Genomic DNA, 64,892 nt, shown 5'->3' with positions numbered 1-64,892 from the left:
ATTCATCGATGTTAACCGCATGGACACTCCAAATGTTTGCTTTTCTCAGCCAATCCCTGACAAAATTTTCATTTCCTTACAGCAAGTCGTTCTTTCAGTTGAGCCATAACAACTACTTAATTAGTTAAATTCGTTTGATGTTGAAATAGCCAGGATCCTTCTTCTTGAAAAAAAAGTCAGCGACCTCTGCTCCTTCTAGAGTTTAGGTTCTTAACTGTGCTCTGCAGTGCTACACAAGAACTGTCATTCTTTCACTGATTTTCACACCGAAAGTTGCTCGAGAAGGTTGACGATTGAGGACTACACAGCTAGTTGTTGCCATGGAAACGCCGTAGAAGCTTCACACCGAGCCATTAATGGGCCCTTCCTTTCGAAACAAAGAGTGCAATATAAAAGGGTTGCATATACTGACCTGCTCAAGCTTCGCCCTGTATTAAAAACCAAAAGAGGAAGCCCGTAGAGGGTGCCAGACGAAAACGTGGCCATAAATATGCTAAAGCCTGACATAGCATGAGCTGAGGGTTGTGATCAGAGGACTGAAGTCAGAAGACCTTTTAAATGGGTGTTATAAAGTGTTCCAGTTCTTTAATGAAAATCTATATCAGTAGGCGTTATGTACATAGGGAAGCTTTTAATGACAAACAGTTGCAGCAATTGTGAAATTCTTTTTGCTTTTGGTTTGCTTGTAATTTATGGAAGAGCCTCCAGTTTTCCTGCTTAGAAGCTCCTATTACAATCTCCTTTCGGATTTACAGTATATACGTATATATCAAATTTGAAATCTGAACCGTTAAGAAGCCAGCAATTATAGAATTCTCGTTAAGTTCTGATGTTCAGCAGAGGTGGTGATGGAGACAAATGCTCCGATTAGTAACGGAAGTGTCGGTAAGTTGGGGAAAGTGACGAGGCAGAGGGCCTTCCTTCGAGATGCTGACATTAAGCGACGAATGAGGAGGGAAAAGGAAGAAGACGAGGCATATGTTTGCCAAGCAACAGAACCTTTTTCACCCAGGCAGAGGAGGTACCCAGTCCCACTTGCGAAAGAACGGAAAAGGATAGCTTTGCTGTGTTGCGTTTGGTGGACGATGACCAATTTTCTAGCTATAAAGCTGCAAACAAAAGTTAATCTTTAATGGTAATTTTATATCTTCTGTGGATCAAAGATAAGAGGATGTTTTCAAAGAAAAGTTGCTTATAAGCTCCTGTATCATTTGTTTGCTGACAAGTTTAGACATGTCTGCTCACTTCTCTTTTCTACTTTCCGGGTCTGCCTTCCTCTGCTTCGTTGCCAGACCTTTCTCAATTCGCATCAACACTCCTTTTTTTTTTCCGTTTTTATCATTCTAAGACCATTTCGACAGTTCCAGCTTCGTTATAAAGACTAAGATTAATGTCAACTCAAACATGGTTCGGAGGTTATAACTGGAGGATAGAATTGATTTGAAGTACTTAAGCGAGTGAATTGAGTAGCACGACAGGGACAATTGCTGCTTAACTCCACTGTGAAGCCACTAAATGGAGCAGGATGCTTACCACCAATCAGCAAGTTGTGTGATACTTGGGTAGTGGATGTGGGAAGAGCTGAGATCGAAATCATGCACTCCCCGACAGCATTTGGCTGGCGTCCATCGTCCTGCACGTAGCTCCTCCAATGGAGGTCTATCTGTACCATTTCTGTTTCCTATACTGAATTGCGGGTCGAAACAGATAAGAATAAAAATGTGAAAAGAAGACGCCGTCTTGTATCCTATGAATGATTCGGTAGGCTTGGGGAATCTTCAAACTTGGTACTTGGAATTTGGATTTCAATGCGAGGAATTTCTTTTTAGTGGTCGAGGAGCTTCTGTCTTTTATTCTTACTCTAAGAATAACAACTCTTGGCTTGCAAGGCTTTGGACACGAAAGAGACTTCAAGCGTTCAAACCGAAATGGCCACCACGAAAGCAAGAACAACCACCCACACACGCCCCCGGCGCCGGAGAAGGACCGAAAAGCCCAACCGTGGGAAGCAACTGAACTTCCTTTCTCAAATGAACAACTCAGAAAGCGGGGGTTTGTCTCTGACCCCCTGGCTGGTAAAAAACCGCAGCCTTCTGGGGGCAAAATAATGTTTTCAGAATTTAATGGCGGGAGACGCCGGGGGAGTGGGGAGAGGAAACCGGACCATATTCCCATTCAGCTGATGAAAAAAGGAGTCGCTTTATTAAGCCAATTATGATGAAGAACCCGTGAAGTCGGAAACTCTGCTTAGCCATTGAATCAATATTTAAAGTGAAACTGCTATGGTTTTACTAAATCTTTGACTGAGGGCTCTAAACTCGTATACCGGAAGACCATCATTGCCTTGGAGAAATTTCGACTTCGGCGTGAAACATCCACGTCTTCTTCGAGCTTGATTGAGCTCCAGTGAAACGGTTTGATAGTTAAGCTGTAATCAGCCTATTACATCCAATGATTACCCACTTAATTAATTAGATATAAAGCAAGGAGGGCACTTGGAAAGTGGAATTCCATTCTGCTTCTGCTCAGCTATTCTATGCTTCAGATAAGGATCAGAAAAGAGAAGGGTGGGGTTCCATTCCCGGAAATGTAAAGAAAAAAACTTAAGTTCAGTTGGAAAAGGATGACTGTGTCTTGCTGGAGGAGGGAAAACAACTTAGGATTGGAGTATTTGGCATCTTTTACAGGAGAACAAAAAAAAAGGATGCTTTTGGTTTCGAGGGCTGTTTTTTGTGGAATAAGACAAATCATGGCTGCCTTTGCAAGTTCTAATGTGCCTTCTATCGTTCGTTTCAGTCGCTTGTGGACTGAATCTGAAGGGGGCGAATGGGGATTGTTGTGCTTGTGCGTGCTTTGACATGTACTGTTCATACATAAAATAAGAAGCTCATCACTGAATTTATTTCCTCCATTCATCCAGACATATCGGAGAACGAAGCTTCTTCTTTGCGTCTTCCCTATTTAGGACTGCAGATGAGGGGTCCCTCAATAAAGACGATGATCCTTCTTCTTTCTTTAAATCTTGTTCTCGTTTTAAAAAGAAATACAGAAACTAATTTGTCCCACTCGTGGAGAACTGGTTGTGCCGGCACAGGCACTCCTGCGAATTCCTTATCATACCTGCGTGAGATTTCATGTGGAGCAATGATGCAATAAAAGCAAAGCCTACTTTACCAAACGTAATATGCCGTTGTCCTTCATGGGATCGTACATCCGAGTTTCTCCGACGGACGCTAATCACTCGGCCACCGTAGAGTGGCTCCCCCCATGGCGCAACCACAGCGACCTAAGAGGGAAAATGTCTGCACTTGCACTGTTCCTCACAGTAATTTCATCGATAAGGTTGAGTGCGCTGAGCGTGTGATGACTTTTAGCGAGTGAGGGTTGAGGCACAAAAGGAGCAATCTACAAGACGAATACAGCCGGACAGGAATCTGGGCCATCAGTCCTGGATTTCTTCTATCGGCTTTCTCCAAGGTGGAACCTTTTCATAGAGGGAGCTGTCAATGATGGTTGGTCCAAATGCTTGGCTTCATTAGGGAAAAAGAGCAGAAAACTAGCAAACCGTGTGGGGAAGAATGAGGGAAGGTTGGAGTTGGAGCAGGCATCTGTTATTCTTGTTTTTATGTCTAAATGAGGAACGTGAGGACTTGATTCATTATTTCATTCCCAACGGGGCCGAGCAGCCCAACCAGGCTCGAGAAAACCGCCACCCACTGCGACACAGTTCATTTACTTCTTTGTCTCGCACACGGTTGAATTTGATGGCACTTGGGGCTCATACGGGAAGGGAATTGTCGAATAATCGAATCAGAGGCAGCTATGAACAGAGAGGGATAAGAAATGTATAAGTAAACCTGCAGCCAGAGAAAAATATTTCATGACACATGCTGTCCAAGTGAAATTGTGAGAATTAGCGGCCGCCACTTTTTTTGTTTGATTGATGTCCGAAGAACTCGGCGATTTTTTCGGGGTGGAGTTAAGGAAACGAATCCTTGTGTGAGACAAGAGAGGCGATTGTTGGGGTTCCCCAAGGCATTGTCCCCCGACCGCTGGGCCGCATTCAAGCACTCGTACATGCTGACCACTCCTCTCATGACTCTCAACAATCTCAGCTTTTGCCATTACATTCATTCATTATCATGGTGGCAACTAACCACCCCGGCTCTCGAGCGGCTCGTGTTCGGCTTGATTAGACTCGTTTTTAGCTTGACCAAACTTGAACTCAGAAATAGGCTTGTTAACGAGCCGAACTCGAACAGAGCCAGGTTCGGCTCGTTGGCTCACGAGCCGACTCGTTAATTTAACAAGCGGCGGGATCGGAGGTCTCTCTCTCACCCTCGCTCTCTTTTTTCCTGAAATTTTTTTTGGTCTCTCTCCCGCCCTCGCTCTCTTCTCTCCCGAAATTTTTTTTTCGGTCTCTCTCCCGCCCCCGCTCTCTTCATCTCCTCCTTCCCTTCTCTCTTTTTCCTCTGAAATTCCCTCTCTCGGCCTCCATCTCCCTTCTCCCTTCTCCCTTCTCCCTCTCACCGCCAGTGCCCCTTCCGCCGCCGCTGCACCTAATCCTTCCCCCCGCTCATCGCCTTCTCTGCCTCTCATCGTCGTCGTCATCGACTCCCGTAGCGTTGTTCTCACCTCGTCGTACCCCAACTAGAGCGGCTGCTCTGGACCCTCTCCTGTTGTCATCACCCCCTACCACCACCTGCTGCCGCCGTCAAATCAGCCGGTCACCGCTCTCGCCGAAACGGGAACCCTCTGTTACCTAAAGTTCGAAGAAAGGGGGGGAGATTATTTTCCCCCCTCGACGCTCTGTCCCACACAGCGTGTGAACTCGCACTTGCAGTTCACACATGCGAGTTTCGCACGTGTGGTTTTTATAAAAAAAAAAAAAAAACTTCCAAATCCTATTCTCAATCTGTTTTTCTTCTGGACAATGCAATAACACGTAAAAATATAATATGTTAAAGTTAGCATTTGATCAAATTTTTTTGTTTATTTTTTTATTTTTTATAATTAATCTTGTACACAATTAATTGGTTCACATAATTATTGTATTAATGTATAATAAACAGCAATCAATAAATTAATATAATATCTATTTTAATTAATTAATATATTAATTACACATTAAATTACTTATTTGTGTTGTAATCATATTTGTTTTACCTAATTTGGGGTTTAAATATTATATTTTAATTAAGTATACTATTATAAGTTAATCATTTTCTTGTTTTTTATATTTTTCTTATTTTGGGGCACTAACACTGGAAACTGTTTTCCAATGTATATGAACTTGCCCACACTAACACCAAGTTTGAAATTGAATTTCATGTAGAGGAATTAAATGAATTTGAAGCAGGAGATGAAGATGAACTTCAAATTTTAAGTTTGTTGACAACTCCCTTTATAATTCTCATATCCACAGTAACTTCAAAGTCATTATTTAGTGCTGGTGGTAGAGTAATAGACTCATATAGTTCTTCCTTGGTACCAAATACATTTCAAACTTTGATTTGTGGCACTGGTTGGGTTCGGACTCTTCACGGTATAAAGAAAAATCAAAAGGTGAATTTCTTTGATTAATTATTTATTACGATATTTTTTAGTTTTATTTATTAAAATTTTGTTTTATGATTACTGCCTGAGAAGAAGAGTGTAAAGATAATGCTACCAGCTATATGATTTTTCATGTTTTTCTCATCATAGTAATTTTAATATTTTTAATGACATTAAGTAACTACTAGTGGAAGGGTATTTTTTTATCTGACAATAACTAATTTTATTTTTTTTGTTTTTGTCATAGGTGGAGATTTTGCTCAAGCAAGGACGTATATTATTTTCTAACATAAAGAGAAATAACTATAGTTTGTAAATTTATAATGGATTTATAGTTTTTATTTGGGTGATTGTAAATTGATAGTGATATTTCATTTAATTTTGTTGTGTTTGATTATTGTATGGAATTTATTTATAATATTATGCAATATATGAAGTGTTTAGACTATTTTATAGAATATATAAACAATTTATTGGAATGTTTATGGAATGTATAAATAATTTTATGGAGTATTTATGCAAGTATTATATATGTTGATTATGCCCAATTTTATATAGAGATCATGTCGAATTTTATACAGGTATTATATATATAAATTATGCTTAATTTTAAATATGCCCAATCTTATATATGAATTATATATATATATAGATTATGCCCAATTTTATGTAAAATATATGCATAATTTTATATATATATATATTTTATTTGGTATATATGTTTTGAAAAGTTTTAAATGTATGTTGAGGCTCGAGTTCGGCTCGAAGCTCGACTCGAACTCAGTGGGCTCGAACTCGATAACAATTTTAGGCTCAAAATGAAGCTCGGCTCTGCTCGATGCCACCCATTTCACTTCAGTCCATCTTCCTTCGTTTTCCTACGTACTCAAATCTCAAGTAATGCTTCTCCACTAAACTTTATACCCGTTTAGTTGAGATAAATCTCAAGCTAGTTGCTTTTTTCTTTCTCTTTTACTCTTTCACCTTAATGATGGACACTGGCTGACCCTGCGCGCCAAAGTTTGAAGGTCAAATCCGTCGATAAAGATAGGGTACTGCGCCCTTCGTGTCCCACCGAAATTTATATAAACAAAAAGGATAAAGAAAGCTGGCAGTTGACATACAGAGGAAAATGACTGTTCATCACCAACCGGACGACTAAGTTCCTGTGTTATGATTTGGGTTGTTGGCCGCGGAGTGATTTGATTCTTCACATGGTGGTGGATGTAACGGTCATAATGGGTGGGGAGCACTTTTTAGGGAGGAAATTGGGTTTTGTTTGTTTTTGTAGGTCTCCGGAGACAGATCTGCCCATGGCAGGTGTGGTCTAATCATCATATCTTGTTTTTGAAAGCCGAAGTTGCATTCCCTCCTCTTCGATTAACCCCTGATGGACACGAGATTGCATCACAATCCTGCACAATCGAGTACGTTTTGGCCTCAACCATGAGGAAGAAACACTAGTGGACATAAAGATGCTTGGTGAGTAACCACGTATCCACCCACTACTTGTTTGTGCAAATGCCTCTGCGAGCACATGATAAGGACCCAGTCGTCATTCCAAAAATGGGTTGGTTTCTGTAATGGTCTTGAAGTTTTTGAGTAGAGAACTTGACCGACTCAGGATTCTCTCACCCAGCTCACCTCTCTGGAACTTGTCCATATAGAGGGCTCTGCTGCTAGAATAACTGTATGGGTTTGTGGGGACACGGGGAGTGTGGAAGCAGGGAAGGCATGACATAAGCTTTGCCTTGATTGAATTCTGCTTCTTTGTCAAATCATTCCTGCGCATACAAGTCAGATGGCCAGACAAATTGTCAAAGTGGGTCCAAGTCTTGCGACTAATTCCACACCTGGAGTCTAGTTGGTTTCTGCTATGATGAGGTCGTCTGGCTTTAAATTTCTCCAGCCACGCTGGTAAAAGTTAACAGATTAGTTGGGGCCGTTTCTGTAAGGCTTTTTATTGGTTTTGTCCCTCCTTCAGTTGCAATTCTGTTTTGCCTTCAATCAATATGTCTACCACCCCTTTTTGTAAAACAACAAAACATTCAAGTTAATGCAAAATCAAGGCGACAGGTAAACTACTTTTCCTTACCTTTTCCTTGTTTTTTGCTTTTGTTTTTGAAGGAGAAATGGGTTCATTTCTGCATGGAAGTTTCCTCTACACAAATAGGTGTGGCCTCTTTGGTGCTTTCTTTAGATCTTTCAGAGCAGTTCACAATTTGAGGAATGCTGATTAGTAGGGAAGACAACTGATTAATTGTCATTTTATTTGCCTACTTCTGATAAGCAGGGAAAACAGACTGAGTCGACAACAATGCTTATAATATGTTTATCTTCATTTAATATTTTGTGCCTTTCCAACTGCCTTGTTTTAGGTGGTGCGGATTAACTGAGAACACTGATAGTGTCTTTCTCAAGTTGATTTAACTACTTGAATTATGACTCAGTTAGTGCTTAATCTCTTTTCTTTTGTAGATTGGAACCGTATTCGTCAGATGATAATTGGGTCATATGAAGATTTGGTGCTTGGAAAGTCGAGCGTCCTGGGTGTCTGCCATGTGATGAAATAAGAACCCAGCTGCAAGATGCCCGACATGACCTTGCTTTCTCTTCAATGCCATTTGAATGACTCAATTCAGAAAAAAACAGCGATGCCTTGACCAGAATTTCATAATAGAGATGGCGCTCAATTCAGTAAAGGGGTAGCAGAAAGAGACCGTCCCTTTCATGGACTCTTTTGAACAAAAGAAGAGGAACCAAGCATCTGTTGTTGTATTCTAGTCTTTCGACACACAGTAAACTTAGCAAAACACGCACCATTTCTTCATTCTTAGCCGTGAATTCAAGCTTATGAATTCCAAAACGTTTGTCTTTAATGATTGAGGCCACATTCTTTTTGTCTTGTCTTTCACTCTATCACATTTCAGGATTTAACTCACTTAATTAACAGAAGCACTCCTTTTTAAGTCCCATACTCCTTTTTAATAATATTAGCATGTTCATGATACATTTTTATATGCTGTGGAACAAAGGAAAACTTTGCTGTGAGTTTTAAATTAGTGCAGAAGGTGGACTACCTGTCTGAGAATTGAGACCAGGAATCTCAATTGAGAAGCTTTTAATCTTTTAATCTGATTGATGATGTGAACAATAAGCTACTGGCTTTGATTATTTAAAGACCATTTTTGCTCATTAGTTTGAATTAAGGTTGAATTAATTGTTTGAGTCCACTAAATTAATTTTTTCAATGTTGTTAGATTCAATAATTGGATCAAATCTGTTAGCGAAATAATTAATACTGGTTTGGATCTCCCCAGAATATGCTTTCGACAAGTTTAAAAGAACCAACTGCTAAGGGACCATTGGACCAACGCTAAGAGGGAACTACTACCTTGATGGTAGCTATTTGGAAGAACAAATGTTTATTCTAATTTGTTTTTAAAATAATGATATTCAAAATAGCCCCAAATCTTCTTGTCTAAAACAAGGGATCAAGTTACTGTAGCCCAAACTAGATTCTTAAACAAGGTTAATTACTCCCGATTTATAGAGATAACAGATAATACTTATCCGTAATCTCCAAGATAATTCTTATGTTGTATGATAGAGATGACCAATAACTTTTATTATGTAATCTTATCTATCTGTAAAATACAAATACTTGTCTTCATGAATGTAAAGTACAGTGAAATATTTTCTTCCTTTTAATTCTTCTATATGGTATCAGAGCGATCGATCAACAATTTCTCTTCCCATTGTTGAAGATCCGTTGATCCTCTCTAGAACCCCTTTTGGAAATTCCTTTCCTACATCTAGAGTTAGTTGTTCCTCTCTCCATCACCATCGATCATCATTAAAAAAAATCGACGTCATTCGTGGTTCTTGCTGTCACCTCTGGTCAACCAATAACATCATCATCGTTAACATAAGCCAAGTAACTCGCCGAGTCGATTCTCTCTTTCCCCTTTCTATTGCTCGTCGCCAATGTCAATAGTCCACGCCATCGCCGATTTGCCCTCCTTGACACCTACGAGCGTTGACAACGCTCAACATCCTCTCTCTTGTCGTTGATCAGAGGATAGCCACCACCCATAGCTGCTGGCTCGTTGCCACCGTTGCTAGAAACATCCATCGTAGACGGACCCCGAGGACCGCCGTTGCCCTTGCTCATCCTCCTTCCTCCCCGTCACAGACATTCTGGTTTGAGTTTCAACTGATTAATCAAAGAAGGGGATGACAAATGTGCATAACAGTAAAAAAATAAAAGTACATTACTCTCCTCAAGTTCCACTTCGACGAGGTACAACATCTTCTTCTAGGCGGTCTTCCAACTTGTTAACAAGAACTTATTCTTTCCTTTTCATCGGAATTTGTGCTCATGGTTGATGGTCGACATAGCCTCAACCCTACCTCAAACACTACTAGTGGTGTTGTGCACTTGGACACACTGTTCCATAGTGAACTGTCTTTCATCAGATGTATCCACTATTGCTACCACTGCCAGCTCCTTGCTCAATACCTCAATGGCAACCACAAGTACATCTTACAACCACCACCTCTCCTGTTGATTCTACTTGGCCTCTGGATAGTGGCACATCACACCATGTTACTGTCAATTTGAGTAATCCTTCTATTTACACTCCTTATGACGGTACTGACGATATTGTAATTGGCGATGGCACGGGTCTCCCTATTTCTCTACCGGTTCCAAATCTCTCTCTACACTCTCTTGCACATTTTCTTTAAATAATATTATTTATGTTCCTACCATGTAAAAGACTATTATTTCTATATCTCAGTTGTGTCAATCTAATCATACTTCCATTGAGTTTTTACTTATTTTTTTCTTGTGAAGGATCTTCGCACGGGTGCAACATTTTTGCATGGTCAAACTAAGAATGATGTGTACGAGTGGTCGTCACCCTCAACCCTATCTTCACCGTTAGTAGCTTTTTCCTTTGGATCACTCGTTGAATCTAGTTGGTTGCAAATGGATTTTCATACTAAATATCTATTTGATGGCTCTACTGATAGGTACAAGCTCTCTTAGTTGCCAAGGGTTTCACCAGCGCCCTGGGGTTGATTATCATGAAACCTTTAGTCCCGTTGTCAAGTCTACCACTATTCTCACTGTTCTTAGCCTTGCCTTAAGTCGTGACTGGTCGCTTCGACATCTTGATGTCAATAATGCATTTATCCAAGGTACCCTATCTGAGGATGTTTTTATGGCACCATGCACTAGGCTTCATTGATCGTGATCATCCCCACCATGTCTGCAAACTTCACAAGGCTATCTAAGGTCTCAACATGTTCCATGTGCTTGGTATCATGAGTTGCGCCAATTTCTTATCACCTATGGCTTTACCAACTCTCATGCAAATTCCTCTCTATTTATCTTTCACATAGGTAGAATTTTGTTGTATATTCTGGTCTATGTGGATGACATTATTATTACAGGAGACAATGATTAAGATATGACAACGTTCATCCACCTTCTTGTTCAACGATTTTCACTTAAGGATTTTGGCTAATTCACTTACTTTCTTGGAATTGAAGTTGTTTCTCATTCTCAATGATTACTTTTGTCTCAATGCCGATATATTTTTTATCTACTTGCTCACACACGCATGACAAATGCAAAGCCTGTAACTACGCCTCTTGCTACAACATTTACTCTCACACTTCAGTCTGGCACGATACTATCTGATCCTTTTGAATATTAGACTATTGTTGGTACTTCCAATTCTTGTCTCTTATGCATCCTGACATTGCTTATGTGGTAAATAAGTTATCTCGATTTATGCATTGTCCTACTATTGACCACTGGGATGTTGTCAAGGGATTGTTGCACTATCTTTGTGGGACTCTGGATCATGGTATTGGCCTACATCAACAATCTTATTTGCCTCTCCATGCATTCTCTGATGCTCACTGGACAAGAAGCAAGGATGATTTCACTTCCACATGTTCCTATCTTATTTACCTAAGTCATAATCCTATTTCTTGGAGTTCTAAGAAGCAACAAACTGTGGCTCGTTCCTCTACTGAAGCGGAATATCGCTCTGTTGCAATCATTGCAGTTGAAATATGGTGGATCTGCTATCTTCTCACTGAGCTTGGTGTTTTTCTTCTACAACAACTAGTGTTATATTGTGACAATATTAGTATTATAAATTTGAGCTCGAATCTAGTATTTCACTCTAGCATGAAACATGTAGCTTTGGATTACCACTTCATTTGAGAACAAGTTTAGAGTGGCGTTCTTCGGGTTACTCATGTCTCCTCTATTGTTCCATTAGTAGATGCTCTCACCAAACCGTTTTAGCGAACATGCTTAATCCTCTTGAAGATCAAAATTGGACTCTCCTCTTGGAGTTCCATCTTACGGAAGGCGTGATAGAGATAACGGATACTACTTATCTGTAATCTCAAAGATAATTCTTATCTTGTATGATCGAGATAACCGATAACTCTTATCATGTAATCTTATCTATCTGCAAACTATAAACACCTGTCTTCATGAATGTAAAGTAGAGTGAAATATTTTCTTCCTACTAATTCTTCTATACTGATAATTGACTATAAGTATTCTCACATAGAAAAGGAGTGATAGAAAATCAAAACAATAGCAGTGTTATACACGAAACAAATGCTGAAGCCAGAGACTCAGACCATTGACATCTAGCCAAAAATAATCATCAATCAGATCTAAATCCAATTAGGGCCTGTTAGTGCGCAGTGTAAGTGAAGTGTATTTCACTTACGCTGGGGAAAGTGGGCCGAAACCGTTAGTGTGCCCAGTAAGTGACGGGGGAAAGTGAAATACAGTTATATTTCGCTTTCCCCCGTTTCAGGCATAAAATGATGGTAATTGAAATCCGAGGGGTCGAGCTCGGATTTCACTTACTATCGTTCAAATACATCTCGCTGTCGGGGAGGATCGGGGAGGAACCTCTGTCGAACGAGGTTTTGGAGATTTTTTTTTTCTCTCTCGCGACCTTCGACTTCTCTTCTCTCTCGGCCTCCCTCTCCTCTGCCTCTCGACCTTTGTCGCAGAGCACGGGAGGCCGAGCCTCTACCGTAGAGCCTCTCGGCCTCCCTCTCTTCTCCCTCTTGGCGTACCGTTGGAGCGCCGCCTCCGTTGCTGTTGCCTGTTGGCCCGTCGCCTCCATTGCCGTTGCCCACTGGCCCGCTGCCTTCGTCGCCGTCGCCGTCGCCGTTGCCCGTTGCCTCCGTCGCAGTTGCCCGCTGGCCCGTCGCCGTAGTCTCCTGCCCGCTGAGGAAGACGACGCGCGCAAGAAGACGATGGTTTAATTGTTCCTAAGTTAGGAAAAATTAAACCGTCGTAAAAATAATAATTTATATTTTTTATTTATAAAATAATTATTTATAATTACTATATTAAATTAGTGATTTAATAGTCATAATTAAAATATTGTTCAAATAAATATTTGATAAATTTTTTTGGTTTAATTATCCCTTTGCTATAATTAATTAAACCAATGGTTTTAAATTTTGTGATAATATATTATTAATTAATAATACATAAAAATATATTATGTTATTGATAAATATATATTTATTTATTATATTAAATTAGTTTTTTTAATGTTAAAACATATCTTATGTTATTAAAAAATAATTTATTTATTTATTATAATCACTTATGTTATTTTTAATGAATTAATTTTTTTTTAATAATTTATTTTAGTTGCACGTACTCAGAGGAAGTTTGCAGTACAATCTAAAAGAGCATCATATTATCGAGATGGTTTAGCAATTCAGATGAGGCAAAATTATTGACTATTATGTTTTAATGCCACTAAATATTTTTTATGTTGAACTTTTGTATGAACAGATATAATTTTTTATATTAAAAAGGTGATTGAGTTATATTTGTATTATTTTTATTTTTATTATTACGATATTTGTGTAATACGCTATGTAGTACGATATTTGTATAATTATTTTATATTTAGATATTACAAAATTAAAATTTGATTACAATTTTAATAATATAAAAGTAAGCATTTGTTTAATTATTATATTTAATATATTTTATTTATTAACTAATATTAATTTAATTTTCTAATAGTCAAATATATCAAAATATTTTATTTAATAAATAATCTATATGCACTTTACACCACACTTTCCATTGTGCACACTAACACAAACAAGTATTTTATACTACACTTTCCATTGTCCACACTAACACAAACAAGTATTTTACACCGCACTTTCCATTGCGCACACTAACACAAATAAATACTTTACATTCCCTCTCACTTTCCCCAAGGAAAATATTTTTCATTGTATTTCATTTCCCTCTGTACTTACATTGTGCGCTAACCCCCCCTTAATGTCAACACGTAAAAGAGAACCTGGAAATCAGTTATGACATACAGAGAAAAAGTCAGGCCATTCTAGATCGGTAATTCAGTATCATATGTTGTTCATTTCAAACGAGAAAAGTCCCCATTTTTATTTATTACAAATTATGTGAAGGTAGTAGTGTAGGTCATAGAGCATAGCTTAGGCAGTAAATTTGCTTATCGAATGGAAAAGAGTCTTTTTGAATCACACTTTCTTAAGAGTTCACATATCAACTGAATTCACCTCTTATTCCTTTCTAAGTCTCTTGAGCCCTGGCCTCTCAAATGTTAACCAGTTTCTGAATTTTACAACAAATTGCACTTCATTCTACCCATGGTTTTATATACCTGTATCGGCAAATATTTCTTGGATTTTTGGGTGCTCAGTAGATGAAAATTTCACTCTTTTATACCCATCGGTTGCTGTTGCTTTCAACCTAAACATCTAAAAGATTCAGTTCAAGGTCACTCGGTGGAGACTTCCATTTCTGGTGAAGAAACGGAAAACAGAGAGCCAAATGAAGATGCTTGATACTGTCACTCTGGTTGATAAAGAATCGACTCATACTCTCTTTCTTCTCTTACATTACCATCTAACTGCTTAAGCAATTCATAAATGTGAGCTGACTGAAGATGTGTCTCATCCTTTGGCATAAACAAGTGTATCTTTCCCTTTATCTCCACCCAGCTAAAACCCAATTCCTTCCTGACTTCTTGCTTTTTCCTCAACTTCCTCACCTTCTCAACCTCTTCCCACCTCCCAACTGCTTCGCATATTTCAGTTACTAACGGATACACACTAGCATTATCGGGTTCAAGCTCCAAAACTCTTTCCGCTGCATATAAACCCAGACCCAGAGCCCTGTGAATCCTACACCCATTCAATATACTCTTCCAAAATATACTTGTTTGCTCAAAAGGCATCTTATGGATCATATCAACAGCTTCATGTAGCATTCCAGCGCGTGAGAAGAGGTCTACCATACAGGCATAGTGCTCAGTACTCGGAGAGATACCAAAATCCTTTTCCATCATAATAAAACACTTCCGTGCTTCTTCTATTGATCCACAATGACTGCACGCATGAAGAACACCCAAGAAACTAATTCTATCAGGTTGAAAACCAGCATTCTGCATTTGTTCAACAAGCATGATGGAATCTGATCCGAGCCCGTGCTGCCCATAACCTATGATCATAGAATTCCATGTGATCAAGTCCCGCTGAGGCATTTCGTCGAATATAATCCTGGCGTTTCCCAGACTGCCAGATTTGATGAACATTGAAATGACTGCATTTGTAACATGAGTAATATTCTGATAACCTCTCTTCACAACATGACAATAAAGTTCTATCCCTTCTGTGAGCGCCGATAAATCCGCAGAAGCGGTCAAAGCACTGGTGAGGGAATGAGAGGTAGGCTTCTTCCCAGCAAATAGCATCTCCTTGAAAAGGGTGAGAGCTTCAGCTGCTAAACCATTCTGTCGAAAACTTGAAATAATCGACGCCCAGGCAATTGAGTTAGGCTCAGTTGGCATTTGCTTGAACAATCGCCAAGAATCGTCAATCTGTGACATCCGAGCAAGCCCATTAATTATCGTCGTCCAGCTGATTATGTCTTTATATTTAGAGGGCATCGCTACAAACAGCTTAAATGCAAGTTGAACTTTGTTTTCTCGGGTGTAAGCAAGGATCATGGTATTCCACGAAACCGTGTTCCTACACTGCATTCGGTCAAAGACGGACCGTGCTTCCTCAATCTTCCCATTGTCTGCGTAACTCCTGATCATTAAGTTCCATGTGACAGAGTCCCGAAATGTCATTCGGTCGAATAGCTCCCTTGCATCTTCAACTCTGCCTTGGGACGAGAAAGCTAGGATTGATTTACTCAACGACACAAGATCTCTCTTCCTCATTCTGTCATTAGAATCCGTATGAAAGTAAAAACTACCTTCTTGTGTAAGCGAAGATCCTACGTTCTGCTCAAACAATAGAGGGATTTTGCTGGATCCTTTGGGTAAAAGCTTAGCCATAGGAAGTCCATTTTGGCGCAGCCATCTGGTTTACATCTAAAAGTCGGCTACTTTCTGAGAATTTCTGCTGAAAGTATGTTTTCTATCGTGTTAGTAACAATTCTACGTAAAGTGATATCCAAAACTTTGACCCTCTAATTAAGATTATTTAATTAATTAAATATATAAAAATAAAATGATTAAACAAATTCTTAATCAAATTATTACTTTACAATATCTAAATTCTCACTTTTAAAATAATCATTAAATATAATATTAAAATTAAATAATTTCTATAAATAAAAAGGATATTTTATTATATAAAATTACTTTAATGGTTTTAATTTTTATTTTAGATAGTTTTATTTGACAAAACTAAAATAAATTTTAATTTATTTTTATATGATAATTTTATTTAACTATTATGTTAGTAAATTAAGATAAATCTCAACTTGTTTAAATTAATAAATAATTAAAATTTCAAATTAAAAATTTTAATTTAATTAAATGTATAAAATAAAATACTAAAATAAATACTTAATATTATTATATCCAAATGTAAGAGTGAGAGGGCAGAATGAGCAAGCGAGAAAGTGTATTTACTAGCTTTAGGGAGTCATTTCACTTTTATTCGTTTTTCTTAAGAATGAGTGAAAGTTAATAAACTAGGTATTAATTCAGACAAAATTAAAATCTATCTTATTTTATTAATAAAAAATTAAATAAACACAATCTTTTAAAATTTAAATTTAATAAAGTATTTTTAACAATAAAATACCCGCTTTATTTATTTATATCAATTCAAGACTTTTAATATTATATTAAATTACTAATTTAAGAGTGATAATTTAAATATTATAAAATTAAGAATTTGATTATGTATCTAGACATTTTAAAAGTAAACATGTTTGTTTAGGGATTTTTTTATAAATAATTTTTAAATTATTTATCATATTTTATTAATTAAAAAAGTTAAATAAAACTATCAATTAAATTTAATCAAAGTATTTTATTAATAAACTCCTTCTCCACTTTCTACCATATTTTCTATTGTACACACTAACACAATAAAATATTTTACACTGTACTTTCCATTGTACATACTAACTTAAACATACTCCACTTTGCCTGATTTTGTGTAAATAAAGCTTAGCCATAGGGTGAACCGATTCCATACCTACAAGAGGAGTCCTGATACGACAACTCATTCTCTTACCGTTCAAGCTTGACTCAGTTCAATTGTTACTTGTGTTTAACTCGAACTCAAACTTGAAATAATGCTCGTTAAGTAACAAGTCAAACTCGAGAGTAAACAAAATCTTTGAACTCAAGAATACAAAATACCAGACATCCAAGTTCATAAGAATGCAAATAATTGGTAATATTAATCAACATTGAGAAATATCATCCTGTTACATAATCTGATAGTCCATCCATAAGTAAATACACCACAATAGATTAAAGCATAAATTCTCAACCAATTTAAACCAGAGCTACAATGTGCAGACTTTAATGGCTCAGAGAGTTGCAATAGGGTCTTGCTTCAACCATAGTTACCTGTATAGGAAACAAAAATAGGAAAACGGCAAAGAAAAAAGAAAACAAAAAGCTTCTGAAAAAATAAAAAAATAGAAGAAACCATTTGAGAAATTTCTATACAACTAATTTATAAAAATCCTTATCAATAATGCTTACTAAGTAATAATTTACGATTTTTTTTCACAAAGATACAGGGTTTCACTGTACAAGTTTAAAAATGTTTTCTTGAAAGCTTCTGAAAAGAAAAATTGGTTTTTTTTCTGGGTTTCCACATGGTTTTAGTACCCAAAAAAGAGTTTTCGGTAACTATGGTTTCAACAAGAATGAGGGCTACCACCATTAAAAGGGTTACATCCCGCTCTTATCATTCTTCATGAATGCACCGAGAGCTCCAAGGAAGCCATCGTGACGCAAAAACATTGCTTGCACCTGTTCTTTTGAGCTGAAAAGAAGAAATATTCCAAGAAAAAAAATTCAGGAAGCATTGAAGGAAGGAGTTTTGCATTTTAAAACGAACAAAGATAACTTGGCTCTTCAACTCTAGTGTGAAGTCTCACCAGGGGGGTTGCATGTGTAATCAATATTAAAGAAACAAAAACAAAAAAACTTTGTACTTTCTAAAAATTCAGCAAATGTTATTGAGAAGGATATTATGATTCTTACCACAAATTAACAGCAAAGGAGATACTGTCCATGATGAAAGGATGGCCCCTTATGAAAAATCCTCCAAAATATATCCGCTTGAGCCCATAGAAACGTGCAACCCAGGAAGAGATCTGCTACCCCTTAAATTGTGTTAGCAAGATAAAAACAGGATAAAAATCACAAGAGATGAGAGACAACGATAGCCGCTTTTTCATTTTTTTTTTTTTCGATTTACCAAAAAACACATGAGGACTTAATTTGCTCATTAGTGGTGGTGACCTACTAAGGAAGCACATCATATACAGCCAACAAATCCTAGTGGATTTTCACTCCCGGATCGATTATTAATTTTTTATATGGCAGAGAAAATATATAATAAAAAAAGTATATTTGACCCCAAGAGATAAATATCTGCTCCAGATCCACTTCATTCCGGATTGGGCAAAATGTGGTAAAGGGGAAAGGGGCAACTCTCAAATAACAAAACACAGATAAGAAATGAAAACAAAGGAGAAATGAATCTGGAAAAATCCTTTTTTTTTTTTTGAGAGAGAGAGAGAGAGAGCAAAAAGAAGTGAGGATCCATTAAAGAGGCTCAAAAAACAGCAAAGAGTACATATCCATAATATAAAGAAAATTGAAACAAAAATCAGACCAAAGAATACCAGATCCAAAAAACTGAAGAGTCAATCTCACCATGGGAAAATCCTTTTTTTTCTTTTATAACTCTTTCCATAAAGATCCATTCGATTTCACTAAAAAACAAATCCTGGCTATTTTGAAGGCCTTATTTTATTTAGGAATAAACAAATGAACAAACTTTTGTTACTTACTTATTTTGGCGTTTTGTTTGATTGCAAGACTAGAAGAGAGGCGACTTTTGTTTCTTACCTATATCCTCAAGAGTTCTACACAGTTATCAAAAGGTCAAGGTGGCTTTCTTTTGTCCTTAAAACAGAATATCTAGTCATTTAGAGGGTCGTTCAAAAAATTAGTAATAGTTCACATGAGTAGTCAGACGAGTTGGAAGACTTCACTATGATCCTAGGTGCAGTACGCTGGATTCTACACTCTCAGAAGACATATTCTAAATACAAGAAACAGCAACCACTCAGTTTTTTTGCAGCCAAATTTTTTCATAATATCACTTTCAGCTCCTTAACTTTTTTAAGGTTAGTGCCACTAAAAAACTTAAAATCCCCTCCAGAAGTTTGCCTTTTTTATTTCTCTAAAAAAAAGAAAGTTTCTTTTTATTTCTTAAGGGCCTTGGATATGAACCATAATTCATAGGAGAAAAGAATCCACAAGAACTGTCATTTCACACAAGGTACATATTAGTGCATATCTGAGGCAATGTTCATAATTGACTTTTGAGAAGATTGTCGGCTGGGGAAGGAAAAGAACTGAATCTTCTCAAAAGTTACTAAGTTTTGTCTCCTTTTCCATTTCTTTAAAAAAGTAAGTGGAGAAAGAATAGACGCACAGGGAGTCAATTAATCTTTTTAATTACCAAGGCCAGGAGTCAGCCATGCACATGTTTCAGGAGAAAAGCCTAGGAAGAGCCTGAGTTTAGTCACACAAGTCACAATTATAACATGAAAGCTACTGGAAATGTGAAATTTTATACTGTTGTATACATCTTTGTAATTGCAATCAGAGAAATACAACTGAGCTTAGAGAAACTCACAAGGCCAATGAGATATGAATGCATTAATAAGACAGATGAGGACAGATCTTCAGGTCTGTATTCGGAAAGCTCCTTATTTTCAGAAACCGACTTTGCAAAGCTGGAGGCAATAGCTGATTTACTGAGACCAATCTACAACCATTCAGAAGCATATCATTAAAGTGGGACGGCATACCAATTAGCCATCTACAATCTGACAAATAGACTTATAACTTTCAGCATCTTTCTCAAATCACCAATTCCACAAAAAAGAAAACAACCTGAAGGATGCCCCACTTAATGACAGGAATATGGATTAAATTAAAAAGAGAACTAATGGAAATATGACACCTAAAACAAAATGTTGGATGCAACAAAGAAGCGCTTGATGTGAAGGCAACACTGAACCAAAAATTCTACATGAATTAATTCATCAGAAGCTAGCAAAAGTAAAAATGTCTTAAAGTGATCCACACTAAATTATCTAATTGACCATTTGTAGCACTGGGAATGCTTGAATCATCTATGGAAACATTTACCTAGCCTACAAACAACACAAACCCCATTTTGGTCATTAGGGCCAGATCAATCAGAGCTCTGGAATCCGGCCCAGACCAATGATAGCATGTTCAACTCAAAACCAGCTGAAATGACACAAAAAAGATGGACATTTATTTTAGACATCGTAAGGCCATTTTAGGGTACATACCTCTTAGAGTTAATTTTAGAAAGCAAAAGATAAAACAAAAGTGAAGATGTACCTTCCCATAATCCATTCCATATATATCTCCAACAAGCATATCAACTTTTTTGTTGTCTCCATGCCGACTCAGCTCTAGTAACTCATCAAAACTGGAATAGTAAATGATATCAGAATTTTGTTAGAATAGATACTATAATACCCAAACACAACATCTATACTATAATGGCTTCAAGAAAACACCAAATTAACCTTTTGCATTTTGTTAAATGCTTTCCTAAGGCCAAACATGTGCCACCACCAACATGGATCCCACCAACGCGCTGAAAGTTTCCATCTCCAATCACCTACATTGCAATCAGTGTATTTTGAAAGCTTCTTAAGACTTGACGGTTGGATTGGCAATTTGGAATACGAAGATTCAAGTACATTACACACCTTGATCATACTAACACCAGAACCAATATTGACAAGAAGATAAGGGAAAAGACTATTCTGATCAATTTGCACAAATTCTTTCCTGCCTTCCATGTGTGTGAAAGCTTCATGATGAATTGTCTACAAGAAGCGATTCAAAGCCACAAGCACACAAATTTATAGAAATAGCTTACCAGAATGTTAAAAAAAGAAAGGAGTTGAAGAATTATCCAGACACTTCTACCTACTTTAAGCAAAAAATTTGCTCCATTCACAAGGCAATCCATCTCTTCTTCTTTGTCAAGATTAATTCCAAGCCTCTCTTGAAAGATATCTGCAAATTTATGAGCCCCACCACCAGTGGCCTTCACATGCAGTACAGTTAGTTTATGAAGTCCAAAAGTAATAAATGGGGTTTAATGTAGCTATTTGATTCAAAAAGTTATAGACAATATAAAAAGAGTAGTTCCTTGTATGAGATTACCTTGATTACCACACCATTGTCATTGGAAGCCCCAGATCGACATGAATGTGTACTTCTCCCTACAGATGTTATGTTAAACCATGTCAAAGGCTCAAACAAGGAATATGTATGGAAATGAAAATTCTGATAAAGCTACTGCACGTCCAATTTTGAATGAAAGTGACCAGATAAGATGACATTAATGACAGGTTTGAGAGAAAACAAAAAGTTCAGTTACCACCAACATGCAGCTGCTTTGAAGAAATAAAATGCAAGCACTCGTTTAGCTTTACTGTCTCAAATTTCATGAAATGGAGCTTTCCACCACAAATAGGATATTTCTGGTTTCCATTGGACATCCGTAACCTCTCCGGCGTGCTATTTTTCCTAATTTCAGCTGAGCAATCCTCATGCCTTGAGAAATATACTAATTTAGTGAGAGAACCTGCCAATGAAACAAGAGTTCATAAAAAACGAAGCTATCTGAAGAATGATTGCTTGTTTGCAAACAGAGAGAGTGGGGGAGAGAGAGAGCAGTTTTACATAGAAAACAATCAAGTCCGGGAAAAAAACACTACCAATTGCTTGACCCATTTAATGAACAAGGATAAGATATTAATAAAATCTCTAACCTCCAATATCCAATGCCAAACGAAAGACATTGTTAGCCTGATTTGGCAACAGAATCATTGGGTTGCGCTCCTCAACATTTCCATGAATTGTAGCTCCACTGATATCAAACGGCAGCTGACAGCTTGAGAAACGGATTGGGTTGGACACTTGCATCATGTCCCCAGGCTCATTCCTTTCATCTTTGTCTTCCTTTGTCTTCCTTTTTGTTGCACTAAATTCTCTGCACCTGCTATCCAAGTCCTTCGATCCATTTCCCTCTGCCGTGGTAGCCATATTAAGCGGAATTTCCTAAACCCAAGCAGCAAAATCATGCACGTTTTCTTGTGGAACAAATATTGAAAAGAAAAACAGTGTGACTCATCAAACAATGAACCAAAAGACTATCAGAAAAAAAAAAAAAAACGGACCAGAAGCACCATCATTAGAAAAGAAAGAAAGTCTCGACCTAAAAAACGAAAAGACTGTAAACTAATTTACAAGAGTCAGTTCTAGAATTCAGACAACAAAAAAAAAAAAAAAAAAAAAAAAAAAATTCAGGCGAAACCTGATTGTCCTCTAAAAACACGGAGTAATCAGTAGGCAAACCTTGTTATTGGCAACAACCGGGGGACGCACAGGGACATGGCGTGTCTCCTTTATCGACATGCGCTTCAAATCCTTCAACTCAACATTAATTCTCTCCAACGTCTCTTTTAGCTCCATTACTACATTCTCTAAAGTCTCGACCGAACATTCCCCCTCTGGAATACCTCTCAAGAGGCTCCGTAGCTCCCTCTTGAGTTCCGTAGCCTTGGCAACGACCGTGCGGTAATCAATTTCGCCGGTCCCTGATTTCGCCATGTCTTTTTTGAGCCCTCGTGCCCCTTTGTGCCTTCTCTTCCGTCTACTGATTCGTTATATATATGTAATGAACCGCTCTGAGCATTGAAAACACGATCGCCTTAGTCACCAACGCCACTCATTTCCCCGTTGTTGCAGGATTGCAGCACGGCTGGAGATTGTCTACTTTGTACGCGCGGTAAGATTTCATCATTCAATGGGATTGCCATCTTTGCCCGGTCCATTGTACCTGAGAGTGGAATTACGCAACCAAGCAAATGTCAAATTGAATCTTCACAGCAGCCGTCGTTTTGCACCATAATAAAGGGGGAAACATTCAGGAAAAGACGAAAAAAGGAGATCAATATTTTTAGAAGACAAACAGTTCGTATTCGCGAATCGGGTCCTTGTCTTTTATGTTGTTTCCGGTCAAATTATTGGGTCAAACGGATTATTCATATTTCATATCAACAGTATCTTAGAAATCAAACATTCTTTTTGTTTTTGTTAATCCAAGCAACGAACTAGAGCACAAGTTCGAAGAAACTTGTATGATTGTATTCCTCTAATGGACAAATTTTACCCGGTAGTCGCCCAAGTAGACGATTGGGAAACCCGAAACCCAAAAAGGAAAATCAAACTATGCTCAAACATACTCAATTTTTAATTCAACCATCAAAGTTGAATTATTTTTAGTTGCTTCATGTGGGTTATTATAGAACATCACATACCTCCTCTGGACGCCTTCTTTCTCCTCCTCCGCTAGACATTGCTTTTCCTAACACCGTCTTCGATCCATGCTCCTATTAACAAGTACTTCTCTTCCCCTCTCCTCTCCTCTCACTCTCTCTACTAGTCTGCATTATCGTGGATCTTTGGGTACTAAATGTGTTTACAGACATTTGGTTTATCAATCACCACTTTGAGTTCTTTATTAAAGGGATCATTTAACTGTTCCTGCCAAGCTATAGCCATAGCTTGTTGGGAAACTCATTTTTGTATTACATTTTTAGTGCAGTTTCTCTTTTCTCTGTGACGTGTATGCATATATTTTCAATCACATTGACCCTTTGAGGGGGGACATTGATTCAACATTTCCTTGGGTGTCAGTGTAGACGAGTTCAAGTGCACCAGAAAACTAATTAACCAAAATAAGTAATTTTTTATAATATATTTAAATAGAACATATAAGTAAATAGATAATTAACCAAAATAAACTTGGTTACTATACTTATATGTGATTTAATGTATAATATTAAAATATATTAATATACTAAATAATGAAATACTATATTATATTAATTAATGAGTACAATTTATAATAAATTAATATAATAATTACGTGTGACTAGAATAAACTATAAAAATAAAATAAAATAAGTAAAAAATAATATAAGGCAAATATAATAAATAAATAAATTATTTTTGAATAACATAGTATATATTTTAATATTAAAAATCACTAATTTAATTATAGTAATAAAAAGAATAAATAATAAATAAATAAATAAATTTATTATTTTATCAATAATATAATATATATTTTTAAGTATTATTAATTAATAATGTATTACCACAAAATTTGAAACCATTGGTTTAATTAATTATAAAAATGGGATAATTAAACCAAAGTAATTGATCAAATATTTACTTTAACAATATTTTAATTACTACTATTAAACAACTAATTTAATAAAGTAATTACAAAATGAATATACTGAATAAATTAAAAAAATATATTTTATTAATAATAATGGATTATTTTACAAAATAAATATAATGAAGTTATAACACTGGTTTAATTTTTTCCTAACTTAGGAAAAATTAAATCACAGTGTCGTCTTCCTCACGACGCCGAGGGCTAGTAGGCAACGGCGACGGAGGTGGCGCTCCGACGGTACGCCTAGAGGGAGAAGATAGGGAGGCCGAGAGGCTATGCGACTTAAGCTCGGCCTCCCGTGCTCTACGACGGAACCTCGGCCTCCCGTGCTCTGCAACGGAAGCTCGGCCTCCCGTGCTTTGCGACGAAGGCTGAGAGGGAGAAGATAGAGGGAAAAAAATTCGGGGGAGGGAGGCCGAGAAGGGAGAAAAGCTTAGAGGGAGACGAGAAGGAGAAGGGAGAAAGAGAGTAGGAGAAAAAATTTTGGGAGAGGAATGTCAAGAGGGAGAACGGAGATGCAAATGATAGAAAATATTTTGGACAGGGGATGTACAGACGTGTCCCATGTGCGGTTTCAAGCTAAATATTCAGAAAATCGGGTTGAAACCCAATTCCACCGTTTTAACCTGAGTAGATGATCTACTGTTTTCAAATGAGCACCAACATTATTCATTACTAACGGCCTAATCGAATTAACTATGTAATGCGCGTGAACTTCATTTTAAGTTCATTGTTGACTAAACCCCCGTTTCTTTGGAACTTTTTGTCAGATTTTGGTTGTCCTCGTCTCGATTAACCTACCTTGAGCTTGAACTCTTATGAGCAATGTTGAAAATCCAGCAGCAGGTCTGAGGGTTTGGGTGACTCACTGAATGCTGGTTATTGTTCATTCGGGGGGGTCTTGCATTGTAGATTTCTGCCTCTATTAGTAGACGAGAATGTATTCTGGAAAACCAACAAAATCAGTTCAGATTATTAGAAAACCCCTAGATACCTGATACATGAGATAACTAGTGGACCTATGAAAGTGAAAAGAAGAACCTTTCCATGAATGGAAAACAGACAGAAGTGAATCGAGAGGAATTAAAATGAGCAAGATGATGAAACACAAGAAGAAAGTGAGGAAATAAAGACTTCTTTTCAAAGGATTGGTTTCTGAACGCTCTTTTGTTGATGCAAATGAAAAAAATAAATTAAAACTACTGGGAACAATTTCAAAAAATATTTTGATTTCATGGAAGACAAATGAGTTTTAGTAAAATTCACTGTATGTTGTCTTATAGATGTCCTACAGCATACGGGTTACCTCTGAGATTTCTTGATAGAATCAGATCATCCATTAAAATAAGTAAAACTATTTAATATCTTGATAGAGAAGCAGATAAAGAAACAAACGGAGTTCCCAAAGTTTGAATTTGATCCAAGGCAAATAAAATTAAAAGCTACTCTTAAACATGGAAGAAAGGTATGATTGGGGAAGAAGAATCCGCCATGGCTGAAAAGAAAAACTTTGAAAATAAATATATCATAAATAAATAACATATTATCGTTCGAAAAGGCCACTGGTATTATCAACACCGGCGAGTTGTTTGCAGACGCCCAAATACGTAAGGTACAACACTCGATCTTTGGCCCCTGTGCGGTGATTGGTGGTATGCTTGCAGAAGTACTTGAGCTGCTCCAATGTGCAACATCCAAGCATTCCGCCCAGAAGCAGGAAAAGCCAATTGATGGCTCTCTTTTTCTGGGCAATCACCGGCTTGACGCAGCCGGGCTGTTGGCACATCCGGCAAGAAGGGAGGGCAGGATTCATCCAGTGAGCCGGAGCGCGGTCGTGCATGGTGGCCTTGTTTCTCGCTATGTATTCCTGAATCTCCTCAAACTTCTTACACAGAGTGTACTCCATCTCGTAGCGAGCTTCGCATCTCTTACATTGCACCTCACCGCTGACGGCATGGATGCCGCTCATAAGTAGTTGGTTGAGACTTTGGACGTGGGCACGGCGGTTGGTCGCCCAAGGGAATGGCTTAAGAACAAACTCGTCCTTACTGACGGAGGCAGCGGCTGAGTTTCGACGCGGACGCACAGGTTTCTCTTGTCGAATGCCCGAGTTGGAAGAAGAAGCAAAAGAGGGAGGTTGAGGTAGAGGTATGAATGAGGATATTTGGTTCTCGGCAGCAGGAGGAAGAAGCAAATAATCTCCATTCACGCGGTGTACTTCGTCTGTCTGTGGCTGTTCGGTGATGATGGAGGTATGATTGTTGGGCCTCTTGTTTTGCATATCCAGAGAAAGCCTAGGCCTTACAGCCGGGGGAGAAAGACAGAGCTCGAGATCGTCATCGTCGAGTACTTCAGAAGTCGTCTCCCTCGCACTCACAGGTTGGGACAAGCTACGAGGGTAGTGGTCACTGGAGGAATTCCTCCTCTTTTTTAACACTCCCATATCCATTTCTATATGAAATCTCCCTGCACAAAAACAGTTACAGAGAGAAGAGGATTTTTTTTTTTTTGTTGCATGAGATGAATATCGAAATATAAGGGAAGATATAAATAGACAATAATTTTAAAATAAATTAAAAAGGAAACAAAAAGATTTAGAAAATAGAAATCATTTAAAATAAGAGAGTACGAGATAACAGAATAAAAAAATTATTTTTATTTTTATATTAAAAGCGAAAATAAAAAACCTATTTTGCCAGCATTGAGCCGGCGGGAAATAGGTTACAGGGAAAACAGCCTTCGTCCTTTTGCTGTTTTCCGGCATCGGAAAAATTTGGAAGGGGTCGTAAAGCATATCTACAACGTCGGCTCAATGTCCGAGGCACTAAAAAAAGCTAACATGGCATTGTACAAAGAGAGAAGAAAGATCAACGAAAGGCCGAGCAGAAACGTAGCGAAAAGAAAGAGCTCAGTAGCCTTCTAGAAAAAAAAAAAAAAAAAAAAAAAAAACAGATTTGAGACAAATTTGTACAAACAGAGAATAGCATAGGAAAGCAAAGCAGAGAACCGAGCGGAAGCAGAGAGACTAATCAGCGTGCAGCAAGAACATAAAATAGAGAAAACAAACAAAAGGAAAGTAAGCGGAGAGCAAACTTGATTAAGATAACCGAGAGGAAGCAGAGAGACTGATCAGCGAGCAGCAAGAACTGCAAACAGAGATGGAAAGCAAGCCGAGAACTAACCTGAAGCAGCAAAACCGAGTGGAGTGGAAAGATGTGAGGAGGCAGATAAGCGAGGAAAAAACGATTTATGCAATGGTTTACTCTCTCTCAAATTCGATTTCCTGTTCAGGTTCTCTTTTTGCAATTGTTAACGTGTTTTTTTTTCTGAGCTATCAAGTGTGGGTGTGTCAATCCTATCCTGTATTTACGCTGCCAATTGTGCGTCACATAGACGAAGAGAGAATGTAAGAGTCCCGTAACTCCTATGTTTCTCTGTTATCGTTTCATCTTGTTTCCCGATTTTTTTGGTGGGAGAGAGAGCGAATCAGTGCGTTTCCTGATTTTTCACGAGTCCAGGGTCTCCTACTTCTGCGTTGCGAATAACTATTCGCGTCGCGCGGTGTAAGACGGAAACGGGTCTGTAGCTATCTTTCACCAACGGAAACAGCCCAACAATCTCCACCCATCTGTCAATCAAATCTAATAAGTTATTTGACAAGATTTCAATTCTAAGAGCTCTCTATCTCTTTTAAGCGTTTGCAATCCGAGGGCGACGAGGGACTCTTACACGACGTGTTCCCTAGTTCGAGACAAAGAGCGACGGATTCGCACTCGCCTGGGTCTCCCATCCCATTATTTTCTTTAGATGTAAGCTTTCAAACGTAATATTACTCCATGAATTCAGGAAGAAATAATTATTACATCATTACCCTTTACCCTCCAACCCTCTCTCTCAAGCAGGGGAGAGAAAAAATTTTAGATACCCAAAACTTGCCACATATTGTGGTTTGAATCTTGGATGTGTCTGGTTCCGTAAGTATGTTTACAACATGTCTGAGAGATACAATACCAACTTGAAATTTCTCCCGTATAAATAGGCAATCTACCTTAATATGTTTTGTTCTTTCTTGAAAGACCGGATTTGAAACAATGTGAATAGCTGCATGATTGTCACAATATAAAAGCTTCTTTATAGAATCTCAATTCAATAAGAAAAAATTTAATTCATGGAAGTTTACTGATTGCATGGGCCACAACTTTATATTATGCTTTTGCACTGGATCTTGCAACAATATTTTGTTTTTTACTTTTCCATGTAACCAGGTTACCTCTAACTAGGGGGGTTAGTGTGCACAATTGCAAGTGTGGCGTAAAGTGCAGATAAATTATTTATTAAATAAAATATTTTGATATATCTGACTTTTAGAAAATTAAATTAATATTAGTTAATAAATAAAATACATTAAATATAACAATTAAACAAATGATTATTTTTATATTATTAAAATTGGAATCAAATTTTTGTAATATCTAAATATGAAACCTCGTAAATAGAAGTTTACCACAACGAAACTCCTTATTCCTTATTCAGTCAAGCTAACCATGGAGGAGGACTAGGATATTGCAAATAAGAGACATACCCCATACATGATTGACTATGTAAAATATATTGCTTTTATTAAATACTAATAATGATTTTTAATAGCTAACTATTCTGTACAAAGACCTACAATGGCCAATTAACCATCGATTTATAGGAAGAAGTTTTTACTTTCTTCTGAATCGAGCCGGGGAGAGGTCGTAGAGGAAGCGATTGAATTCGCCGAAGGTTGCAAGCAAGAGAGAAGCTGGAGAGGTTGCAGAGAGGGGATAGAAGTCGCCGAAGGTCGTCAGTGATGGGGACGGCGAGAGGAAGAGAGTTGAGCGCCGGAAATAGGTCGCACAAAGGGCGACTGAAATTGTCGAAGGTCGGTTGTGAGCGAGAGAGAAAAAAAATTTCTCCGAAACCACCCTCATTCGATAGAGCCTTCCCGACAGCCCGAGCCCGATGTAATTGAGGGAGGGAAAGTAAATTCAGAGCTCGACCCCTCTGAATTCACTTTCCCTCCCATTATGCCTAAAACAGGGGAAAGTGAAATACATTTGTAATTTACTTTCCCCCTACACTTATGTTGGGCACTAACGGCTTTTAACATATTTTACCCAGCATAAGTGAAATGTGTTTCACTTACGCTAGGCACTAACAGGCCCAAGGTACACTACCCATAAACACTTACGCTACTAGGCACTAACAGGCCCAAGGTACAATACCCATAAACACTTACGCTGGGCACTAACGGCTTTTAACAAATTTTACCCAACGTAGTTCACTTACGCTAGGCACTAACATGCCCAAGGTACAATACCCATAAGTGGACTTTTTGTCATCAGGTGATCCAGCCCAATCCGCATCTGAAAAATCTTCAATGTTCAAGTAACCATGTTTTTTTATAAAGAAGTCCCTTCCCCAAAAATCCTTTTAAATATCTCAATATCCTCTCTAGAGTTTACCAATGGGTTAGTTGTAGTTTATGCATATGCTGACTAACCACACTTAGTACATATGATATATTCGGTCTGGTCACAGTGAGGTAAATAAGTTTTCCCACAAGTCTTTGATATTTACCTATATTAACATCTTTACTAGACCTGTACATAGCTTTGTGTTAGCATCATAGGAGTATTCACCGGTTAAGATCCCATCATCCATGTGTCCTCAAGTAGATAAAAAACATACTTCCTCTGAGATAATACGATCACATGCTTTGACTAGAAGACCTCAATACCAAAGAAAATATTTCAGAAGTCCAAGATATTTCGTTTTGAATTCTTTGCATATTTTCCCTTTGACTTCTTTTATACTACCAACATCACTACCAATTAAAACAATATCATCCACATAAACCGCCAGTAATACTCTTCCCTTTAAGGTATTCTTGACAAAGACAATATGATCTACTGAGCGCCGGTTGAATCCAAACTGCAACATTGATTGGCTCAATTTATCAAACCAAGCCTGAGGAGACTGTTTTAAGCCATTTAAAGACTTCCATAATCTGCATATCAACTCCTCTTCAACCACAAAGCCAGGTGGTTAATGCATATAGATTTCTTCTTTAATATCATCATTCAAAAATGTAATTTTCACATCCAATTGATAAACCGACCAAGAGGAATTAGCAGTGAGTGATAATAAGATTCTTACCAAATTTAATTTGGCCACTGGGATTTTCCTCATAAACTCTATAGCACTAAGTATACCTTTTTGCAACTAGACGGGCTTTTAAACAAGCTACAAAACCATCTGGATTGTGCTTAACAGTAAAAGCCCATTTACAACCCATGGGCTTCTTGACGAGAGGAAGTGAAACCAAGGCCCAAGTTTGATTCTCATATAGTGCATTCATTTCCTCTTCAATTACTGTCTTCCATCCTAGATGCCTTAGAGTTTCCTGATACGACTGTGGGACAAAGAAAAAAGAGACAAATGCAAGAAGTAGACAACAAGAAGAAAACAAACAATGGTCAAAACAAAATTGGATATAGGATGTGAGGTAGAAGGTCTAGTACAAGTCTTGGGTTCCTTTCTAAGAGTTATGGATTGTTTATCAAACTATGGACCAAATAAAAGAGGGGAAGATGGACTTACCTCAGAGGCATCAGTCAACTCCACAAGTGTGGTATCGGCCTTTAGGGGGCTGAATAGAAAGATCCGCATCAAGTGGCATAATAGACTTTGGAGTCGCCTGAATAGATGAAAGACCTAGAGGAGCATCCATAGAAGAATAAAATGATGTTTTCTCAAAAAAATGTGACATCCTGTAGACAATGAATTTCACAAGAGAAGGATTATAGAAAACATATCTTTTTCAGGTACAAGAGTAACCCAAAAAAATACACTTAATAATCTTTAAATCCAACTTACTCTTTTGTGGGATGCGACATGAATGAAACATGTGCAACAAAGACATTCAAGGGAAAAGAGAAGGGGTCTTCATCTTGAATTAACAAGGAATATGGGGACTTATGACCAAGTATTTAATATGGTATCCTATTAATAACAAAACATGCAATAAGAGTCGCATGAGTCCAGTAAAAATAGGACATTTTCATGGACTAGAGTAGGCCACATGCTACCTCAAGGAAATGTCTTTTTTTCTTTCTACTACATCATTTTGTTGAGGGGTGTAAGAGCAAGATGTTTGGTGGATAATGCCATCATCCTTACAGAAGAATTGAAATTCCCCTGATAGGTATTCTCTGACATTATCAGAACGAAGGACTTTTAACTTTTTACCAAATTGAGTGGAAACCATGGCATGAAATGATCTAAAAATAATTTCAGAGTTATCTTTGAATAAAAATAGTCAGGTAGCTCGAGTAAAATCATCAACAAATGTCACAAAATACTTAACTTGAGAGATATTTGAGACACTCGAATGTCCTAGTACATCCGAATGTATCTATGAAAAGGACCTTAATGCAGAACTAATCCAAACCGTCATGTTTTCCTCGTCTCAAGGGCATGTGCTCCTTTACCACTCAACTCTGATGGTGGAGGGCTCCTTGCTTCTTCATTGCTTTTTGTAGGGACTCCTCGCTTCCAAGAGTGCGTGGATGAGCTTTTTTGTTCTTGTTTCGTACAGTTCATACTTGCTCCTTTTCCTACTTGGGTTGGGTATTTTTGGTTTAACAGAGCAAAATGGTGAGCGATTCTCATGAAACTGTCTGTGTGGAGTTCTTGCACTTGCTGGTTGGAAGAAAAGATACTTTTGCTTTCTCTCCATTGTGTAAATTTAGTTTGGGGACGAATCCATTTGCTTGCGTGATGGTTGATTGGATGAGGCATCAAGTATTTGCATGGTTTGGTGACAAAAATGGCTCATATTACCGAGATTTAACCAAATAAACAACAAATAATAATCATATTTTTGTTCAGAAAAGAGTGGAAAAATTAAACATTTACACATTTCTAGTCGTATACATTCCCGAATAGTGTGATCCATGCAATGACATTCTGTGCTACATTCGGTCTTCTTCCTCCGCAGTAAAATCTGGTTCCGCCGGCTTCTGCAAAGAGCTAACAATATCCGAATCATTCCCACTTATCTTGGCTCCGACCCTCCGAGTACTCGCCGCAAGCCTTGCTGCGTATACCGCTATCGGCTGGGTCATGGGAAACTCCCCAGAGCCGCTCGCGAGCTCCGGCGACCATTGACCGGAGCTCTCCCGGGACTTGAGCTCTAATGCGAGAGTCCTCTTCTTATACCGGCGCCAGGCAGCTTGTATGAAACAGGCAGCCCAGGTCCGCCATTGGTGAGAGTAGAAGCGGAACTTGTGCCTGAGCTGCTTACTGTGCAGCCGCCGGAACTGCGCGGCGACGAACTTGAGATCGTCTGCAATAAGCGCGAAAGACTCGACCTCAGAGATGGCCTTGACGGTGCGCGTAGAGGAGGGGAGGATGACGCCTGGCCGAGGGTCCAGTGCCCAGGTGAGAATCTCCTCTCCGCAGAAGTCGCCGGGGCCGATACGAATAGAGTTGAAGAAGCCCGTCCGACCGCCATTGGTGGTGTAGGAATCGAGGTGGCCGCGGATGATGAATAGCATCTCGTTTACAGGGTCGCCTTCCCGCACTAAGCACGTTCCTTCTGTGCAAAGAGCCGGCTTTAGCCGCTCGCATATGGCGTCCAACATTCGCTCGTCCATCTGGTCAAACAGTGGCACCTGAAAATTAAACAGATCAGTAGCAAGCTTACCCGAGTAGTATGATACCAGATCAGAAGCAAGCTTACCCGACGAACAAGGTCAAGACAGAGATGGCGCTTGATATCTCTGCGGAGGTCCATGGGGAGGCCGTTTAGCAGAGTCTCTTCGTCGACCCCTCGAGTGGCCAACCACTTGTATTGGTCGTACCTCCGCACGCATTGCCGCAGATCTTGCGGGAGCTGCCTATGACGCATCCATTGCTCTGTATCCATCCTTCTGATTCTCCATTCTTCCAGTCGGACAGTCGTGGATTGGAGATAGCTCTGCAAGATAGATGACGCAATTAAGATGGTGAAAAAAGGGTTGTGCTTCACTAAATCCGGAACGAACATGGGCGAGCTTTTTCTGCAAAATTGCAGGTTTTAGATTCGATAAACAAACACCTTGTAAATGCCGTTTTTTGCTTTTCGAATCCTACTTAACTGGGATTCTGGGTGGGTAATCAACTAACAGACTTAACATTTCCATTTCAAGTGTTGATTTCAATTTCCCGTTGGTAATGGATGAACAGGGGAGGATCTGAACTTCGTTATAAAGATCTAGTGAAATAGATCAGAGAGAATTGCTAGAAGGCTAGAAGCACGTACTTGCATGTTCCCTATGAGCAGTCCGAATAGCACCAATCCAAGGATTGCTATCACAATTGCGAAGCTTATTTCCCCAATGTAAGTGCTGGTGAAGAGACTCTGTCCCAGACAGCTGCATCGATTGATCGAAGCCATTAACGAACCAGTTGAAGCTATGGTTTGACAAAAAAGAAGATCTAACATGCTAGTTACCTCAAGTTTCGTAGCCCCCACCAGAGACAGTAGAAATACTTGCTGAAGAAATGCGATGAGGTGATGTTGAAGTTTATTGCATCCTCGTAGATTCCAAATTTGAAAAAACTACTACTTGGGTCACATAATCTTGTGATATTACTCGATTTGAACCAGGATTCCCTCAAATCACTCTTCACCCGGCAGTCAAAAAACCTGTAATGGCAAGATGGGATTTCCAGCCTGCAGGCTTCCTTCCAACAAGCTTCTTGGCGCTCGACAGATAACAGATACCAACAAGCTCCCAAGACCTTCAAAATTTACAGAACATAAACAAAGTTAATTTTTAAGCAGAATCCAAGTTGGGTCAGTAAGCGATTAAGCGAGAGAATGTAAGAGCGAAGCTCACATGGCTTGCCAACATATAAAGCATTAGGTTATAGGCTGCTCCTGCCCATGCTGTTTCAGTCACCACTCCTGTCGCCTTTATAATTTGGGACGATAGAGGAAAGATTAGAAACAGGCGAGGAAGATACTGGAAAATGATGCTGAAACGGAGAACATTCTTAGTATTGGTCATCATGGAGCCGTTTAAGTTGGGAATGACTATCCAGATCAGGACCTGAAAACAAAAGAAGAAAAACTTTCATATATTTAAGATGCTTGAAACCAGAGACCATTTTTAAGAACTTTCAAGCAAGGAAAATCAATCTCCGCACCTGTGGAAGTGGTAATGCAGCCACCAGGTCGATCCAAAAGCCTTTTGCCAAATACCTCGAAGCAATCTTTGAAGGATCAATAACAAGTTCGCCTCTTCCAAAAACACGAGAGGAAGGGGCAATATATGCTGTTCGAAAACGAACGAAGATGTGAACCATATAGAAGATATCAGCTACTGAGCGTATGAGAGTGAGGCCAACCTCAAGGGGGATCTCTATATCTATACAAGCTTTCTTTTGGGAACCCGGTAAGTAAAAAAATAATGGGTCCACGAAGAGAGAAACTAAACATGCTACTAGGAAGATTTTGTTCCATCGATGGAGGACTGGACCTCGAGGGTCCAAGATCTTCTTCTTCACCCTCTCATAATCCTCGGAAAAGACTCTGGACAGTACTTTGGCTTTCAAGGACCTCCCTGTTCTTCCTGGCGACTGGGTTTTCTTTGAGCTTGGTTCTGGTATTTGAGTCCCATCTATCTTATAGGTGAGCTTGACCAAGTTATCTGCTCTGTTTGTACTGAAATTTGAAACTTCAGGGTCATCTTGAAATCTGCAGCGGAAATTGAAGACATTCTTGATTGGTTGAATGTCTTATTAATAGAAGATAATTGATATTTGCGGAAAGACATACAGACTGGGTTGCATCTGTTCAAAAATCAAAACCAATTGAGAGAGAAAAGGAAGTTCTAGATAACTAAGAGCAGAACTAGAAGCTGACCTGATGGATTTCGAATTACCAAAAGCCATAGTGTTTCCGTCAATTACCAGGCGGTGTCAGTTTCAGGTTTCTGTGCGCCTTGCAAGACAATAGAGCTTCAGTAAAATCTGGCTGGCTACATGAGATCAGAAGCAAATGACACGATTTTGGCACTCAAACCACAAGAAAAAAAAGCAATTCCACAGCTACTTTTACCAGGAATCTTGTGATTTATAAGGAGCAACTAGGGGGGGAAAAGGAAAGCTGTATAGCATACTTTTGGGTCAAAGGTAAAACCTACCATTAAATATTGAAGCTTCTTCTTTTCGTCGTAGCTTCCCTCTGTCTCTGAATGCTTCTATCTCCAGATTCAAAAACTTGAAGAAGACATTGAATTTCCTTGAGTTTCAGAGTTACTTGACTCTTTTCGATATTGCAATGCTGATTTCCTAAATCTTTTGGAACATCAAAATTTAAAAGATAACTGAAATAATCAATTTCCTGAAACTTCCTATTCACTTTCTTTCAGGCTTGCAGCAACCTGCCTGAGAAACTTGTGAATTCAGTCCTCTTTCTCTTGAGATGAACTTGATGAGCAAAAAATGTAGATCCGAAACTTAGACAGCAAAATATTCTTCAGACAATGTAAAAGAAAAGAAAAATTATGTCAGACGAAGAAAAAACTGTGTATCTAGAGAGAGGACCCGAGATAGAAGCCCAGTTTGACTACTGGACAGAAGATCAGTACCTCCTATACCATCCGTCTCAAGATATTCAATTGATTATGGAAGAAGGATGTAGGGCTCATGACAGATTCAGAATAACAATGTACAACACAATACTTCAACAATCTGGATCGAATAAGTTAAAAGACAGATTAATGTACAGAAAACTGAACCGACGAGTTCCGGTGATAAGTCTGATCTCAGGCAAAGAACAGATGCGGGGAAAGACCCCAGGAAAGTCTGAAGAATTCAGAGGGAAACAGCAAGGGAGAAGTTAACTATCATTGCTCAACTCCGAACACCAATCATATCCTCATGTGATATCTCTATCAAGCATGTATTGATTCGTCACTTGTCTCCTGAAAACGTGTATCTATCTATCCAGTTCCAAAATTTCTCAGAAAAATGACATGGACCGAAACGATGAATCCAGAGCCTCGCCTTCTTTAACTGATCCCTCTCGACTAAAAAAAAAAAAACTAGAAAAAGAAAAAGAAAGACTGAAAAACAGGAAGATGGATCTCCATACTCGCAGACGGCAGAGAGATAACTCAGAGGAGAGCTGTTTCCAGTTTCCTTATGTTTTTTAACAATTACGAGGAGTTGACTACGTTAACACATCATGTTCAATGGCCGTTCGCCGCGTGGGAGGCGTTTACTTTTTCTTTTTTACTTGAAGAGTTTTTTAACTTCACTGACGTCTTTTGCTTTTTCGCTTCTCGCCGCAGCTTCTTCTTGCTTCGGCAGTGGTAATGGAGGTGGCAAGCGAGACTCGCCCGAGTTGGAGATGACTCGGTAGGCCGGGCAGCGGGGATCTCGCCCAGTAACAGCTTGAGGCAATTAAGGAAATGTGCCGGAATCTTTGGCCGGCGATTTTTACAGTCATTAATTGGCCGCTCAGTCTGAACTGTTTCATCTCCAAAACCCATCACGAGCCAAGCAGCTGTAGACAAACAGGGTAATAATTAATTCATTAATTGCTTGACATTATGGCTTTTAAAATAAAAAAGAGGAGCGTGGGAGAAGGGAAATGGAGAGTTTCAGCTTTTGCTTTTTCTAATCTGTTCCTTTTACTTTCTGTGATTACTCCACTTTATTCGGAGAAGAGGCGAAGAAAAGTAAAAGGGCAACGTACGAGTTACGAGCTCGGCTAAAACCGTAGATGCAATAATTGAATCTTGAAATGGGACGCAGCTCGTTTTGTTAAAAGGAGGCAGTCAGGACGAGAGACGGTCGAAGGTTGCGGGCGAGAGAAGGAACGCCAAAGTACGCTTCCATTAGTATTTTTTTTCTTTTGCTTTTTGCTTTTTTAAAGAACTCCTTTGAATTTGCCCTCCCATCCCCATTTCGGCCAAGACAAGGGAAAAATTTGCCCTCCATAAAAGAGAGAACATCATGCGTTTTTCATCTCATGAGCAGATTCTGTTGGCACTATTAATCAGTGCAATCTTGAGAGTAGAGCATCTCTGATGTGTAGATAAATAGTCATGACTTGCAGATATTTGCTCTATAATAACATGAAAGAAGCCTAATGATAGTTCAACCTCTTATAGATCCTAATTTCTTAAAAAGTACACGCTCCAATGTCTTAAAACAAAGCACCTATCCCAGGAGCCCTCACACAAAGAACAACAACTGTATCCTGCTTTCCACATATCATCTAACTGATCAAAATTGGCGCCTTGGCCTTGACTCTGCCATTGTTACTTTGATGGATCTCCCACTCAACTCCTGCACAACCCAAGTTTATGTTAAAATATCGCATTAATTTAAACATGGAAAGTAATTAGCAATTAAGAAATAAAATATGCATTCATGTGAGTTCTTTTAATTCCAACATCCAAATTAATAAAAAGGTAGACTCCCATAGAGTGGGGATAGCAGGCAGAGTTGTTTTCATTGCTCTTGTTATTGCTTTCTCTTGAAAACTAGAACAGAATCCACTTACCACACCATTAAGTGATGAAATTGCACTGTTAGCCTCACCAGCGGTATTGTAACTTACAAAACCAAAGCCTCTAGATCTGCCGCTATCTCTATCATAAATCACTCTAGCTTCAACAACATTTCCTTGTTCGCCGAATAGGGACTCAAGGGCCGACTCATCCACATTCCATGGTAGGTTACCCACATGGACTCTGTGTGAAGAACCAAAATTGCTGCCACCACCACCTCCCCTGTATCCCCTCGAATCATCACTACCACCTCCCCTGTATCCCCTCGAATCATCACCACCACCTCCTCTGTATCCCCTCGAATCATCACCACCACCTCCCCTGTATCCCCTCGAATCATCACCACCACCTCCCCTGAATCCCCTCGATTCATCCTTAGGGGGTGGAGGACCGGCATTCACTCTTATTGATCTCCCCTCAAGTTCCTGTTGCATCAGAATAATCAGTTGACAAAGACAAGGAAAAAATTGCGGTTATAGCAGTTGCAATGATAATTCAAACATTCAATTCCTCATAATCACCCTCAATAGCACACTCATGACTATTATCTATTATTTTTATAAAAAAAATGTAATGATAAAGCCAGATAAGTTTGGATATTTGGAAATACTAGTCAAACTAGCCCACCAGGCACATGTTGCCTAGATCTCAAGAAACTTGCGTTTATGTTTCTTCAGCGAGCAAAGAAACAGCGTCTCAGTGACCGTTCTTGTGCACCCACAAGAGACTATGCAAACATAATATGATAAGGATTTAATATGATAAGGATTTAAGTTACTAGAAAGAGATTTCAACCTTAAGCAAATCCAGTAAATACTAATAAACCCTGCTAAGCATTTTAATGAGTACTTTTTAACACAACTCGAGCCCTTTAGAATATCAGAAACCTCTCAACTAATGTTTTAAGATTCAACGATGCCCAAATCAATTCAACTTGATCAAGAAGTTCTACAAAGTTAACTCTTTAGCTCCATATTTCTTTTGGGGGAAGAGTCAGTTCTGCTATCTACCCAGAAAATTTTGAAAACCAAAACGATAGATTAATAAGTAGTATGTTTCCTTGCTCCTAACTGCAGGATGCTATGGGTTAAAATCATTTGGCCCAATTATGAAACCCCCCCAACTGGAACTGTTTTAACACGACTTTCAACCACACAAGTCAAAAAAAAAAAAAAAAATGGGCCAAACTGGATGGCAAATAGCCAATTGCTCAGACCAGATAGACAACAACAAATAAACTTATCTCCTTAAATATAACCTTTCAGCTACCTATTTTAAGCATTTCAGCAGCACCAGATGAAGGAGTAAAACTAGATCTCACATGAAAGTGGACCTTCAGGTATCCATGAAACCTTATGTGGAAGAAGCAGAAGGAACAGGAGAAATCGATACTCTCCAATTGAAAGCAGACAAAAAGACAAGCATATAAAACAAAATTTAATGAAAATCAGGGAAAAAAAATCAAATGTGTCAGACAAACAAGAAGGTGCATGCATACATACACCATTAACAGGTAAAAATTCTCACATAGCCATTAAACTGCTGTGCAGCTGCTTCAACCTCTTCCACAGTTGACATTGTCACAAACCCAAACCCTCGGCTTTTTCCAGTAAGCTTGTCATAAATAACCTGCAGTCCAAAGACATCAATATTTCTACTATAGATACATAATGTAATATGATGGATTTGTTATACAGTTCTTTAGAAAAGCATTTCATGTTGCATGCGGAAAGCATGAAAATGGAAGAATTCATTCATTTCAAGTAGAAACCTTATAACCAGAATTTGTATTGCTTCAGTTAGTTTTTCAGTCTTTCTTATTCGCTTAAATTTAACATTTCCACGAACCTCAAGACCAATTAATAGGAAAATGACATCGTTAATTGCCTACAAAAGGCTGAATGGCATGCATTGTGCTCCGAGCTTTTTAAACTCTACGTACGAACAGACTTTCTTTTAAGATCCTCACATAGATATAAACTAGACAAAAAAATTTTTTTGCTGGGGCACCTTAATCCTCATACATGGTTGTATATTACCTTAAGGTAATATTTTAACAAAATAAGTATAATTTTTCTTCTCCGAGTTACCAAGCATCTATCATCCTGAACTCCTCAAATCATTCGAAAAGTTAAAAAAAATCCTAGTCATAAGTAACTCACCTCGACCATTTCGACATTCCCAGCGCGCTCAAATAATCCGGCAAGAGTGCTACTATCGACGCTGAAGGGAAGATTCCCGACAAATAGCTTTAAATCCTGGGAGAAGCGAACTTCCTCTTCTTCCACTCCAGAGACCTCATCTTGGTCGAACTCCGACGAAACCGCAACGTTTCGAGAAAAGCTCGAGGAGAAAATCGGGGCATTTTTAGATATTGACGGAGAGAACAAGAGAGGTGTCCTCAATCTCGTAACCGAGGTCAAAGAAACAGAAGAGGAGGAGATGGGAAGGGAATGAGGCTGATTTTTGGATAAGACTAGGGTTCTGGGGGAAAGATAAGGGAGGAGGAGAGCAGAGGCCATACTGCTAGGCGGTGCTCGTGGCAATGGAGAAGATGAGGAGAGGCGAGAGCATTTTAACGAGTTGGAAGGATAGGGTGGTGACGTGGCAATGCCCTAAAATGAAGATATGTTTTTGAGCTTTATACCCTTGCGAAAGTAAAAGAATTACGAAAAACAGAGATATTTTATGGTAGTTTTGTAGTTTCCAATTTTTCGGTTTCAGTTTTCCACCGTACGGGCGCATCGAGTGGGATGAATCTGAACGGCGTAAGCAATGCCACGTCCTGTACGGGTCAGGTTTGGGAAAGTTTTAGGGTTTAGGGTTTCAATTTTCATTCCCATCTCTGCTTTTACAGACTTGTCGCTCAACCTTTTCCATATCATGATTTTCGGATTTACCAAGTCGACTCATAACTCAGATGAATCGGATCAGATTTTGAACAGGATAAATCAAGTCACTAGGACTCGTTTCTTCTGTTCTAGTCAAATCGCTTCCTACTCGCCCCGAGTTTGGTTATTGGACCAACGAGTCTCAATTTGACTCTCCAGCTTCCCTCGTTCTCTCAGCTGCGGAGGATCCCATCGGCGGACAACAGTCCATAGCTTCACTGGGCTTAGAGGTAGGTCCTTCACCCCTGTCTTTGGTTTTTTTCACTCTCTGACCAGAACTAATAGAAGCAAAGCAAGGTAGGAAATACTAGCGAATCACGACCTCGTCAGTTTCACTGTGGAACGGCCCCTTAGAGAATTACAAGCACTCAAAATGCAGAACGACTACCTCTTCCTTTCTTTCAAACCTGTACGTGGATCCCATCGTCTCAGTCTTGTTGTCAGACAAGTTTGTTCTACCCTACTTGTAACATTTCCAATCCAACATTTCTGAGGGTTTAGTTTCTTCTTCCTTCAATTGAAAATTGTCAAATATGCTTCTTAGCGGATAAGGAGAATTCAATCAGAAGAGCTGCTCATTTCCCGTTCAGGTTTTGCATAATTTATTAGAAATTGGCTTTGTTGATATATATAAGCTCACTTCTACAATTGTATGCTTTGAATTAGTGTTTTAATCAGTGTTGAGAGTTGGGAAGGATGGAATTAAACGGGAACCAATCTTTTACCTGTAGGTTATTTGTTTTCGCTGAATTGTGGATATTTTGTTAACATTTCATGTTTCAAGACTGGCTGAACTTTGAAATTTGAAATCCAACGAAGAAATTTATCTCCGTGAAGCCACTTTTGAGTTATCAAATTTGTATGACATTTTATAGCAGGATTCTATTTCAAGACTTATCGCAAAAGCTGGCATGATTATTGGCTTACAAGTACCCCTCTTTCTCTTTGTTTCTCTCTCCCTCTCATTGATTTCAGTATTAGAGATTGGATTTGAAAATTGAAGAAACCATGTTACTATAATTTAAGCCAATTTCGTGAATTGAATAAAGAGATGAATTGTGATATTATGGCCTCTGTCATATCCTCCATCTACTTTTGGCTTTGGAAATGGTGGGTTCTCAACAAATGCATTGCATTTAGAGATAAGGAAAAGTATGTGCATTGTGATAGTTTTTTTTTATGTTTTTTATTTTGATTTTTTAAAAATTGCTCTCCCATTTTCTCCATTATTCTAAACAAGAGAAGAAAAACCTCTTTCATTTCATGCCCTTTTTCTTTCTATTTCTCTTGTCTTTGTTTCCTTTTCTCTCCGTTTTCTCTCAAACTGCATGGGACATCAGAGAACCACGTCATGGCTCTTGCTAGACTGACTAAGGGCCAGCAAGACTGCTTGAGGGGTGATGGCATTTTGCATAAATTGTGGCTCTTATGTGGTAAGTAGATGCCACTTCATATTGTGCTTATATTATATGGTCCCAAGGTAAAGCCCAATCATCTCTAACTTGGTGCAAGTTCCTGTGGCTTCAGTCTAACCTCTGAAAAATTTTGAACTTCTGTTCTTGCATTATCTGTCTTCTGGTTAGTATGGTCTCTCTCTCTCTCTCTCTCTCTCTCTCTCTCTCTCTAAAACTCATAGTTCTTACCATCTTTGGGCTAAGACTGGATGCAGGTTTATATAGTGTAAGCACAATGAGTGAGACAATTTCGAATTCCACTAAGGAGGTTGAGGTAGCACCTTCCCATTCTAGAATTCAAAGTTCTGCTTCACAGTTTAAAAGATGGGGCCGGAAATCTCCATTTATCAGATATGGGATTCCATTCATTTCACTTACAGTGTTTGGGGCAGTTGGACTTGCTCATCTTTTACAAGGCGGGTAAGTTATTGCAAATAACAAATAATCTTGTTTATGGTCTCATGTTTTCGCTGTAATTTCAATATTGTAGCTAATGCTTTTTTCAACTGAATCATACTAGGCAACATTAGAGATGAGTCATTGAAAAATGTAATGAAGGAAACTGTATGCCAGGCATCTGATGGTTAAAAATTGCAAAATCCAACATTCTGGTTTGTTGGTTGAAACGCCATTCTCTTCCTCATGTTAACTTTCAGCACCTGGGGCTAGCATGTAAACACTTGTTCACCCTTCGTGTTACCAGCATTGTCTTTAATGGGCGATGTTTTTGAATGGAGTCCTTTTGGGGTTTAATGGTAGTATGGCATCAGGAATGCTATTATTTTTGGAGCATCTGTTTTCTTGTTATCTTGTGGTCATTGGTGCCCCGTGTATAATTGTGGTGTTGGTACTTAACGTGGTGTTTGTGTGTATGGTTCAGTAAAGAAGTGGCAAAGGTGAAAGACGATCAGGAATGGGCGATGATTGAAACCACAAAAGCACTATCAAGGACTGGGCCATTAGAGGGCTACAAACCAAAGAAGATTTCGTTAGAAGAAGAGCTCAAGGTATAAGACTGTAGCCTCAAATCTTAAGCAGTTTTGACTTTTTTGGAGCTGTTGCTTGCCTGGGTCTAGTTTACTGGTGCTGGAGATTTACTTGTTTTAGGCCTTACAAGAGAAGGTAGATATCAACGGCTACGAGTACAAAAGGATTCCCCGCCGGAACGATGGGACATCAGGCAAGTGATACTGTCTCTTTGCGTCGTTTTGCTTGAAGCAATCAATTTGTGTGAGCATCTCTCTAGACTTTGGCAATATACGTAAATGGCAGGTTTTTAATTTTTATTTTTGATGTGGAAATGAGATCGTAATCTCAAGTTGCTTCTAAACAGTAACGTCCATACTTAGTAATCCTCCTACCACATGTAAATGAACAGAAATGCATGAAATAATTGTTCTCACTCCACTGTTGTGTCACCCAGACATGAGACCCAATTTAGAGCTGGTTACATCTGGGTCAGGTCAATGAGTAGGGATTGGGTCACCCTTCCGGAGGGACGAATCCACCCCTGAATCATCTCGTCTTCTCCGGACCCTGGGTTGATTCTACAAAGTCCATAACAGGGGAACCAATAACAGCCACTGGATGGATGTGTGGCATTTTGAAACATGAAACCGGGACATAATTTTGCTCGATTCTTTGTTGAATCGTTCCACCTTTTTTATTTTATAAGCAAATGGAATAAAATGGAAACTGTGAAAACATTGATAGCTTAAAAAGCTCGAAACTGAAATGGTCACATTTGAAATCATTCTAACTGTTTAAACATCAGTACTTTACAAGCGACCACACCGCAGTGAATTAACGTTTCAAAGAAGAGAGAAAATAAGAAGTTGAGTGAAGAGACCATTTTAGACCGGCGGTGACCCTGCCTCAAACAGTGGAGGGCAGCAGCACGTAAACAGCCCACAACAGCAAAGAAACCAGAAGCTGCAAGAACAAGAAAGCAGCGAAAACTCAATAAAGACCAGAACCGACTGGAGGTGAAAGAGAAGATGTAACTTACCACGTAGTGAGACACTCAGAGGATCCACTAGCGTCTGGAGCATTTGGGAGAAATGGAGCATCGGGATGCAGATCCATTGGTGATGGTTGGAGGAACGAAAAGTGCTAGTTTACTGATGTTCTATTTTTGATTGATCCATCGTCAGTCGTCGTACCTACCAGTCCTTCCTGATCAAGTCGTCAAACTACCACTTCTCCGGCAGTACCGCAATTACTGATCCAACTGACAGTCAGAAGTAAAAAGGGATTTCCTTGAACACCCGTTGTTACCCACTGTTGGCTACAAAATTAAAATCACTTCTTCTGCAAAAGAAATACTTGTGTCTGGACAGTTTACTGCTGCCAACTCATATTATGAGGTTTTCTTGTGTTATTTTTATTGTCAATGCCTTCAGTTTTTTATTGTCTATGAGAATCATCTGGCTTGCCTAACCCAAAAATCCCGAGAATCGTAAGTTAACAAAATTGATAATAGAAGTCAGAAAGATCATTCATTACAAGACGTATTCATATTAATCTTCAACCTAGTGTGTATGTGATGCACAAATAACATTCATATACTAAATTTGTTTTCCCTAACGGCATTTTTTGTACAAAAATAAATGATGACATTTCTCGCATACTTTAACCAACCTAGTGAAGAAGAGCGTTGTCATCATGCAATTTCTTGTGCTTACGTTATTTTCACTCCATTTCCTTTATCAAAGTGACTGGATGTTGGCCTGCCAGAATGACTCCAGGCGTGGCTCAACCAAATCTACATTCTCTTCATCTTGACCTCGCCAACTTCGAGCCCTGGAAGTTAAGAGCATCAGTCTCTCTATACACTCTGATGGCAAAACCTTATCACCCTCTGCGCCTTGCAGGCATAGCTTTCGATCCACTGATAACGGCAATGAGCTACGTCTAGAGCATTGGTCAGTAATACAGGGCTTCGGCTCTTCCCTATTTGCCGAGTCACTGATCCCTTGTTGCTCGGGCAACTTTGCCACATCCTCCACATACTTCATGCTCCCGCTTGATGAACTCTGCAATCAGACTGGCTACTTTATAACTCGGAGATCCAAAATATCAAGAGTTTCTACGAGATCCTATTATATCCTACCTGTAAAATATGTGCAGAGAAGTTCCTTCTCTTGGATTTATCTGGTGCAATGGTGGAGAGGATTTGAACGACCTCGCTCATTGTAGGACGATTTTCAGGATCTAATTGTAAGCATTCCCTCGCCAAATAAGCCATTATCTGCATCTCTTCTTCTGGAAACTGCCCCTTGAGAAGGGGATCAGCCAATTCAGAGATAACCCGCTTACTGTCAAGTAATCTAGGATTTGCCTACAAGATGATATTACAACTTGCATATCAGGAGCTGTGAGTTTGAGATTGAAAATCTGTCTAGATGGCAATTTTCTGTATTGGGTCAACTCTTAATATTAGTGGAGAATGCCATCAGAATGAAGAATATATAAAAGTATCTTTACCCATATCACAAGACTTTCTGGGCCTTTGTTTGATGATTTATGGATGGGAGGGCGCCCACTGACCAGCTCCAAAAGAACAACACCAAAACTGAAGACATCAGATTTTAATGAGGCCTTTCCCACAATTGCATATTCTGGCGCAAAATACCCAAATGTTCCAAGCATTCGTGCAGGAGAATTTGAACAGCTTGGAACATCATCAGCCAGAAGCCTTTTGGCCATACCAAGATCAGTAATCTGCAGTGTTGTGAAAAGGGAAAGTGAGAACTCACTGAAGATCCTCATTACATCGAGTAATTATGTTTGGTTGGATGAAAGATTTTAAATAGATGCATGTTAGGACAAAATAAGACGTGGAATCAAACCCAAAATTTCAATAATCTTACCCTAGCTCTCCACATTTGATCCAGAAGAATGTTAGTGGATTTGATGTCTCTATGCAAAATCCTTGGGGCAGCAGCTTCATGAAGATACTCCAAGCCCCTTGCAGCTCCCAGTGCAATGTTTACACGAGTGGTCCATTCCAAGGGTTGCTTCCCTTGCAACCCATCCAGACAATCTCTCAGATTACCATTTGACATATACTCAAACACCAAAAGCCTCTCAAAATGCTTGCCTTGAGACTCTGAGCAATATCCTATGATAGGTACAATGTGACAGTGGTGTAGTCTTGACAGCAATTCAATCTATAAAATAAAAAAACAGAAAAATTGATCAACCAAATTGCTTAGAAGCAAAATGGGTAAAACCACTGGCAAAGGAAGTGTTTGGTATACATACTTCAGTCAAAAATTCAAACTCCGCATCAGGCCCACCTTGCATTTTAAGTCGCTTAACAGCAACAGCTCTTCCATCTCGAAGCTGACCACGGTAAACATTACTGCTTCCACCAAACCCAACTAGATAATCATTGGAAAATTTGTTGGTTGCTTTCTCCAACTCACAATATGAAAATTGGATAATGGATCCAGGTATGTTTTTTCCTGAAGCTCTAAGACACCCTGAAAAGAAGTACATATTTTAATATTTGCACTTTTATGTGCTAAAAATTGGACGAAGAAAAGGCAAGAAATTTCAAGTTTAACCTGACATAGGTGGGAAACAGGAGCTTATCTTCACATGAAACTCTGGCACAGAACCGGATCTTTGACTTATTAACTTGGTAGCACTATTCCAGCTTGTATCCTTGTCAGAAGAAAATACTGGTTGCTGCAGAGAACTTCTATCTTTGCGATATAGATAGCATCCAATAGAAGCCAAAAATGCTACAGTTGTAAGAACAACACAAAGTAAAAGGACATACACCACAACTTTGCTAGAAATATGCTTGCTTGAAGATTGTGGCCCACTTGAAGCACCTGTATGGAGGCATTTAATGTCACTCATTAACTGAACAGAGAACCAAGTAATGAAGATAGAAGTAGATCTTACCACTTGTACAGTTGCAGGCAGTAAAACAACCAGGATTTGTCACACTGCTTGATGCAGTAGGAACATTTTCACCAGCACATAAGCATGCCCATTTTTTCCCATTTGAACCTCCAACAGCTTCTTCTGTTAGAAACTTACAGTAGTTAGTATTGAGCCATCAGTGATTTAGAATAACCCTGAATTATTAAATGAGCAGTAAGATAATAACCCCTTAGGATGAAATAAGAAGAGATATCCTGTAGTTACTCTCAGGGAGTAAAAGAACCATTTTTCCAACTTGTGGAAGAAAAGAAAAATCTTGGCCTCTATCCTAAGAATTGTTTTAAATGCAACAAGAACTTTAGATGCGATCATTTAAAAAAACAAAGAACTTTAGATGTGTGTGTGTGTGTGTGTGTGTGTGAGAGAGAGAGAGAGAGAGAGAGAGAGAGAGAGAGAGGTTTTTACCAGGTCTACAATCACAAGCCGTAGAACAATTAGGCTCAGGTGTGTGTGCTTCTGAATTACTAGAAGCACATAAACACGTCCACTCTATACCTGATGGTCCTGATCCATCTGCTATAACATCTGTCAAGAAAATCTAGTTAAGCTACCATGGCAACATTTAGCTGCAAGATATATGTAAGACAGGTTCTCTCTGTTCCCTATTTTATTAAGGACTACATCAAATGTTGCAGTTCAAACAAAGAAGGCAACAAGAAGTACATGAATTGGATACTAACCGCAAGAGATGCACTCTAAGTGGTGGAGCCAAACAATGCAAACAGTAATTATTCCGAGCCAGAATCTCATAATTTCAGCCCAACTATGACAAAGAAAAAACAACAATCGCCTGTGAGATTTTGATCACTTATTCCACGGAATACATGCATATGATCACTGGGGAAAAAAATCTGTACATGAGTCAGCTAAGTACGCAGGCTACAAAACCAAGTTTTTGTTACATGTTGAAATTTTGCTTGATTTTCTTACAAAAGTGACAAGCCCTTTTGTTATTTTAAATGAGTGATGTAGGTTGATATGAATAAAAGCTGATGAGAAAACTAACATTTTCACTACTTCAGAGGAATGGCATTTGAGATATTGTAAACTAGAGAAAAAGCATTTTTAATTGTCAGTTAGCTATTGCTTTGTTGATTTCTACTGAATGAAGAGAACTTCATATGTAAATATAAATGCTTAACCATTTCCAGAACCAATCACTGTAAAATACATGACTATAGGCCACTGGGATAAATTAAAATTTCTTTCAGTCTTGGTAGGAAAAAAAAATTTATAAGGCATACCATCCAATCATGAAATCCAAGATGTTTTGTGCCAAAGCTGGGAAAGGGGTCTATAAGGAATCAAATGGTTAAGAGACTCTGGATTCTCTCCAAACTCCTGCCTGATAGTGAGGAAACAAAGATTTATAAAAGAATGAATCATCACCAATTGCATACAAAGAGAACCCTAGATACGCATAATAATTCTTTTGATTAAAGGTGGATGGTCATAGTGACTGAACATTGGAAAGTCAAGGAGTGATAGAAAAGAAAAGGGTAGTTCAAACAATCTCACATGGAGCCTAAGTCTGAATAGACTAGAATGAATGTGGATCTTGTCAAAATAATAACTGACAGTAAGTATAAGAGCAACACTGCATATAATTGTAACAACAAATGGAGTTATAAAGGAAATTATTTCATTTAGTGATTTCCACAAGAAAATTATCTAATATTTTCCAGTGTAGCTTTATTAGCCTTGATCAGTAAGCATCCAGGGGGAGAAATATTTCTCCGAAATTATACTGGTCAGACTTACGGAAAACAATACTTTCTGTATAATATGAGAATTTGTATCCGAATTGAACATGTTCTCCACTCTTAATTTTTTATGCCTGACAATGAATATCAAAAGGGGTACCTAACAAGACTCAATTTCCAGAAAATTTCCTTCCTTCTTTATTTCTATGACTGAAAGAACTTCTAAATATGCTATGAACAATCAAACGTTCCAGAAACAGACAAACATCTACTCCTTCAAGTTAAATGTAAACTGTAAATTCAGTTGCTAGTAGATGCAACACTATTTTCATTTTGACTGATAAGGATTTTGCATAGAAAACGAACAAAATGATACCACGTTAACAACATTGCTTGAACTCTCTTGGAAGAACTCTTCTTACACGAGCTATTGATGTTACCAAACAAAATACAAAATTTGATTGTTATCTGCTGAAAATTGCGGAACAACCTGCATATTTTCCAGACCCAAAGGCAATCGAGAGAAACAAGATACAATCTCCAACATCTGGAGTTGGGTGATCACAATAGACATACTGATTCTATTTTCCGAAATTGAAACCTCATACTAGCAATAGCAGATAGCACCGACACTTACCCAAATCAACTTGAAGGAATAGACCGAACCAAAATGGAGTATCACCTCATAAGACTTGAAAGCAATTGACCGAAAAGAGAGTGATGGATTTTTAATAGGTCGGAAGCAAAAGAGTTTTTCATGTCCATGATAAAGAAGCTAAATAGGACAGCAACGTCCTCGCAAACTGAAAAGGACAGCATACCTCTCAATGTAAAATAAGTTAGATTAGAAATTCATATTTCATTGTCACTTGTCAGTGTCCGTTCTTATCTTCTAAAACTTTCTCCAGTCTTCCATTTTTATAAAAGGAAAGAGCCGAAGAATCTGCTACCGATCAAACACAATGGGGCCTAAGCAATTTTCTTCTCAACTCTACCTCACTCCGACACAGAAAAAGAGTTGCGTATCCAATACAGAAGGATATTGCGCCACAGTTTATATTAGAGCTCTTGATCTACCCATCAGTAAGTACCGATTAGTTCTCTTAGAAGAGAAGAGGGTACTGTAGCCAGTGGGGAAGGGTACGCTTTCAAATTCGAGGAACGTCTACTCCGCAACGGTTGAAACTTAGCTTTAAAGACAAATCAGTATCATCAAATGTGGGAAGTTTCATATTGATTTGCGACTCTGCCAGCACTCTCGCTGTCGGTAGTCTTCATCATTGACTCGCGGCGGTCGAGTTATTCACCTATTTTACGAGAAATACGTATAATACACAGCGAGATTTTTCTCGCAGTTTTAAGTCTTCTAAGTACTGAGTGGAGAAGAAAGATGATGGGCCAGCAAAACGGTGATTGAGTCAAAAGGAACACATTTGAACTCGATCTTTGCATGATGAGAATCTCGGCCGGAGATGAAAAATCATCTATTCATCAGACAGATTGAAACCGGTTTAACTCGAGACTCGGAAGAGTTCTGCTCGTTCTTTTTAATAGAGACTCAGACGAAAACCGGCAGGTCTTCAGAGTCGACTCTCCGTCTTCGTAGCTTTTGTTCGTTAGAAATGCGAAAACTTAGATTATGTAGAAAAGATTCTAAGTATTGTACTGAATCCACTCATTCAGTACTGATCAAGACTCATAATGAGAAATTTCTTCAGAATGTAACGTCAAGTCGGCGTACCTTTAACAGAACTGATAAAATACGTCATATCCAAACGGCAGCTGATCTCGCGATAAGTTAACGTCTCTTATCCCGTATGTCGGTAATAAATGCCACCAGCTCCTGTCGCCGTAAAAAAGACGCTCCAAACGGCAAAAATCGAAAACCTTGAACAGAACTCCTTTGTCTTCGGAACAGCACCCAAACAGGAACCAGAAGAAGAATTCTTGTCAGGAATCGCAGCTGTTTTCGTGATGAGTTTGAAGTCCAATAAGCGGCCTAACAATATAGGTTGCAGGACCTCAATGTGTCAAAAGTTTCAGAAGCAGAACAAACGAGAGAATGGAGCGATCGGAAAAAGTAGAAACATTCAAATAGGTGTGAAGGCGGGCGAGGACTAAAAAAAAACCCAAAGGCAGAACACTCAAACGGAGCCGGAGTGATACCACCGAGAAACGAACCCGTTCAAGCTTCAAAAAGACTTCAAAACAGTGGCAATGCCGACATTGCTGAGCAGTAAAACCACTGCAAAACGAATCGATCGAAATCCAAATCGATAAAGAACAAAAGAGCCGGAATGGAAGAGAGAGTACTTAGATCTGAGATGCGAAAGCAAAGAGGGGATTAAAAGTCCGAGGACGAGAATCGTACTGAGGAAAGAGACACCATGAATAAAAAACGGCCTCGAGGGGAGCGAGCTGATGGCGCTGTTGCATTTAACAGGTGGGCCGCTCCTGGACACACGTTCCGCTACGGTCGCGATGTGGCGCTACCTAGAGAAAAGAAAAGCAAAGAAGGTAAGAAAAATAACGCTACAGTGTACATAATTGCAAGGGTTACGAGAGTAGTTGATCTGCGACGGTTGATCCAACGTTGAAATGTATAACCAAAAATCTAAGGTGAAAAACAACTTGTTTTGAGTGTTAGAAATAGGGAGCCATATGGTTGGGTTGGCACGACAAAATAGTGGTTGAGAATTCAAATCTTGAAGTGTCAAAGCCAAAAGTTTTTAAATTAAAGATGCATTCAACCACATTGAGTGTAAGGAGGAGAGTTTTAAAAGTACAACAAGTCCACTACAGGGAATTTAGAGTTTGGGGGCAGAATTTTAAAAATCTAAGTATCAATATGCATCTATTTGGAAATTTATTGATTATACTTTGTCAAGTTCGTTAAACTAGTCTTATTGCACTTTGAATCATTCATTAACATTCAAATTACGGGTTATACTTTGAAATCATTTATTCCATTAACCCACTTCGTATGTTTTTCCTCAATTTCTGAAATCAATATGAGAGCCTAGATTTTGAAATCAAATCACCCACCCCGCTCATTCTTGACCACCTCTCACGGGATTCGAACACAGGACGTGGCGTGCCCAACTCTGATACCATGACAGCGGCTAACCAATATACCCAAAAGACCGATCTGTTAAGTGCGAAAAGTTACCACCCACAAGAGTGGACAGAACTACTCTAACACCCACCCCGCCTATTCTTGATCGCCTCTCACGGGATTCGAACGCAGGACGTGGCATGTCCAGTTCTGATACCATGACAACTGGTAGCCAATACACCCAATAGACCAATCTATTAGGTGCGGAAAACTACCGCCTACAAGAGTGGACGGAACCACTCTAACACTTACATACTTGTGATTGATCTTTGAAAATGTCTATTGAAGAGACTTTTATATGAGTTGATGGGTAGCAAACAATCTTTGCAAGCACTAGTCAAGCCTTGTATAGGCAAGATCATTCCCTTTTCAATTTGATTGAGAGAAGCAGAGTTGTAGAGTAAAGGCGTATAAGTCGTGTTTATTACAATGTGAGTTGTGAGACCTTGTGTAGGCAGGTAGTATGGAATCGCTTGGTGGGTCTACGCTAGTGTGCCTAGTAAATTGTTACAAATCCCTGTGATAGTCTAGGTTGTGTGCCTAGTTTGTCGTCGTAAATCTATGTGGGGGTGTGCATTGTACATTAACTAGTGTGGTCAACTAAGTGGTGTAAATCCCAAATTGGGTAGCATTTTAATTTACCTTAGAGGTAATATGATGTAAATACTATTTGGCAACCCTAGTATTGTAGAACTCCAAGGTGTAAAACACCTTGGGAGTATATTAGTAATCCATAGAGAGGAAAGTGAACTGCTATCAATTGCTTCATATTATTTGTGTTCTTGTTGTTTAAGATATTACTTGTGTCTAAACTTTGATCATAAAATCAATTTTGCCCATTCATCATTTAAAAATATAAGCACACATTAGCTTAGTTAAAAAGAAGCTAAAAATCAATAGTAAAGTCAACAAACCTATTCACTTCCCTCTAGGTTTATTTCTCATAGGGCCTAAAAGGGTATGAAATCATGAAAGATAAACAAAAGATGTAAGAATATAGGTTTCCATTGGGTCAAATTTTAGGAGTATTGATACAAGGCAGTTTGACCCAAAGGTACATGTTAGGTGAAATCCCTTTGTAAGTTCTTTAGTCAAACAAAATGATGTAATTTCAATTAAGTTCATGACTATAATCATCTAAAAACTATTTCACCATAACTTTTGACTTTACTCTTAATGTGTGGGTGATGAAATCATAGGTTCTCCCCTTAAGTTTATCCTTCATTTTAAAAATGTACACTACTCAAATTTTACATGCATGCTAACATGTACTTACACACTTATAGTGCTTAATTGGTTACAGTTATGTATAAGTTCATGTAAAGATAAAATAGTGTCCATACTTCTCATTACTAATTAACACATATAATGATGATTTACTACTAACTACCAAAATAAATGCCTATGGGCTTTTATTTACCTAACTAATTTAGTAGAATGTGACCACCATACCATTTACTGTAGTTTGAGTTCCTCAAATTATGTCCAAAAACTTGTTGTAACCCGTGTATGAAGACAATAGAGGTGCCAATTTAAGTAGGATATCTCTATGGGCTTCTATTTGCATAGCTAATTTTTTGTACAACATTGGGCAACTTGTGAATATGTTTCGTATAACTGGCAAGACTTCTTGTTTGTTAGGACCCCCCACCCTACCCCCAATAAGTAGGGGTGGCTTTGAACCGAGCCGGCTCGCGAGCGGCTCGAGTTCGGCTCGGTTCGATTCGTTATCTATCGAGCTCAAGCCAACCTCGAGCAGCGAAATCAGCTAGTTTACCTTAACGAGCCGAGCTCGACCGAAGCCAGGTTCAGTTCGTCGGCTCGCGAGCCGGATCGAAGTGACTCGGATCGGTCGGGATCGGGAGCGGGATCGAGAGCGAGGGGGGAAAATTTTTTCCTCCCCTCGTCACCGTAGAGCCCCTCCCGTCGGCTGTTGTCGCCGCCTCTACCGCCGTTGCAGTTGTTCGCTGGCCGTCTCTACCGCCGTCACAGCTGCTCGTCGACCGCCTCTGTGGCCGTCCGTTCTATTTCTTCCTCTCCTCGCCGTCGCCTCTGTTTCCGTCGCCGCCGCTTCCATCACCGCCGCTGCCTCCGTCGCAGTCGTCATCCCCGGCGCCGTAACCCCCTTCCCTCTGTGTCGTCTTGACGGAAAACCTGAACCTAAGTTCAGGGGAGAAATAATCTCCCCCCTCCCCTGCACAAAGTTGATCTCGCACGTGCGAGATCATAAAGTAAACAAAAAAAAAAACTTTTTCCTCTCGAAAAAATTAAAAATAATTTAGTGTCTCATTTTTTTAAAATATTTTTCTAATTGAAATTTTTTATTAAAAATCATATAATTTTCTATGTAAGATTTTCGTACCAAGATGGGTAGAAAACTGTATATAAATTTTTTGAATAAGTATTTAATAGTTGATGCTGTAATAATTTTAGCATGAAACAATTTTTATTGCAATTTTGTGTTTGATATTTTATTTAATTAAAAAATTTCGATAAGTATAATAATATATTAAATTGATTATTAATTTTTATTTATTTCCCTATAAGAGACAATAAAAGGTGCATTTAACTTTCCTAAGACAATTTTAAATATTTCTTGTAATTTTCTAGTAAGTCTCTAATAGTAATAGGATTTTATTTAAAGGATTTATAGTTTTTATTTGGGTGATTGTAAATTGATAGTGATATTTCATTTAATTTTGTTGTGTTTGATTATTATATAGAATATTTAGACTATTTTATGGAGTGTATAAACAATTTCATGGAGTGTTTATGGAATGTATAGACAATTTTATGGAGTGTTTATGCAGTTATTATGTATATTGATTATACCTAATTTTAAGTAGAGATCATGTCGAATTTTATACAAGTATTATATATATAGAATATGTTCAATTTTAAGTAAAAGTTATGCCCAATCTTATACACGTATTATATATAGGTTATGCCTAATTTTATGTAGAGGTCATGCCCAATTTTATGTAAAATATATGCATAATTTTATATACATTTTATTCGATATATATTTTTTGAAAAGTTTTAAATGTACGTTGAGGCTCGAGCTCGGCTCGAACTCGATAACAATTTTAGGCTCGAGGCGAAGCTCGGCTCGAAGCTCGACTCGAAATATTTAAATCAAGCTCGGCTCGAACATAAACAGGTTCAGGCTCGGCTCGGCTCAACTCGATGCCACCCCTAACAGACAGTGACGGTTTTTACATAAAGTTGGTTCAACTCAATGCCTGTACCCCAGGTAGGACCCCATAGGACCATAACATTCTCTCTTTTCTCCACCTAATCCCCTTAAGTTTATCAAATCATGATCGATACAATAGAAAATACAACTTATTATCTCCCTAATCCTAATCCTAATCCTAATTTATCAAATCAACTTGGGAAAAAACCTAAATGCAACCCTCACTCCAATCTATTCTCTGCCAAGATTTCAGATCTTAATTGAAGCCCTAACTTTTGTCAAATAAAGGGAAGCTGTACATCTCTTTTCCCACCCCAGCAAAGAGACCCAGCTCTTGTCTGAAACAAATTAAATATGACAGTAAACCTTAAAAGATAAGTTGATCACTTTCAACAAATACAAGAATAGAGGGGTGAAAGGGTTAACATAATTTCGAGGTATTCCATGTAAATAAATGCAATTTTACATCTTCATATTAACAAGGTGGTAAGTATAATGAACCGTTAAACCAATGGCCCAACACCGCATCATGAGACAAGAGTTAATAGCAATGAATTGTTAAAATCTTCTTTCATCTATTCAGTACATTCCTTTTCAAATCTCACGTTTAGAGCAATTTTAAGAGTATGGAACACTTTACTTTCACAGCATGAACGTGGCAGAAAAATAAATATGAAACTAGTTAGAATAAGATTCAGCATTTCATATCCAAGATTTTTTACTTCTTGAAAAAATGAAGAGCAAATGTATATAATGTAATGCACCCACGTATCCCACAATTACAAGCTTATACCACCTCCCTCTCCCCCGCTCTAAAAAGAGAAACTTCTCTTATGTACATTACCCAAAAAACCAAGATGATGGTGGAGGCTCACCCAAGGGTTCTCCTTCCCCTTACCTCCCCCCCCCCCCCCCCCCCCCCCAAAAAAAAAAAAAAAACAAACAAGTAATCACCTCCTTCTCCAGCCTTTTACATTTACTAGACAGGAAAAACACCTCGCCATTTAAAAGAACTTGACACCCCTCATTTTCTCTTCCAGCTATTTCCCACCCTCAAATAAAGGAACTATAAAATAAAACAAAGTGCACTGTGTGAAATATCAAAATAAAATCAAGAAAATTCCACCCAAGAGAAGGCCATCGTTACCTAGGCAGAGGTTGCTGAGTGAATGATCGGGACGGTCGAACTGGAGGGCGGGCCGGTGCCCCAAGGTACATTGTTTGAGACCTAGCAAGCATGTCAACCATAGATGGTGTCTGGTAAGCATGTACCAAGCTTGCACTCTCCGTTGAGTCACCACGAGCTGTAGCTCTCTGCCATGAATGTGAGCTTAACCCAGAAAGCACATAGGCTCTGCCCGAAGCCTCATAGACTCGACGGCTTGTCATCCTCTCCTGCATCTCCTTCAGCTCAGCATCAAGGGCAACACAGAGATGGTCCCCAGACCGAGTAGATGCAGAGCTAGACAACACACTGCGTTGGTTCTCAAGGACATCCACTGCACCACCAAGGTCTCCACGTTCTGCTAGGGCCCGAGCCTCAGCCATTGCCTCTGCAGCTTGTAACCTGTTCCTCTGCCTGTCAACCTCTACGGAAACTGCACATCCAATTATATTGTCTAACCTTTGGACCCTCACATCTTTGCCACCCAAATTCACAGTGTCCTTTGAAATCGGGTCCTTATAAACACATCCTACCTTCACCAATGGCTTTACTTGCCCAGCACCACCAGCTGGAACATCAAGGTACAGCAAAAAGTCTCTCTCTTCCTCTGCATACAAGTTTCCAACCTCTATGGAGCCAGTGCGTCCTTCATTGGAGACAGAACTCGCATAGCTTCCAGCTCTCACTGAAGCAATTTTTACACCTGAACTCACGCATTCAACTGCTACATGAAGCTCCTGCACAACCACACTGAGTAGTCCACCAATACACTGTGCAAAAGCATCCTGGATCACACCTTCTGCCTCAATGAATGAGAAGGTTCCACCTGATGTTTCAGAAATGGAGTGCATAGATGCAGCATCGTGGTCCACACCAAAGCCGAATGCATGGACGGGGATCTGACTGCCAGCACCTCCACAAATGGTAGAGGGAAGAAGGGACTGATAATCTGGTCGTGAGCTCACACTACGAGATGTGGTGACTGTGTAGGTGTCCTGCCCATCAGACAGCAGTATGATGCTGGAGACAGGATTTTTGTCCTTGCGGTCTTCAATGACCTTCGCCCCCTTTCTTAGACCTTCTGCAATGTTAGTCCCACCACTTGAGATAAGAGAATTTACAGCTTGCAATGCCTGTTGCCGGCCTGAATCTGACATTCGGCGGAGGGGAAAGAGACGCCGGGCAGTGGATGAAAATGCAATAACAGAGAGGCGGTCCAAGGGGCCCAGGTTCTGAATCACAAATCCCATAGCTCGTTTTAGCAGCGCTAGCTTAGTGCCTGCCATGCTACCACTGACATCAAGCACAGTGACAAGATCAACAGGTGCACGGCACGGCTGGGGAGAGACGGGAGGATTACTATGATTTCTGCTGGAGCACCGTCTTGAGCTTGTAAATGGAGCTTTCAGATGGATCAGAACAGCAAAATTCTGGTGTGAGACAGAGTGTGTGAGAGTTGAGAATTCTGTGTAGGTTTTCACTTCCAATGTTTTTGGACTACTGTTGTTTCCAGCATCTGCATATTGAGAGCTCTTGTCTGAAGATTCAGGCTTAGGGTCTAAAGGTTCATCATCGTCAAAAACACTTGGCTCAGAAGTATGAAAAAGAGATGCAATCTGACGATTAGAATCCACCGGAGGAGGAGGTAGCCGGCGCAGCACAGTTGTCCAATTATCATCCTGAGCTACCCAATCAACAGGATTAACTCTTGCCCTTCCATGTACAGGATCCGTAGACGGGCCTTGAAAGGGAATCTCCTTCCATTTTGCTCTGCACACTGGGCATATCTGATTGCCATGTTTTACATTTGAAGCAATGCATTGGAAATGGAAAGCATGAGAGCATTCAGCAGTGAAGATAGCATGGCCCTGACCAGGTTTCATGGTGCCCAAGCAAATGGCACAGGTTTTCTGCAAGTTGGAAGGGAAACACAAAATGTAAGAGGATGCATTTATAGATTTTTGGTCAATGAAAAAGTTGTTGCTAAAGCATTACAGCTTTGTATTTTCAACATTTAATAGAAGAAAATATGAGAGATGATACATAAACAGACAAAGGACTTTTTTTTGTTGAAGAAATACAAGCAATTGAAAATTGAGGGACAATACTTGTATGAGATAAGATCCAGAAACCTCAGAAAAGTAACATTAAAAGAAATAGAAAGAAAGAATAAAGAAGGAAAATACAGAGCAAAACAAATTGTAGCATCCTAACAAAACAAATATGATAATCATAATATTGGAAATACAGAATACGGCTTCCTATAGAGATCCAAAATACCACAAAACTTAATCGCTGCTGTCAGGTCGAGCAACCTCAAATTCAATAGAAAAAAAAATCCATAAAATTCCGTGGTTTGATGAACTCATCTATAAAATGCACATCCGATTAGATGAAAAGAGGAAAAAGTAAAAAGACTTTGTTGGAAACCTGATAACAAATATCAATGGATAAAGGGTAAGAATATCCAAAACAAGCCAAAGAAATAAATAATTGTTCTCAACAGTAGAAAATGAGGAACTGTTGCAAATTATGACACTCAATTATCTCACCAACCAAGACGAAGGGAAGAGGCACCATTAATGTTAAAATTGCCCAAATCGAACCAAAGTGACGACAACTGGGAAACGCTTAAAAGTTTTCCTCCCTTCCTACAGGACGAGACCTTTGTAATAATAACAGATTCACATCTGCGAGGTAAAAACATGCTTGCGAAGATAGCTCACTCTGACCAACAAAGCAACTTTTCCTTAAACGGAAGGTAAAAAATAAAAGTCATCCGGCTGTTCTTTTCTAATAAGAACAAACAAAACTGGTCCTTAAAGGTAATAACACTGTAGAACACTTTATCCCCACAGAAGAGAAAGACAGCACCCACTTAAAATAAAATAGACTAATGGGCACGGTTACCATTAAAACAAGAGCACCATTCAAGCCCATGGTTTCGGAAACAGTTCCCAGAACAAAAAGAACACACTAAATAGGCGAGAATGCTATTTTTGCAATCTATTTTCTCAACGAGAGCAAAGAAATTAAAAGATTCAATACTATGAACAGAACAACGAAACAGTAGCTTCCAGTAGCTTTATGCAGATGATGGAGATAAGTCAGAAAAAAAAGGAAAAGAAAATGAGCACGTTTATCTTTAATCACCATTCAGTTAGTTTTTATTTTTTCAACCAAAAGCGATTTCAAGAACGGAAAAGCATATCGATAAAGAGGACAACAGATTGTCGCAAAACATGAAAAACGAACAGATAGTTTCCCGCGTAGCATTATGATGTTGCCCATTTTGCAAGATAATATTCAGAAGATCAACATATGGACCCGCATCGGAAATTTTTTTAAATGGCAAGTGATAGTGACAAACTAATCCGGATTGTAGGGAAAAAAAAAAAAAAAAAACTAACAGAACGAGCGGAAAGATCACGAAGGAACAAAACACCGGCCCTTCAAGGACATGAGAGGAAAAAGGCCATACCTTTGATGATCTACTTCTAGTTTTTGCCAAGCGAAGACCAGAAGAAGAAGACACCGGAGTAGTCGGTGTTGTAGGGCGAGAATCGGACTTGGGACTAGGGGAAGAAACGGAAACCGCATCGGAAAATCTTCCCGCGAGATCTACAGACGAGGAAGCGTCATCATCTGTTCTCGGAACGTAAACGCAGAGATTTAGCCCCAGCGCCAGCTTCGCTTTTCTCCATTTGCTTGCCATTTCTTTACTAAAATCCAGATCTTAAAGTGATTCTTTCAGCACGGTCCTTCAAAGGCAAGGTAACTTAGGCCCCTCCCGATCAATCACATAAGCAAAGCAAAGGGCCAAGAACCACAGCGAAAGCCTTACCGCTTCTTTATTCGGCTCCGCCTCCAACTCTTCGAACCCAAGAGCTCCCAAATCAGGTTTCTATTAGCGTTTCCAAGCTAAGAAGAGAAATGCCACCCGCCTTTCTCAATATGTCAATTTCTCTCCGCAGCAATGTTCGTCTCCGCTAGGCTAATGAACCCGACACCAGAACCCGAGAAAAAAACGACGAAAAAAATATATAGTAAATACATGATCAAAGGGCCATAAAACTGAGAAATTTTGAAAACAAACACGTAGTCAATAAAACGACTGGGTCGCCAGAAGGATTGTGTGCTTTCCTCTCTGCCGCCATTAGAGCTCTGTTTTTGACCTTGGGAGCCGTCTTACAAGATAAAAAGAGTAATAGCGAGCGAGACGTCGCCTCTTCCGACTAGGAAAGCTTTCGGTTTTATAGTCAGCTCATTACCCAAAATACCCCTCCTCTCCAATTTCTTCCAAGACCATTCAAAAAAGCTCCAGAAATCGCACCAAATTTACGCCCCGAACCCGTCGACGATGAAATCAGATTTTTTAAAGGAGGTTAAATCCAGGTGAGTACAAGTGGGGCCCGCACCATTAAAAATCTGTCGATTTTGACTGGGCCCCGCAAGGAGTAAGTTTGCCAGCTAGTAGCCGGCGCCGAAATTATGAAGTCAGTTAGGGGACAGATGGGTCATTAAATATCCGGTTTCCGGTCGTAGGGGCTCTTAAAGGTCGTGTAGCTCGTCTTTTTTAAAGCCTCGGGAGAAAAAAGCTTTATAAATTCTGGAATGACAAAAGTACCCCCAGCGTTGTCGAGAAATTAAAGAGCCGATAATAATGTCAAACCTTCCTGTTCAAAATTCTACAGCTATCGTAACCATTATAATATTGAATTGGATAATAAATAACAACTCACCAACCCCTTCTTTTCCCTCATAAATTGATGACATGGGCAAAGGCATAGTGGCCACTCAAGGGTTCCTCATGTGCCCACAAAGATTGACACTTTCTAGCAATAAAAATGTCACATTTTACCATGCCACATGGTTGATACATTTAATGTCACAACCTACAATGCATGACCCTCATTAAATCACCAAAATGAATTTTAATTGTTTCCCTAGAAAAATCTCTTTGACCAAACTTTTGGTTAAATGCATTAATTGACAAATGTTTTATATGAGCAAAATATCATGTTTTGACTTTGAGTAAAATGAAATGACAACCCAAATGTTTTGATGTGGGAATGTTGCAATCGGTAAAAACTTGGGTGGTGACAGGGAAGGAAATTCCCTTATTATTACCCATTTGACCCACAAATACCCTCCCCATTGAGTGGAGTTGATGACTTTGGATCTTCTTTGTCTGCCACGCTCATATTGCCCCTCCACACGTGCACACTAATTAAAAAAAAGTTGAGATAGGTCCCACCCTTTTTAGAGAAGACGTGTCCTATTTCTAAACCTTGGATTGCCTCTCTACTCTTACCAAATAATCAAAACCATGTTCAATGTCCTATGGTTTCATTATACAAAGATAAAAGCTGTTCCTTGATCTTAGCTATCTCACCATTATGGGGGGCTTAATTGAGCTTTCCCGAGTTGTAAAGCTGAATGCCTTTTGAAGGCACAACTGTGGTTGAGGGTTGAAGGATCATAGGATCTCCTTCCTTTCATGGAGTAGTAAAAAATCTTCATATTATTTTGTTCCTCTGGTGGTGATAATGACTGAGACACTCTTAGTGGCCAAGATGATTCAGACCTCACTTGCTTCATGGATTGCATTAGAATTAGTAATTCAACTCATAGGATCATCAGATTCTTCTCCTTTTATTGTCACCATCTTAATCAAAACCTCATTTTGACTAGTCCAATTAGAATGGCCCTTGTGTTTTACGAATCTCCCTCTTCTTCTGTTTTTCAGTAAAGCAGGCCTATCTTAAACTACGATGATTCATCTCAAGCTTTACAGAGTGAATCACAAGAAATCACGCAAAATTAGAGATTGACGCCATAGTAAAAATACTGCTGCCACCATGCCGGGTGATGGAAAAGTTGCCGTACCATCCATGGCATCATTGTGTGAGGGAGGGGATAAATGCCTTTGACTAGCAGCAGCCATTATGAGAAAAATGGAACCGGCAACTCAGAGATTCCCTCTCATTAGATCAACCCCATGATAGCACTCTCTTCTCTCTCTCCACCCAGAAACTCTCTTCTCTTCGTAACGAGAGACTCGGCCATGGCCGCAGTCAGATAATGGAGAGTTTGAGAAAACCAAGCAAAAGTAAATGAGGGCAGTGGAGGTGGGGTAAGGTGTCACTGACAGCAGGAGAGGCTCCCATGGGACCTTTTAATGTTGACTTACACCCATAAAGTCATGTAAACTTAGGGGAAGAAAAGGTGAGGAGGAGGAAGCAGAGAAGGGAGACCCACCTGGGATTCCTTTTTGGGTAGTGATTCTCCACCCAATGTAATAAGAAGCCTCCTCCCTCATTCAACCTCCACCAGGGCAAGCAAGTTGGGGGGGCATATGTGCTCCCTCTCAAAAGGAGGGAGTGATATGAAAAGGAGTCATTGTCTTGGTCCCTTGTACATGTTCTCTTGTGAGGAGGAATAACTTTGCATCTAAAAGATGGAGCCTTTTCTTTTAAAAGGGGAGCCCTTTATGGATGGAGTAAAATAAGTGGAAAAAAAGGAGAGCTCCACTCATTTGTCAGACTCATCTGTGGATCTTTGGTCGTGGGTAGTGATTGCTCTTCCAGTTGGGAGTGTGAGCTCTGCTCAGCCGCATCAAAGTGAATCATTTCAGTCCCCCTCAATACCCATCAAATGACTTCACTAATAACAAATACTTATCCATGCTCTTCTTTTCTAGAATGAGCTAGTTTTGATCGTCTCAAATGGTTACAAACGGTGAAAATCAGTTGAATAGTGCTTGTGTTTGCCTTCCCCATGCACAAGATAAAAGATCATTGCTCATGCTTATAAATATCTTTTATCTGCTTTAATGGGGGGAAGACCGAGTTTCCATTTCAAGGATTGAATTAGTTCGCTCAAAGCCACTGACCCCCATCGTAGTACAAATTCCAGAATCTGGGCATCGTCGAACTTGGATCCGAAGATTATCTCGGAATTATATTATTGCCTTCGAAAGTGGAAATCGACCTTGAATTCCTCAGGAAAAAATTTCAGTACAGCTATCCATGACTGCATTGCCCACCTAAAACGGAACATAGAATAATGTGAAGCGTACGCGTTGTTTATCAAAAGGCCATCATTTTGAGTCTTGCAAGGGCTTTCTCTTTTTTTCTTTGCTTCATTAGATTAGTCGTATTCTTGTCCTGAGTTTGCTTTCCCAAAGAACTTTGACCATCGCTCTGAAGTCTCAATTACAAACATTGGCCTCTTCGTCTGGAAGTCTTACCTGGTTAAATTAGCTTTCAATCCAACAATAACCCTTCCTTTGCGACTCCACCGAAACTAAAATGTTCTATCAACTCACAAATCCAGAAAATTCATGGAATACCAAACCCATGATGACTGTAAAAGTCAAATCTCACTTCGGCCAAGGTGTTCTTGGGTCCAACATCTCCAAATTGACTATTGAACTCTGTATCTTCCAGTTCAAGTTCAAAAACTTATTTCAAAGCCAAGCATTAAGTAAGCCACGAGCCTTGATGGGCAGGAGAGAGAGAGAGAGAGAGAGAGAGAGAGTCAAAGAAAGAGCTTGACAGCGGCGCATGACAGAGAACATATACAAACGCAGAGACGATAAGGGAGTTGTCATGGTGGTTGTTTGTCTGTTATGAAAAGAAGAAGAAAAAAAAAGCGTTAGATGAATTTGGCAAGAAACGGACAAGTTGGTGCTATTTATAATCTCTATCGTGGCTGCTGCTCCACTCAAGTCTCAGTGGTGGATTGGGTTCTTACTTAATTCCTAGTCTTCGCCGCCCTGTTAAAACCACAAAAATCCGTCTTCTCCAGCAAAATTCAACCAAACTCAGGTAAGGTAGAAACTAATCAGTCCCGTCTAATAACTTTTCCGCTGAACTGTCGGATCGACATTCCAAGCTCTCAAAATCCAAAACGTAACTAGTTGCATGACAAACAGCTCGATCGTGATGCCGTCTGAAACTAACTTTCCTTCCTTACAGTTGGAGGAAAATGGCGGCCGTCTTCTCGTCTTCTTCCCTTAACCTGTCTGTTTCTGGTCTGCAACATCAACAATTGAATGCAGTTCCTTTCTTTTTCTTATTCTCTGCATCAGCCGTCATCCATCTCAAAGAAATTCAATTTGACTGATCTATTCTTTTCCATTCTTCTTCAAGTGTCGATCCAGAGGATTTGCATGGAGAAAAAGTAGCCAGACCTGAAGCGTGGGCGTTGGAGTTTTTCTTAGTTCTTGCGCATGAAAAACCATTTGCGTACAAGCTTTGTACAGTACACTAAAACGGGGGTTGATTGAAGTCTGGGAGATGGGGAGACCTTCTTTTC

At 39.1% G+C, this 64,892-nt stretch overlaps 8 protein-coding genes across 12 annotated transcripts; 1 reads left to right on the top strand and 7 right to left on the bottom strand.

Annotated features, from left to right (window-relative positions):
• Nucleotides 1-14,471: 14,471 nt before the first annotated feature.
• On the bottom strand, nucleotides 14,472-15,965 carry LOC137948624 (pentatricopeptide repeat-containing protein At4g02750-like). Its single transcript, XM_068794730.1, has one exon. The coding sequence runs from the start codon at nucleotides 15,963-15,965 to the stop codon at nucleotides 14,472-14,474; it is 1,494 nt and encodes a 497-aa protein (XP_068650831.1).
• Nucleotides 15,966-17,351: 1,386 nt separating this feature from the next.
• On the bottom strand, nucleotides 17,352-23,691 carry LOC137960062 (pantothenate kinase 2-like). The gene is made up of 12 exons (XM_068807538.1): nucleotides 23,558-23,691; nucleotides 22,593-23,076; nucleotides 22,007-22,295; nucleotides 21,613-21,819; nucleotides 21,396-21,454; nucleotides 21,160-21,276; nucleotides 20,933-21,052; nucleotides 20,747-20,841; nucleotides 20,556-20,646; nucleotides 19,816-19,947; nucleotides 18,147-18,259; nucleotides 17,352-17,925 (listed from the first exon to the last, which is right to left on the bottom strand). Exons 2-12 carry the CDS (start codon nucleotides 22,845-22,847, stop codon nucleotides 17,832-17,834), a joined length of 1,572 nt encoding a protein of 523 aa, XP_068663639.1. The 5' UTR covers nucleotides 22,848-23,076; nucleotides 23,558-23,691; the 3' UTR covers nucleotides 17,352-17,831.
• Nucleotides 23,692-26,029: 2,338 nt separating this feature from the next.
• LOC137948616 (uncharacterized) lies at nucleotides 26,030-26,935 on the bottom strand. Its single transcript, XM_068794716.1, has one exon. The coding sequence runs from the start codon at nucleotides 26,933-26,935 to the stop codon at nucleotides 26,030-26,032; it is 906 nt and encodes a 301-aa protein (XP_068650817.1).
• Nucleotides 26,936-32,345: 5,410 nt separating this feature from the next.
• On the bottom strand, nucleotides 32,346-36,672 carry LOC137950659 (protein CNGC15b-like). 2 transcript variants are annotated; one of them, XM_068797246.1, is made up of 8 exons: nucleotides 35,709-36,672; nucleotides 35,429-35,506; nucleotides 34,711-35,260; nucleotides 34,401-34,613; nucleotides 34,013-34,302; nucleotides 33,821-33,932; nucleotides 33,260-33,496; nucleotides 32,346-33,191 (listed from the first exon to the last, which is right to left on the bottom strand). In XM_068797246.1, exons 2-8 carry the CDS (start codon nucleotides 35,455-35,457, stop codon nucleotides 32,490-32,492), a joined length of 2,133 nt encoding a protein of 710 aa, XP_068653347.1. In that variant the 5' UTR covers nucleotides 35,458-35,506; nucleotides 35,709-36,672; the 3' UTR covers nucleotides 32,346-32,489. The 2 variants fall into 2 exon arrangements, with proteins under 2 accessions (XP_068653347.1, XP_068653356.1); XM_068797255.1 differs by having other exon boundaries at nucleotides 32,346-33,173.
• A 973-nt stretch (nucleotides 36,673-37,645) lies between these two features.
• On the bottom strand, nucleotides 37,646-40,641 carry LOC137950632 (31 kDa ribonucleoprotein, chloroplastic). The gene is made up of 4 exons (XM_068797205.1): nucleotides 40,250-40,641; nucleotides 39,615-39,716; nucleotides 38,081-38,512; nucleotides 37,646-37,863 (listed from the first exon to the last, which is right to left on the bottom strand). Exons 1-4 carry the CDS (start codon nucleotides 40,607-40,609, stop codon nucleotides 37,801-37,803), a joined length of 957 nt encoding a protein of 318 aa, XP_068653306.1. The 5' UTR covers nucleotides 40,610-40,641; the 3' UTR covers nucleotides 37,646-37,800.
• A 379-nt stretch (nucleotides 40,642-41,020) lies between these two features.
• On the top strand, nucleotides 41,021-43,837 carry LOC137950642 (uncharacterized). 3 transcript variants are annotated; one of them, XM_068797234.1, is made up of 4 exons: nucleotides 41,021-41,208; nucleotides 42,648-42,852; nucleotides 43,313-43,439; nucleotides 43,540-43,837. In XM_068797234.1, exons 2-4 carry the CDS (start codon nucleotides 42,668-42,670, stop codon nucleotides 43,618-43,620), a joined length of 393 nt encoding a protein of 130 aa, XP_068653335.1. In that variant the 5' UTR covers nucleotides 41,021-41,208; nucleotides 42,648-42,667; the 3' UTR covers nucleotides 43,621-43,837. The 3 variants fall into 3 exon arrangements, with proteins under 3 accessions (XP_068653335.1, XP_068653327.1, XP_068653318.1); XM_068797226.1 differs by having other exon boundaries at nucleotides 42,637-42,852; XM_068797217.1 differs by having other exon boundaries at nucleotides 41,021-42,852.
• A 1,116-nt stretch (nucleotides 43,838-44,953) lies between these two features.
• Nucleotides 44,954-51,403, bottom strand: LOC137950622 (receptor-like serine/threonine-protein kinase NCRK). The gene is made up of 10 exons (XM_068797193.1): nucleotides 50,836-51,403; nucleotides 48,072-48,154; nucleotides 47,797-47,916; nucleotides 47,350-47,472; nucleotides 47,004-47,276; nucleotides 46,699-46,919; nucleotides 46,305-46,604; nucleotides 45,919-46,155; nucleotides 45,545-45,772; nucleotides 44,954-45,467 (listed from the first exon to the last, which is right to left on the bottom strand). The coding sequence occupies exons 2-10, from the start codon at nucleotides 48,139-48,141 to the stop codon at nucleotides 45,141-45,143; spliced, it is 1,899 nt and encodes a 632-aa protein (XP_068653294.1). The 5' UTR covers nucleotides 48,142-48,154; nucleotides 50,836-51,403; the 3' UTR covers nucleotides 44,954-45,140.
• Nucleotides 51,404-56,337: 4,934 nt separating this feature from the next.
• On the bottom strand, nucleotides 56,338-60,775 carry LOC137950608 (E3 ubiquitin-protein ligase WAV3-like). Of its 2 annotated transcripts, XM_068797183.1 has the most exons (3): nucleotides 60,415-60,775; nucleotides 60,052-60,331; nucleotides 56,338-58,480 (listed from the first exon to the last, which is right to left on the bottom strand). In XM_068797183.1, the coding sequence occupies exons 2-3, from the start codon at nucleotides 60,283-60,285 to the stop codon at nucleotides 56,549-56,551; spliced, it is 2,166 nt and encodes a 721-aa protein (XP_068653284.1). In that variant the 5' UTR covers nucleotides 60,286-60,331; nucleotides 60,415-60,775; the 3' UTR covers nucleotides 56,338-56,548. The 2 variants fall into 2 exon arrangements, with proteins under 2 accessions (XP_068653284.1, XP_068653277.1); XM_068797176.1 differs by having other exon boundaries at nucleotides 60,052-60,775.
• Between the last annotated feature and the right edge of the window lie 4,117 nt (nucleotides 60,776-64,892).

Source organism: Aristolochia californica, unplaced genomic scaffold (genome assembly GCF_029961685.1).
Source record: "Aristolochia californica isolate CCGP_79_NKW_82.1479 unplaced genomic scaffold, dmAriCali1.0.hap1 SCAF_1, whole genome shotgun sequence".
Taxonomy (NCBI): Eukaryota; Viridiplantae; Streptophyta; class Magnoliopsida; order Piperales; family Aristolochiaceae; genus Aristolochia; species Aristolochia californica.
This window is presented reverse-complemented; position numbering and strand designations above follow the sequence as displayed.

Coding starts and splice junctions, on each gene's coding strand:
- LOC137948624 (XM_068794730.1), bottom strand. CDS start 15,965: ATGGCTAAGCTTTTACCCAAAGGATCCAGCAAAATCCCTCTATTGTTT.
- LOC137960062 (XM_068807538.1), bottom strand. CDS start 22,847: ATGGCGAAATCAGGGACCGGCGAAATTGATTACCGCACGGTCGTTGCC. Junction 21,820..22,006: donor TTTGGCATTGGATATTGGAG/GTTAGAGATTTT, acceptor TTTCATTGGCAG/GTTCTCTCACTAAATTAGTA. Junction 20,842..20,932: donor CTGGTGTTAGTATGATCAAG/GTGTGTAATGTA, acceptor ATTGCAATGTAG/GTGATTGGAGATGGAAACTT.
- LOC137948616 (XM_068794716.1), bottom strand. CDS start 26,935: ATGGATATGGGAGTGTTAAAAAAGAGGAGGAATTCCTCCAGTGACCAC.
- LOC137950659 (XM_068797246.1), bottom strand. CDS start 35,457: ATGGCTTTTGGTAATTCGAAATCCATCAG. Junction 33,933..34,012: donor TGGGGGCTACGAAACTTGAG/GTAACTAGCATG, acceptor CAATCGATGCAG/CTGTCTGGGACAGAGTCTCT. Junction 33,497..33,820: donor TGCTCATAGGGAACATGCAA/GTACGTGCTTCT, acceptor TCTATCTTGCAG/AGCTATCTCCAATCCACGAC.
- LOC137950632 (XM_068797205.1), bottom strand. CDS start 40,609: ATGGCCTCTGCTCTCCTCCTCCCTTATCTTTCCCCCAGAACCCTAGTC. Junction 39,717..40,249: donor GGAATGTCGAAATGGTCGAG/GTGAGTTACTTA, acceptor TTTGGACTGCAG/GTTATTTATGACAAGCTTAC. Junction 37,864..38,080: donor TTTCATCACTTAATGGTGTG/GTAAGTGGATTC, acceptor TGGGTTGTGCAG/GAGTTGAGTGGGAGATCCAT.
- LOC137950642 (XM_068797217.1), top strand. CDS start 42,563: ATGGTCTCTCTCTCTCTCTCTCTCTCTCTCTCTCTCTCTCTAAAACTC. Junction 42,853..43,312: donor GCTCATCTTTTACAAGGCGG/GTAAGTTATTGC, acceptor TGTATGGTTCAG/TAAAGAAGTGGCAAAGGTGA. Junction 43,440..43,539: donor CGTTAGAAGAAGAGCTCAAG/GTATAAGACTGT, acceptor TACTTGTTTTAG/GCCTTACAAGAGAAGGTAGA.
- LOC137950622 (XM_068797193.1), bottom strand. CDS start 48,141: ATGAGATTCTGGCTCGGAATAATTACTGTTTGCATTGTTTGGCTCCAC. Junction 46,605..46,698: donor AGTTTGAATTTTTGACTGAA/GTATGTATACCA, acceptor TTTATTTTATAG/ATTGAATTGCTGTCAAGACT. Junction 45,773..45,918: donor CAGAAAGTCTTGTGATATGG/GTAAAGATACTT, acceptor ATCATCTTGTAG/GCAAATCCTAGATTACTTGA.
- LOC137950608 (XM_068797176.1), bottom strand. CDS start 60,285: ATGGCAAGCAAATGGAGAAAAGCGAAGCTGGCGCTGGGGCTAAATCTC. Junction 58,481..60,051: donor CTAGAAGTAGATCATCAAAG/GTATGGCCTTTT, acceptor TCCAACTTGCAG/AAAACCTGTGCCATTTGCTT.